The sequence below is a fragment of the Bufo bufo genome, chromosome 6 (assembly GCF_905171765.1).
Source record: "Bufo bufo chromosome 6, aBufBuf1.1, whole genome shotgun sequence".
NCBI lineage: Eukaryota > Metazoa > Chordata > Amphibia > Anura > Bufonidae > Bufo > Bufo bufo.
This window is the reverse complement of record NC_053394.1, coordinates 316,375,791-316,447,879: the sequence shown is the minus strand read 5'-3', so window position 1 is coordinate 316,447,879 and position 72,089 is coordinate 316,375,791.

Below are 72,089 nucleotides of genomic sequence, written 5' to 3'. Positions count from 1 at the left end.
TAGTTGCTGACTCCCGCTTGTAATGGTGTTCCACAAGAATGTCACTATAAAATGGAAAACATGTGGTCTGGATCGCTGCTTAATCCACACAATTGTCCGCAAATAGAATAAATTAGAGCAGGTAGGCTATATTTATGAACGGCCACGGCAATAGTATAGATGTATCCGATGATGTGGCGATTCAATAAAGCAGTAATGCCATGTGGCAAACAATGTATCGGAGTGCCTGGACAGCAGTGCGTATGTATCCAGCTAAATTGTATCAGTTCACATATGTCGGAGCTGTTAGCTTTTACTCACATATATTCCCACCGTGGCGTCCCACGAGGTGTAAGTTCAGGCAAGCTTGCTTCTCTGTAGCGCAACTGCGCTAGACGCTTGTAATGCTGTCTCTCTCCGGCTGTGAATACAAATGCTGGCTGTGTCGCAATACCAGTCCACGTCCGGTTTCCTTGGTTGGAATCAATGTTCCACCTGACTAGGTAAATGCTAGTGCCGGAACATCAGATGCATCTGTCAATTTAATGGCTCCAAGCAGATCCGCAGCTCAATTTTCTTTCAGAGCTGCAGTCCTGGCATCCTTAAGAAAGCGCTTTCTCAATCCAATATCATATAAGATTATTGCCGGTGTGTTGTCAGGTCCAATTGTCCTTTGCCAGACGCGTTTCAAAGGCTTCCTGCCTTCTTCCTCAGTGGCTAGTTTGGAACTGACTCGCTGGCCGGCTTTTTATCCTCCATCGGGTTCTTTAGTAAACCAGCAATGGATCCAAGTGGATCTGGGTTTCACAGGCGCATTTAGTTAACATTGCGGTAATCTTGCGATATATATGCGGTTTTTTATACAGCCATGCGTTTTTTTATATACAGCCATGCGTTTTTTTGTCTTCTGTGTTCCTATATTCACCTGCATCATTCCACATATCAGATGTTTTATTTTATTTTATTTTTCTGATTGTGGTTAGATCTTATATGAATAGAATCCTACTATATCATACATTCATGTCATTTGACTTACTAAAATACAATATTTATACATCTTTATTATATTAAAACCGTATTGAATGATTAAGAGCTTTTGTATTAGATCTAAAAATGTGTGTAAAAACATCTAAAAATATAAATAACAATGGAAATGAAAATAAAATAAAATATATAAGATTATAAGATTATTTCGGCATTATATTCAACACATGCATATGTAAATCGTCTTTTGATGTACAGCAGACTATATCTTGTGGGGCTCATCAACAATGGTTCGGGCAGAGCATATGGGAACAAAGATGGAAGGACTGGGGTCGGAGATCTCCAGCGCAGGGGGGGTCATAGTGCTGCTAAACAGCCCGACTAGTACCCCCCATGGGCCGAAGACACCCGACCCGTCATAAGAACCCAAATATTTCCAACTCGGCGTTGAGTCCAGCCGGAGCCAAACTGCCGAATTCAAATATCTTCCTAGACTCTGCCCTAGACATTCGGGCAATATGATTCCCCCCCCTCCAATGGTGTTCTATTTGTTCAAATGCTGCAAAGGTTAGGAATTTGGGATCTTTATTATGTATTAATTTAAAATGTTTCGATAATACATGTTTATCGTACCCTTTCTTAATATTGTTGATATGTTCCGCTATTCTAACTTTTAGTGGTCTTTTAGTCCTGCCAATGTATTGTTTCGCACATGGGCATTCAATAATGTAGATTACGTTTGAACTGTTGCAAGTGAGAAGATCTTTTATCTCAACTGAAAAATTATTTTGTGTTGAGGTCACTCGCATAGTTTTTTTCGGAAATGACGTATTCCTACAATTAATACAGCCTCCGCATCTATAGAACCCACTCATCTTTAACCATTTGTTACCAGAGCCATTTTCTCTTTTCTAGTTTTTAATAGACGGTGCTATTTTCAGGCCCAAATTAGGGGCCTTTGTATAGACTATCACCGGTAATGGTGGGATTAGGGGGCCTATAATTTTATCTTTCTGGATAAGATGCCAATTCTTTTTAATGCTTTTTTCTATTTTTTTATGTTGTGCATTATACGGCAGTATTATTCGGAATTTATTATCATCGATGGGTTTATCATCCTTCTTTTGTTTGTCTTCAAAAAACATTTTTCTGTCCAATTTTCTAACTTTGCATAGTGCTTTTTCAACAACTGTCTCTGGATAGTCTTTCTCCAAAAATTTATTCTTCATAATTACAGCCTCATCCTCGAATTCTGTCTGATTCGTACAGTTCCTCTTTATTCTACGGAACTGTCCCGTAGGTATGTTCAATAACCATAGAGGCAAATGACAGCTAGAAAAGAGGATGAAGCTGTTCTTAGCTACTTCTTTCTGGAAAGTGGTACACACAAAATGATCTCCCTGGGTAGTGATCCGAATATCCAAGAATTCTGTATAGTCCTGATTAATATTGGAGGAGAATTTAAGGTTACATTCATTTTTGTTGATGTCTTCCAAGAAGGTGTGGAGGCTAGACATATCTCCCTGCCAGACAAAAATAGTATCATCAATGTAACGCTGCCAGAGCACCAGGTCCGACCCCAGCCTGGGCAAGATGGTATCTTGTTCCCACTGGGCCATAAATAGATTGGCATAGCTGGGGGCGAACCTGGTGCCCATGGCAGTGCCACGTGTCTGCAGGTAATAAGCCCCCTCAAAAAAGAAATAATTGTGTGTTAAAATATATCTAACACCTTCCCCCAAAAATTCTATTTGTTTCTCTCCAAGATCGCCATCACTCCTCAACTGTGATTTCATATTATTTATGCCCTGTTCGTGGTCAATCACGGTATAGAGCGATTGCACATCCAATGTGCCTATAAGCCAGTGAGGCTCCACTTTCAGATTTTCCAAGATATGGACAATCTGTGTGGTATCTTTCAAATATGATGGAGTGTTTGTCACTGTAGGTTGAATTAGTTGATCTATATACTTAGATAGATTGGATGACAAAGACTCTATCCCCGAAATTATAGGGCGACCTGGTGGATCTGACATGCTTTTATGTATCTTAGGGAGACAGTAGAACACAGGTAATCTATGCTGTGTCCCCAAGATAAAGTCAAATTCCTGTTTCGAGAGGAGTCCATCCTCTAACCCTCTATCACAGTATTGGTTCAATAGTTCTGAGAATTCTTCTATTGGATCCCTACTCAATTTCTTATATGTTGTTGTGTCCGCAAGCTGTCTTAAGCACTCTGCATTATATTTAGTAGTTTCAAGAAGCACAATAGCTCCGCCTTTGTCAGCAGGACGAATGGTAAGATTATTAATTTTTTGCAATTCTTTAATTGCATTAGTCTCCTGTACAGTCAGATTGCTTCTCCTTAACTGTTTATCAGATATTTTCCTCAAATCTGTCTCTATGTTTTTTCTAAAGGTCGCTATCTCTACTCCAATTTCCTGTCTAGGGAATTTTTTAGACTTTGGTTTCAAGATTGTATGTTGGATTTCCCCATCCACATGTTCATCTGAATTTGCCAATATCGGGTTTTTTAAAAAATATTTTTTCAAACACAGTTTCCTCACAAATTTTTCTATCCCTACGTATGTATCAAATTTGTTCAGTTTCGCTGTGGGTGCAAACTTGAGACCCCTGTTTAGCAGTCTTTTCTGAGAATCAGTCAAGACAGCCGAACTAAGGTTCACTATAGCGTCTGAATTATTTACCTGTGTCTGTTGTGAGTCCCTCTTTTTTCTTTGGGATCTTCGTGTCTGTCTTTTGGGTCACAACAACATATAAGAAATTGAGTAGGGATCCAATAGAAGAATTCTCAGAACTATTGAACCAATACTGTGATAGAGGGTTAGAGGATGGACTCCTCTCTAAACAGGAATTTGACTTTATCTTGGGGACACAGCATAGATTACCTGTGTTCTACTGTCTCCCTAAGATACATAAAAGCATGTCAGATCCACCAGGTCGCCCTATAATTTCGGGGATAGAGTCTTTGTCATCCAATCTATCTAAGTATATAGATCAACTAATTCAACCTACAGTGAGAAACACTCCATCATATTTGAAAGATACCACACAGATTGTCCATATCTTGGAAAATCTGAAAGTGGAGCCTCACTGGCTTATAGGCACATTGGATGTGCAATCGCTCTATACCGTGATTGACCACGAACAGGGCATAAATAATATGAAATCACAGTTGAGGAGTGATGGCGATCTTGGAGAGAAACAAATAGAATTTTTGGGGGAAGGTGTTAGATATATTTTAACACACAATTATTTCTTTTTTGAGGGGGCTTATTACCTGCAGACACGTGGCACTGCCATGGGCACCAGGCTCGCCCCCAGCTATGTCAATCTATTTATGGCCCAGTGGGAACAAGATACCATCTTGCCCAGGCTGGGGTCGGACCTGGTGCTCTGGCAGCGTTACATTGATGATATTATTTTTGTCTGGCAGGGAGATATGTCTAGCCTCCACACCTTCTTGGAAGACATCAACAAAAATGAATGTAACCTTAAATTCTCCTCCAATATTAATCAGGACTATACAGAATTCTTGGATATTCGGATCACTACCCAGGGAGATCATTTTGTGTGTACCACTTTCCAGAAAGAAGTAGCTAAGAACAGCTTCATCCTCTTTTCTAGCTGTCATTTGCCTCTATGGTTATTGAACATACCTACGGGACAGTTCCGTAGAATAAAGAGGAACTGTACGAATCAGACAGAATTCGAGGATGAGGCTGTAATTATGAAGAATAAATTTTTGGAGAAAGACTATCCAGAGACAGTTGTTGAAAAAGCACTATGCAAAGTTAGAAAATTGGACAGAAAAATGTTTTTTGAAGACAAACAAAAGAAGGATGATAAACCCATCGATGATAATAAATTCCGAATAATACTGCCGTATAATGCACAACATAAAAAAATAGAAAAAAGCATTAAAAAGAATTGGCATCTTATCCAGAAAGATAAAATTATAGGCCCCCTAATCCCACCATTACCGGTGATAGTCTATACAAAGGCCCCTAATTTGGGCCTGAAAATAGCACCGTCTATTAAAAACCAGAAAAGAGAAAATGGCTCTGGTAACAAATGGTTAAAGATGAGTGGGTTCTATAGATGCGGAGGCTGTATTAATTGTAGGAATACGTCATTTCTGAAAAAAACTATGCGAGTGACCTCAACACAAAATAATTTTTCAGTTGAGATAAAAGATCTTCTCACTTGCAACAGTTCAAACGTAATCTACATTATTGAATGCCCATGTGCGAAACAATACATTGGCAGGACTAAAAGACCACTAAAAGTTAGAATAGCGGAACATATCAACAATATTAAGAAAGGGTACGATAAACATGTATTATCGAAACATTTTAAATTAATACATAATAAAGATCCCAAATTCCTAACCTTTGCAGCATTTGAACAAATAGAACACCATTGGAGGGGGGGGGGATCATATTGCCCGAATGTCTAGGGCAGAGTCTAGGAAGATATTTGAATTCGGCAGTTTGGCTCCGGCTGGACTCAACGCCGAGTTGGAAATATTTGGGTTCTTATGACGGGTCGGGTGTCTTCGGCCCATGGGGGGTACTAGTCGGGCTGTTTAGCAGCACTATGACCCCCCCTGCGCTGGAGATCTCCGACCCCAGTCCTTCCATCTTTGTTCCCATATGCTCTGCCCGAACCATTGTTGATGAGCCCCACAAGATATAGTCTGCTGTACATCAAAAGACGATTTACATATGCATGTGTTGAATATAATGCCGAAATAATCTTATAATCTTATATATTTTATTTTATTTTCATTTCCATTGTTATTTATATTTTTAGATGTTTTTACACACATTTTTAGATCTAATACAAAAGCTCTTAATCATTCAATACAGTTTTAATATAATAAAGATGTATAAATATTGTATTTTAGTAAGTCAAATGACATGAATGTATGATATAGTAGGATTCTATTCATATAAGATCTAACCACAATCAGAAAAATAAAATAAAATAAAACATCTGATATGTGGAATGATGCAGGTGAATATAGGAACACAGAAGACAAAAAAACGCATGGCTGTATATAAAAAAACGCATGGCTGTATAAAAAAACGCATATATATCGCAAGATTACCGCAATGTTAACTAAATGCGCCTGTGAAACCCAGATCCACTTGGATCCATTGCTGGTTTACTAAAGAACCCGATGGAGGATAAAAAGCCGGCCAGCGAGTCAGTTCCAAACTAGCCACTGAGGAAGAAGGCAGGAAGCCTTTGAAACGCGTCTGGCAAAGGACAATTGGACCTGACAACACACCGGCAATAATCTTATATGATATTGGATTGAGAAAGCGCTTTCTTAAGGATGCCAGGACTGCAGCTCTGAAAGAAAATTGAGCTGCGGATCTGCTTGGAGCCATTAAATTGACAGATGCATCTGATGTTCCGGCACTAGCATTTACCTAGTCAGGTGGAACATTGATTCCAACCAAGGAAACCGGACGTGGACTGGTATTGCGACACAGCCAGCATTTGTATTCACAGCCGGAGAGAGACAGCATTACAAGCGTCTAGCGCAGTTGCGCTACAGAGAAGCAAGCTTGCCTGAACTTACACCTCGTGGGACGCCACGGTGGGAATATATGTGAGTAAAAGCTAACAGCTCCGACATATGTGAACTGATACAATTTAGCTGGATACATACGCACTGCTGTCCAGGCACTCCGATACATTGTTTGCCACATGGCATTACTGCTTTATTGAATCGCCACATCATCGGATACATCTATACTATTGCCGTGGCCGTTCATAAATATAGCCTACCTGCTCTAATTTATTCTATTTGCGGACAATTGTGTGGATTAAGCAGCGATCCAGACCACATGTTTTCCATTTTATAGTGACATTCTTGTGGAACACCATTACAAGCGGGAGTCAGCAACTATATTGATTTACCAGAGATATTCACTTATTTATTTATCTTCATTTATTTATTTATATATATATATATATATATAAATTTACTTTAGTGATTTGCACTATATGGTTGATCTTATATACCTTGTCACATTTATATATTGGCCACTGTAGTCACCTTGTTTTAACACGTCACCTTCAAATTTCACAATTTTTATTGATTTATACGAATATATATTTATTCACATAGTTCTCTGGAAGTATATTTGCTGCTATCCGCTGTTCTAGATAGTGGACTAACATCGTGTCCCTCCTATCCATGTTGGACTGGACCTCTGGCTTTCCATTAGCTATAACAGTGGATGGTTTCATGTCTATTTTATATATCAATTTTATGTGAGTTTTATCAATTTATCTAGAGAATTGAGGTATTAGGTTTTCATTATCAATTGCATATTGTTATATATCTGCATCTATTGATTGCTACCAATAAATCTACCCAGCATTATCTTATTGCTTGAGTCGCATTGCTTACCTACTGAATCAGATATAAGAGTGCCCATTCTATTTTCTATACAATTGTTTTTTGGTGATTGGGTACAACATCAGTTTGGTGCACCTTACCATCACAAAATCAGAGGTGAGCCGTCCCCTATCTCTCTTTTACAAGAATAGGACATGTTCTATTTTTTTCAGGAACTGAATTGCGGATCCCCAAAAAACGGATGCGGATCCGTTCCAGCCCCATTGAAAGTGAATGGGTCCGCAAATTGCCGAACGAATGCGGACCCAAATTACGAACGTGTGAATGGACCCTAAGACTGACATTTATTTATTTTACACATTTATATAGCGCTGCTATATTCCACAGCTTTACACACATTAGCATCAAGCTGTCCCCAATGGGGCTCACAATCTAAGTTCCCTTTCAGTATGTCTCTGGAGTGTGGGAGGAAACCGGAGTGCCTGAAAGAATCCCAAGCAAACACTGGGAGAACATACAAACTCCATGCAGATGGTGTCCTTGGTCGGATTCGAACCCAGTGCTGCAAGGCACCAGTGCGAGCCACCAAGGCTCCCATAGGAATACATAGAGGAACTAACTTCCTGTCTACACTTAAGATGCTGTGTTATTTGGAAAGTCTGATTGCTGGTCACATGACACAGCCAAGAAGCAGAAGGGAGGGGATAATTCATGAATACAGACACTGGTAAGAAGATTACATTCACCACAGATTACACCATGCACCTTTCTAGCAGGTCAAAGATAAAAAAAATTGTGGGAGTTCTTCTTTAAGGTTAGATAATATATTTTAGCGCATACTGTACATTTCAGTCTATTCAATTCATATGTGTGCTTCTTCCTCATCTTTCTCTCGTTATTTGCTCTTTTCCACTTGACTACTTCCTCCAGCTTACATGTGCCCAAGTGACACGTGACTTTTGAGTTTTTGTGGTCACATGTTGTTTGTGGTCACATCACTGTTGAGGCCTGGAAATGACCGCAGTGGTGTATGTAATCATGGGCAGGACATCACACTTCTGGGATGGGAGTCATGGTGCTGGATTGCAGTGGAGTTGAATAGGTCTGTGCATTTTTTTGTTTCTGTTAAGCACTTTCCTGTCCTAAGGGCTGTATTACACAACAGATTATCTGACCAATTTCTGTCCAATCAAACCAATAGTTGGTGTATATAACAAACGATCTCTGTGTGTAAATGCCCATCTGACCACTGACTGGTCAGAAAATCTGTCAGATAATCTGTTGGTGTATATGCATCCTACTATTTGTTTTGGGGTCGGACAGCTCCTTTAACTCCTTCCTTTTGTGCCCAAGATCCATAACTTCTTTATTTTTCTTTCTATGTGTGAGGGCTTGATTTTTGCAGGAGGACTTGTATTTTTCATTTGTATCAATTCGGGGTACATAACACTTTTTGATCGCTTTTTATTTCGTTTTTTTTTTGTGGGGAATAATATATATTTTTTTTTTACGGCATTCACTGTACAGGTTCAATTACAGACACAGCAATACCAAATATGTGGAAGGGATTTCATTTTTGCTATTCCATTGAAAAGCTTTTTTTGGCGCATAGCAAATATTCAAATAGGGTCCAAAAACAGAGCCTGGAAACTATAGGCCGGTAAGTTTAACATCCATCGTGGGTAAACTGTTGGAAGGTTTTCTAAGAGATGCTATCTTGGAGTACCTCAATGAAAATAAGAAAATAACGCCATATCAGCATGGCTTCATGAGGGATCGGTCATGTCAAACTAATTTAATCAGTTTCTATGAGTAGGTAAGTTCTAGATTAGAATATAGTAGAAAATGTTTAGATATTAGACACGTAGTAATTAAATTAGCATAAGTGAAAAAGAGGAATATACGTGCTTCTAAAACTACCTTTATTATTAGATTATGGTAATAGGACATACCTATTGATACAAAAAATTACACTCACCTAACAATAGCAATACAGTAGATAGATTAGCAGGGATGGTGTAGGTATAGGCATTAATCTCTGGGGAGGCAAGTATACTGCAAGCTGGGTAGATAATAAATCTATCCCTACCCGACCCTAAGGCCCCTTTCACACAGGCGAGTTTTCCACGCGGATGCGATGCATGAGGTGAACGCATTGCACCCGCACTGAATTCTGACCCATTCATTTCTATGGGGCTGTGCACACGAGTGGTGATTTTCACGCATCACTTGTGCGTTGTGTGAAAATCGCAGCATGCTCCTCTTTGTGCGTTTTTGAAGTAACGCAGGCCCCATAGAAATGAATGGGGTTGCGTGAAAATCGCAAGCATCCGCAAGCAAGTGCGGATGCGGTGCAATTTTCACGCACGGTTGCTAGGTGATAACATGGTTATAAGGGAAAATAATAGCATTGTGAATACAGAATGCATAGTACAATAGGGCGGGATGGGGTTAAAAAAAAAATATATATAATTTAACTCACCTTAATCCACTTCTTTATCTGTGAGCAATAAGATCTTTGATGACGTCACTACGCTCATCACATGATCCATCACCATGGTGATGGATCATGTGATGGACCATGTGATGAACGCAGTGATGTCATCAAAGGTCCTATTGCTCACAGATGAAGACAGAAGAGATGCGGGCTGCGCGAACAAGTGGATTAAGGTGAGTTAAATATTTTTTTTATTTTTTTTTAACCCCTCCAGCCCTATTGTACTATGCATTCTGTATTCATTATGCTATTATTTTCCCTTATTACCATGTTATAAGGGGAAATAATACAATCTACACTACAACTAACCCAAACCTGAACTTCTGTGAAGAAGTTCGGGTCTGGGTACCACAGTCGGTTTTTTATCACGCGCGTGCAAAACACATTGCACCCGCGCGATAAAAACTGAACATCGGAACGCAATCGCAGTCAAAACTGACTGCAATTGCGTTTCTACTCGTGCGGGTTTGCCGCAATGCACTGGGACGCATCCAGACCTAATCCGGACACGCCCGTGTGAAAAAGGCCTTAGGTAGTCTGTGCCCAGGGATGCCCCCTAATGGTGGAGGCACCCTGTCCCCGTGCCTTGGCCCTAAACCAGACCCTATTAAAACCCTACATATGTGAAAATACCCAGCATGTCTATATACACTGCTGAAGGTACTAAATGACTAGAATTATTGCGACCCCGACGCGGTTCCTCTGCAACTCGCTGCTCATCAGGGGGTGATCACTTAAAAGAATAATATAGTAAGGATAATTCAGTAAATAGAAAAAAGGTTACTTAACTCTCTGAGGTCAATTTGTGGAGTTGAGATGAAGCAAAAATGCCAGTCAAAATAAAGAGTTGCATGGAGCCCACACAACCTAACCCATTGATAATATGGGGAGCTGGACTAGCTTGACAGCGGCGAATCAATGGATGTCGTATATCTGGACTTCTCCAAAGCATTTGACACTGTACCGCATAAAAAGTTAGTATATAAAATGAGAATGCTCGGACTGGGAGAAAATGTCTGTATGTGGGTAAGTAACTGGCTGAGTGATAGAAAACAGAGGGTGGTTATTAACGGTATACACTCAGATTGGGTCACTGTCACTAGTGGGGTACCACAGGGGTCAGTATTGGGCCCTATTCTCTTCAATATATTTATTAATGATCTAGAAGAAGGCTTGCATAGTAAGGTATCAATTTTTGCAGATGACACTAAACTGTGTAAAGTAATTAACACAGAAGAGGACAGTATACTACTACAGAGGGATCCGGATAGATTGGAGGCTTGAGCAGAGAAGTGGCAGATGAGGTTTAACACTGACAAATGTAAGGTTATGCACATGGGAAGGAATAATGCAAGTCACCCGTACATACTAAATGGTAAAAAGACCTAAGAATTTTAGTCAACAGCAAAATAAGCTGTAAAAACCAGTGTCAGGCAGCTGCTGCCAAGGCCAATAAGATAATGGGTTGCATCAAAAGGGGCATAGATGTCCCTGATGAGAACATAGTCCTACCACTTTACAAATCACTGGTCAGACCACACATGTAGTACTGTGTACAGTTCTGGGCTCCCTTAAACAAGGCAGACATAGCAGAGCTGAAGAGGGTTCAGAGGAGGGCAACTAAAGTAATTGCGGGAATGAGGGAACTACAGTACCCAGAAAGATTATCAACATTAGGGTTATTCACTTTAGAAAAAATGACGACTGAGGGGAGATCTAATTACTATGTATAAATATATCAGGGGTCAGTACAGAGATCTCTCCCATCATCTATTTATCCCCATGACTGTGACTGTGACGAGGGGACATCCTCTGCGTCTGGAGGAAAGAAGGTTTGTACACAAACATAGAAGAGGATTCTTTACGGTAAGAGCAGTGAGACTATGGAACTCTCTGCCTGAGGAGCTGGTGATGGTGAGTTCACTAAAAGAGTTCAAGCTGGGCCTGGATGTATTTCTGAGGTGTAATAATATTACAAGCTATAGCTACTAGAGAGGGGTCGTTGATCCAGGGAGTTATCTGATTGCGCGAATGTAGTCGGGAAGGAATTATTTTTCCCCTTAAGTGGGGAATATTGGCTTCTACCTCTTTTTTTTGCCTTTCTCTGGATCAACTTGCAGGATAACAGGCCGAACTGGATGGACAAATGTATTTTTTCTGCCTTATATACTATGTTACTATGTATTTTTTTACTTGAAATTTTATTTATTTAATACTTTTTTCATTTTTTGGACCATTTACTAGTCCCACAAGGGGACTTTAATAGTGATCGCATCTATAATACATTTGCATTGCTAATGCAGCACAAATGTGTTTGACTATCATTGCTATACTGACAGTCACCAGCCCGCTACGCCAGGGGGGAGCTGCCTTCTAGAAATGTACTGCTGGCAGGCTTAGGCCGTCACAATCTTCGGACCTGCCATGCAAAGACGTTTGCAGCCCATGATTTAATTCGGCAGCTGCTGATGGGACACTGAAGGAGCTCCCTCCCTGTAAACCACTTACATTCAGTGGTCACTATTGATCGTGGCATCTAAGGCTCGGATCACTGCTCTATGCAGTGCTTATTCTAGGCTGCCATAAAAAGAAGGTGGCCTAGAATAAAGCCCATTAATGACCTCCGTAAAAAAAGTTGTGTCAGCGGTTATAAAAATGTTAAAGGGTCACCAGTGACCTCTCTATCAAATTGACACATAGCTGTGGTTCACCTGATTAAAACGCTGTTTTTTTTTTTGTTGATCTGAGGCTCCAGTCCTGAGTTGTGATACTTTTTCTTAATATGCAAATTACACCTTTGGTGCAAATAAGGTATCACCATTGCTCTTGTTGCACCCAAGCTGCACTCCTTTCTGTGGTCAGCCTTCTGCATGCAATTCACATTTTTCTTACTACCATCACTAGAAAGGACTATCCTTGCCCGCAAAAATGGACAAGAATAGGACATGTTCAATCATTTTCGGAACGAACATAGAGATGTGGACAGCACATGCATGACATCCGTGTGCTGTCTGTTTTTTGTGGAGCCATAGAAATAAATAGATCCTTGTGCAATCTGCAAAAATTGCGGATCGGACAAAGATGCTAAATACGGTTGCGTGCATGAGGCCTGAAGGGCACATTGTTCACTCTAGGTTCACATTAGCTGTAGAGATTGAATTACAGTGGTATGTCGCATTCATTTTGCTGCAGTTACTTAATCTTTGTATGGCATTTGATTGCCCTGAATTAGATGAAACATAAAACTGGGTCACAAAGCCATCAACTCTCTATGAATGTGATTCAGCAAATTCATGTGATGTGGCTTTGTTATTACATGTGGGGGTTCATGCTTTTCAGTTAATCCACTATTTATTACAAAACCAAGAAACTCCAAGGTTTTACTTTTCTACTGGCAAGATAGGTACTATTGATAAGGGATGGTAACTGATATCTGTTTATGCTTGAAATGGATTCGTTCTACAAAACAGTTATTGTTCCAGCACTACATAAACTGTTATTTCACTTGACCATTAAAATGTTCCCTGGCATTGGTACTTGTTGACAATTTGTATCTCCATTAAGATTATGAGGTCCCTGGCTGTCTCTGCTCATCTGATATTCAAGAAGGTCCCAGTGTGTCCCTGTGCAGACGTAAAGGGCGTGAATTGCAGGCTGAATTGTCAACGCCCTTTGCAGCAATGATGTCATACCTTAGGCTGTGATGTCTTCACTTCTGTTCCATTCCAAGCTTCTTGCCTGACAGCTGAGTATCAATTTAACCCTTAGATTCACAGTTATTTCTGCTTTCCAGATTACTTTTAGTAGACTGAAGCTATTGGCTATTATAGCAGCTATTATGTACTACTATTACTAGATGTTTACTCAAATTTTAATGCGCTGTCGTACAGGATAATTTTTTTTCATCTGTCCTGCACACGACCGTATGGCTTTTTCAGTGTTTTGCGGTCCGTTTTTCACGGATCCATTGTTCCGTTTTTTGTTTCCGTTGTGTTTCCGTTTCTGTTCCGTTTTTCCGTTCCGTTTTTCCGTATGGCATATACAGTATACAGTAATTACATAGATAAAATTGGGCTGGGCATAACATTTTCAATAGATGGTTCCGCAAAAAACGGAAAAACGTTTTTTTTGGGGACCCATTGACTTGAATGGAGCCACGTAACGTGATTTGCGGGCAATAATAGGACATGTTCTATCTTTAAACGGAACGGAAAAACTGAAATACGGAAACGGAATGTGTACGGAGTACATTCGTTTTTTTGGGCGGAACCATTAAAATGAATGGTTCCGTAAACGGACCGTATACGGAACGCAAAAAATGGCCAGTAAACGGGGTGTAAAAACGGTCGTGTGCAGGAGGCCTTAGGCCTCTTTCACACGGGCGTCCCGGATTTGCTCCGGATGCATCGTGTGTGCATTGTTGGAAAACCGCGCGAGTAGGCACGCAATTGCAGTCAGTTTTGACTGCGATTGCGTTTCGATGTTCAGTTTTTTCCGCGCAAGTGCAATGCGTTTTGCACGCACGTGAAAAAAAACTGAATGTGGTACCCAGACCCGAACCCGGACTTCTTCACTGAAGTTTGGGTTTGGGTTAGGTGTTCTATTCATTTTATTATTTTCCCTTATAACATGGTTATAATGGAAAATAATAGCATTCTTAATACAGAATGCTTACTAAAATGTGGATTGAGGGGTTATAAAATAAAAAAAATTAACTCACCTCATCCAATTGATCGTGCAGCTGGCATCGTCTTCTTGCTTCTTCTTTCAGGAGCTGTGCTGATGTCACCGCGCTCATCACATGTTGAGCGAGATAACGTCATCAAAGGTCCTTTTGCAGGTCCTGAAAGAAGAAGCAAGAAGACGATGCCGGCTGCGCGATCAATTGGATGAGGTGAGTTAATTATTTATTTTTTTAACCCCTCAATCCACATTTTACTAAGCATTCTGTATTAAGAATGCTATTATTTTCCCTTATAACCATGTTATAAGGAAAAATAATACAGTGAATACACTTTAACCACCTCAGCCCCCAGTGCTTAAACACCCTGAAAGACCAGGCCACTTTTTACACTTCTGACCTACACTACTTTCACCGTTTATTGCTCGGTCATGCAACTTACCACCCAAATGAATTTTACCTCCTTTTCTTCTCACTAATAGAGCTTTCATTTGGTGGTATTTCATTGCTGCTGACATTTTTACTTTTTTTGTTATTAATTGAAATTTAACGATTTTTTTGCAAAAAAATGACATTTTTCACTTTCAGTTGTAAAATTTTGCAAAAAAAACGAGATCCATATATAAATTTTGCTCTAAATTTATTGTTCTACATGTCTTTGATAAAAAAAAATGTTAGGGTAAAAAAAAAAAATGCTTTGGGTAAAAGTTATAGCGTTTACAAACTATGGTATAAAAATGTGAATTTCCGCTTTTTGAAGCAGCTCTGACTTTCTGAGCACCTGTCATGTTTCCTGAGGTTCTACAATGGCCAGACAGTACAAACACCCCACAAATGACCCCATTTCGGAAAGTACACACCCTAAGGTATTCGCTGATGGGCATAGTGAGTTCATAGAACTTTTTATTTTTTGTCACAAGTTAGCGGAAAATGATGATTTTTTTTTTTTTCTTACAAAGTCTCATATTCCACTAACTTGTGACAAAAAATAAAAACTTCTATGAACTCACTATGCCCATCACGAAATACCTTGGGGTCTCTTCTTTCCAAAATGGGGTCACTTGTTGGGTAGTTATACTGCCCTGGCATTCTAGGGGCCCAAATGTGTGGTAAGGAGTTTGAAATCAAATTCTGTAAAAAATGACCTGTGAAATCCGAAAGGTGCTCTTTGGAATATGGGCCCCTTTGCCCACCTAGGCTGCAAAAAAGTGTCACACATCTGGTATCTCTGTATTCAGGAGAAGTTGAGGAATGTGTTTTGGGGTGTCATTTTACATATTCCCATGCTGGGTGAGATAAATATCTTGGTCAAATGCCAACTTTGTATAAAAAAATGGGAAAAGTTGTCTTTTGCCAAGATATTTCTCTCACCCAGCATGGGTATATGTAAAATGACACCCCAAAACACATTCCCCAACTTCTCCTGAGTACGGAGATACCAGATGTGTGACACTTTTTTGCAGCCTAGGTGGGCAAAGGGGCCCATATTCCAAAGAGCACCTTTCGGATTTCACAGGTCATTTTTTACAGAATTTGATTTCAAACTCCTTACCACACATTTGGGCCCCTAGAATGCCAGGGCAGTATAACTACCCCACAAGTGACCCCATTTTGGAAAGAAGACACCCCAAGGTATTCCGTGAGGGGCATGGCAAGTTCCTAGAATTTTTTATTTTTTGTCACAAGTTAGTGGAAAATGATGATTTTTTTTTTAATTTTTTTTTTCATACAAAGTCTCATATTCCACTAACTTGTGACAAAAAATAAAAACTTCCATGAACTCACTATGCCCATCAGCGAATACCTTGGGGTCTCTTCTTTCCAAAATGGGATCACTTGTGGGGTAGTTATACTGCCCTGGCATTCTAGGGGCCCAAATGTGTGGTAAGGAGTTTGAAATCAAATTCTGTAAAAAATGACCAGTGAAATCCGAAAGGTGCTCTTTGGAATATGGGCCCCTTTGCCCACCTAGGCTGCAAAAAAGTGTCACACATCTGGTATCTCTGTATTCAGGAGAAGTTGAGGAATGTGTTTTGGCGTGTCTTTTTACATATACCCATGCTGGGTGAGATAAATATCTTGGTCAAATGCCAACTTTGTATAAAAAAAATGGGAAAAGTTGTCTTTTGCCAAGATATTTCTCTCACCCAGCATGGGTATATGTAAAATGACACCGCAAAACACATTCCCCAACTTCTCCTGAGTACGGAGATACCAGATGTGTGACACTTTTTTGCAGCCTAGATGGGCAAAGGGGCCCATATTCCAAAGAGCACCTTTTGGATTTCACTGGTCATTTTTTACAGAATTTGATTTCAAACTCCTTACCACACATTTGGGCCCCTAGAATGCCAGGGCAGTATAACTACCCCACAAGTGACCCCATTTTGGAAAGAAGAGACCCCAAGGTATTCGCTGATGGGCATAGTGAGTTCATGGAAGTTTTTATTTTTTGTCACAAGTTAGTGGAATATGAGACTTTGTATGAAAAAAAAAAAAAAAAAATCAGCATTTTCCACTAACTTGTGACAAAAAATAAAAAATTCTAGGAACTCGCCATGCCCCTCACGGAATACCTTGGGGTGTCTTCTTTCCAAAAGGGGGTCACTTGTGGGGTAGTTATACTGCCCTGGCATTTTCCAGGGGCCCTAATGTGTGGTAAGTAGGTAAATGACCTGTGAAATCCTAAAGGTGCTCTTTGGAATATGGGCCCCTTTGCCCACATAGGCTGCAAAAAAGTGTCACACATGTGGTATCGCCGTATTCAGGAGAAGTTGGGGAATGTGTTTTGGGGTGTCATTTTACATATACCCTTGCTGGGTGAGAGAAATATCTTGGCAAAAGACAACTTTTCCCATTTTTTTATACAAAGTTGGCATTTGACCAAGATATTTATCTCACCCAGCATGGGTATATGTAAAATGACACCCCAAAACACATTCCCCAACTTCTCCTGAGTACGGCGATACCAGATGTGTGACACTTTTTTGCAGCCTAGATGCGCAAAGGTGCCCAAATTCCTTTTAGGAGGGCATTTTTAGACATTTGGATACCAGACTTCTTCTCACGCTTTGGGGCCCCTAGAATGCCAGGGCAGTATAAATACCCCACATGTGACCCCATTTTGGAAAGAAGACACCTCAAGGTATTCAATGAGGGGCATGGCGAGTTCATAGAATTTTTTTTTTTTGGCACAAGTTAGCGGAAATTGATATTTTTAATTTTTTTCTCACAAAGTCTCCCGTTTCGCTAACTTGGGACAAAAATTTCAATCTTTCATGGACTCAATATGCCCCTCACGGAATACCTGGGGGTGTCTTCTTTCCGAAATGGGGTCACATGTGGGGTATTTATACTGCCCTGGCATTCTAGGGGCCCTAAAGCGTGAGAAGAAGTCTGGAATATAAATGTCTAAAAAATTTTACGCATTTGGATTCCGTGAGGGGTATGGTGAGTTCATGTGAGATTTTATTTTTTGACACAAGTTAGTGGAATATGAGACTTTGTAAGAAAAAAAAAATAATTCCGCTAACTTGGGCCAAAAAAATGTCTGAATGGAGCCTTACAGAGGGTGATCAATGACGGGGGTGATCAATGACAGGGGGAGTGATCAATGACAGGGGTGGTGATCAATGACAGGGGGGTGATCAGGGAGTCTATATGGGGTGATCACCACAGTCATTGATCACCCCCCCTGGAAGGCTCCAGGGAGACGCCTGTATGTGTTTTGCGGATCCGATCCATCTATCAGTGGATCCGTAAAAATCATGCGGACATCTTGTATGGAGCTTTACAGGGGGTTGATCAATGACAGGGGTGTAATCAATGACAGGGGGGTGATCAGGGAGTCTATATGGGGTGATAACCACAGTCATTGATCACGCCCCTGTAAGGCTTCATTCAGACGTCCGTATGCGTTTTGCGGATCCGATCCATCTATCAGTGGATCCGTAAAAATCATGCAAACATCTGAATGGAGCTTTACAGGGGGTTGATCAATGACAGGGGTGTAATCAATGACAGGGGGGTGATCAGGGAGTCTATATGGGGTGATAACCACAGTCATTGATCACGCCCCTGTAAGGCTTCATTCAGACGTCCGTATGCGTTTTGCGGATCCGATCCATCTATCAGTGCATCCGTAAAAATCATGCGGACATCTGAATGGAGCTTTACAGGGGGTTGATCAATGACAGGGGTGTAATCAATGACAGGGGGGTGATCAGGGAGTCTATATGGGGTGATAACCACAGTCATTGATCACGCCCCTGTAAGGCTTCATTCAGACGTCCGTATGCGTTTTGCGGATCCGATCCATCTATCAGTGCATCCGTAAAAATCATGCGGACATCTGAATGGAGCTTTACAGGGGGTTGATCAATGACAGGGGTGTAATCAATGACAGGGGGGTGATCAGGGAGTCTATATGGGGTGATAACCACAGTCATTGATCACGCCCCTGTAAGGCTTCATTCAGACGTCCGTATGCGTTTTGCGGATCCGATCCATCTATCAGTGCATTCGTAAAAATCATGCGGACATCTGAATGGAGCTTTACAGGGGGTTGATCAATGACAGGGGTGTAATCAATGACAGGGGGGTGATCAGGGAGTCTATATGGGGTGATAACCACAGTCATTGATCACGCCCCTGTAAGGCTTCATTCAGACGTCCGTATACGTTTTGCGGATCCGATCCATCTATCAGTGCATCCGTAAAAATCATGCGGACATCTGAATGGAGCTTTACAGGGGGTAATCAATGACAGGGGGGTGATCAGGGAGTCTATATGGGGTGATAACCACAGTCATTGATCATGCCCCTGTAAGGCTTCATTCAGACGTCCGGATGCGTTTTGCGGATCCGATCCATCTATCAGTGCATTCGTAAAAATCATGCGGACATCTGAATGGAGCTTTACAGGGGGTTGATCAATGACAGGGGTGTAATCAATGACAGGGGGGTGATCAGGGAGTCTATATGGGGTGATAACCACAGTCATTGATCACGCCCCTGTAAGGCTTCATTCAGACGTCCGTATGCGTTTTGCGGATCCGATCCATCTATCAGTGCATCCGTAAAAATCATGCGGACATCTGAATGGAGCTTTACAGGGGGGTAATCAATGACAGGGGGGTGATCAATGACAGGGGGGTGATCAGGGAGTCTATATGGGGTGATCACCACAGTCATTGATCACGCCCCTGTAAGGCTTCATTCAGACGTCCGGATGCGTTTTGCGGATCCGATCCATCTATCAGTGGATCCGTAAAAATCATGCGGACGTCTGAATGGAGCTTTACAGGGGGTTGATCAATGACAGGGGGGTAATCAATGACAGGGGGGTGATCAGGGAGTCTATATGGGGTGATCAAGGGTGAATAAGGGGTTAATAAGTGCCACGGGGGGGGGGGGGGGGTGTAGTGTAGTGGTGCTTGGTGCAACATATTTACTGAGCTACCTGTGTCCTCTGGTGGTCGATCCAAACAAAGGGGACCACCAGAGGACCAGGTAGCAGGTATATTAGACGCTGTTATCAAAACAGCGTCTAATATACCTGTTAGGGGTTAAAAAAAACACATCTCCAGCCTGCCAGCGAACGATCGCCGCTGGCAGGCTGGAGATCAACTCTCTTACCTTCCGTTCCTGTGAGCGCGCGCGCCTGTGTGCGCGCGTTCACAGGAAATCTCGCGTCTCGCAAGATGACGCATATATGCGTGACTGTGCGCAGCGCTGCCACCTCCGGAACGCGATCCTGTGTTAGGCGGTCCGGAGGTGGTTAATGGGGTCCGGGGTTGCTTTCATCCCTATCATCTCCTAGCAACCGTGTGTAAAAAATCGCACCGCATCCACACTTGCTTGCAGATGCTTGCGATTTTCACGCATCCCCATTTATTTCTACTGGGCCTGCATTGCGTGAAAAACGCTGAATATAGAACATGCTGCGATTTTTACACAATGCAAAAGTGATGCGTGAAAATCAACGCTCATCTGAACAGCCCGATTGAAGTGAATGGGTCCGGATTCAGTGCAGGTGCAATGCGTTCACCTCACGCATTGCACCTGCGCAAATTCTCGCCCGTATGAAAGGGGCCTTATACCGTCCTAATTTTCATGGTTGATTAATAGAATGCATTCTGTTTTTGATCAGGTATAACAAGAGACTGGGAGTAGTTGGGGGTGTCTGCTTATAGAATTGTAGAGCTATGCATCAGTGGATAGCTGGATGATAGCCCTGCAGGCACTGCAATAGTTCTCATTAGTGGATATCACTTTATATTCCTGCAAGAACCAGTGGCGGATCCAGAGCCTGGTCTCAGGAGGGGCACTTTCAGATTATTTTCTGTCCGCCGCCACAAAACAATGGTGCTTATAGAACAGACTACACAGTGTAGAGGTATACTGTATATTGTGTGGCACAGTGTAGCGGTATACTATATATTGTGTGGCACAGTGTATGCTATATGTGTATAACAAACATATTTCATATGAAAACTTACAATTACTTGGCTTGACCCTTGGGGATCTCGGACACCACTTCCACACTTTGGCTGGGGGGCTCGGCTGAGCTGATGTGTTTTATCCTAATGAGAAAGATTTCATAATAAGGATTTGGAGAAGGGGCAGAGGGATAGCAGAGCAGGGAGAGGATGGTGCTGCTACCAGGGTAGCACCCAGGAATTTTGTCTAGGGGGGTCCGAAAGGCAAAAAAATGTGGCATGTGTAGTGCGCTGTGCCAATTCTTTTGCCTGCCCATTTTTCAAAGCCCCCTTTATATAAAAAAAAATGCAGGGGGGGGTGTAGTGTGGTGCACTGATTCTTTTACTCAGCGATTCTAAAAGCTCTGCAGGAACAGAACAGTGCGGCACATTTTTTAGCCCCGCCCATTATTAAAAGCCCCTCCTACATATAATAGGCCACTCCCAACAAACACTGTACAGCTGAAATTCTATTGTTGAGGCCTGTCTCCACACATCATACGGAGAGGGGAGGGTCTGTCCTGGCTGCACTGCCTGCTTATACAACAAGCTACAGCCAGGAAGCTCCTCCGCTCTCCTCCCTCCCCAGATCCTGCTCAAGGCCTGTAGTTCCCCCCTACCATCTGCCACCCGCCCGTGGCCTGCTGCCCCTCTTGACCGTCCTCACCCAGCTCTGAATCCTCCTTCTGCAAATGGCAGGGGGAGGAGCCGGAGCATCTCCTCTCCTACATAGCGCCCCATACCTCTTACATCCAGCGATGTCACCTTTGTTGTAGACGGTCTCTTTCTTTATCTTCTCCATTCAGACCAGACCGCCATGATGATTTTTCAGCCATCTCCCGTCTCTGCAGAGATTTACAAACAGACATTAGTTTCCCACATTTCCATCATCTTCACATCTTCTGAACACCCTTTCCTGCCACCCCCAATACTGTGCCCGCTGTGCCCCCAATACTATACTGCAGAAACAGTCCCCCTGGAAATACTACTACCACACAGATAGTGCCCCCTTCAACAATTATTGGAACACAGTGCTCTAAAAAATAACTGCCCAGACACTAATAGTATAAAGATAATGTCCCCCAAAAATAATTGAGCCGGGCAGCACACAGCAGGGACACAGGCTGGAAGAGGCCTGCTTCACATCGCTGCTGATGAAGGTAAGTATCAGTGTTTTCTTTTTTTTCTTTTTTTTTATTTTTTTTTGGAGGGGGGGGCTGGCACTATGGGGGCATCTGAGAATTCTTACAGCCCAATTTTTTTTGGGGTGGCACTTCTTACTGGCACATTATGGGGGGGCACCATGGGGGAGGGGAGCACTATGGGGGCATCTGGGGGGTCTAAAGGGGCTTTTTTTTATTGACACGTTATGGGGGCACTATAGGGGAGAATGGCACTATGGGGCATCTGGTGGCACTATAGGGGCATTATTTGGGGGCACTATGGGGAAGTGGGGGCTCTAAAGGGGCCTTTATTCTTATTCGTACATTATGGGGGGCATTATGGCATCTGGTGACACTAAGGGGGCATTTTTTACTGGCACATTATGGGAGGCACTATAGGGGAGAGCGGCACTATGGGGCATTATTTGGGGGCACTATGGGGGAGTGTCCTGAGGACAGCGATACAGATGGATATGGAGATGAGCGCTTCCACAATGGAAGCGCTCATCTCCTACTGCCCCCCCCAGCCCCCCCACCGCTGCCGCAATTACATCCACCGGCGGTGCGGCCCTGAAGGATAAAAATATATATATTGGCTAGTTGTTCTAGGGGGGGTCCAGACCCGCTGGACCCCCCCTGTAGGTCCGCCACTGGCTGCTACTAGGGGGTCATACCATGGGGGAGTGATAAAGCCCACCATAATGCCCCCCCAGTAGAAATAATTCTCCTTATAATGTGACAGTGCAAAAAATACCCCCTTGTAATGCCCCCAGGTGAGCTAATGTCCCCATAGTGCCCCCATAATGTGCCAGTATAAAATACCCCTATATAGTGCCCCCAGTAAATGCCCCCATAGTGCTCCACACCCTCCTTCCTCCTAGTGCCCCCCATAATGTACCAGTATAAAATGCTCCAGTAGATGCCCTCAGTGTCCCCCATAATTTGCTAGTATAAAATACCCCTTCTTAGTGCCCCCCGTAGATGACCCCATAGTACTCCTTTCCCCCTTCCCCATAGTACCCACCATAATGTGTCCCAGTATAAAATTGTACTGTACAGAGCGCCCCATATAAAATACCCCTTCTTTGTGGCCTCAGTAGATGCCCCTATAGTGCCCCCAATCATGTGCCAGTATTAACAGCCCCCCATGTGCCAGTATTAATAACAGCCCCTCATGTGCCAGTATTAATAACAGCACCCCATGTGCCAGTATTAATAACAGCCCCCCGATGTGCCAGTATTAATAACAGCCCCCCATGTGCCAGTGTTAATAACAGTCCCCCCATGTGCCAGTATTAATAACAGCCCCCCCATGTGCCAGTATTAATAACAGCCCCCCCATGTGCCAGTATTAATAACAGCCCCCCATGTGCCAGTATTAATAACAGCCCCCCATGTGCCAGTAATAACAGCCCCCATGTGCCAGTAATAACAGCCCCCCATGTGCCAGTAATAACAGCCCCCCATGTGCCAGCAATAACAGCCCCCATGTGCCAGCAATAACAGCCCCCATGTGCCAGCAATAACAGCCCCCCATGTGCCAGTAAAAGTATTGTATATATAAAAAAAAAAAACACAAAAAAACCCACATACTTACCTCCATGTCAGCGATGCGATGCAGGCCTCTTCCGGCCTGTGTCCCGCGCTGTACGGCTCAGGCGGCGCGATGACGTCATTGCGCCGCCTGCACCGGCCTCTGATAGGCTGCCGGCCTAGTGCCTGCAGCCTATCAGAGAAGGGGAAAGGGACACGCCTCTCCCTCCCCTGCCTCAGCACAGTCATCTGTATCACTGTCCTGAGGACGGCGATACAGATGACTATGGAGATGAACGCTTCCACAATGGAAGCGTTCATCTCCCTGTGCCCCGCCGCCGCCGCTCGGGGATGGGGGGCAATTGCCTTCCCCCCCTGGATCCGCCACTGGCAAGAACAGGGTACTCACACCTCTAGGCTGCCCTAGAAAGACAGATTCTACAGTATTTTATGCTTTATTGTCATGACTTTTGGGAATGTCCTGTATTCAGGGTAACATCTATTGGACATATGTTTTGTGATACTCTCTCAGGCTACTTTCACATCTGTGTTTTTGCTAGGATAATTCAACCGACTATATTCGTTATGAACGGATCCGGTTGTATGATCTCTAAAATAGCCATGACAGATACGTCTCTAAAACCATTGTAAGTCAAAGGGTGACGGATCAGTTTTCTTTTGTGTCCAAGAAAATGGATCCGTCACCATTGACTTACATTGTGTTTCATGCAGGATCCTTCTTGCTCCGTGTCCCATGATGCACTAAAAAACACTGCTTGCAACGTTTATCTGTCCGGCATGGGAACGCAACTAAATGGAACGAAATGTATTCTGGTGCATTTCGTTCCATTCAGTTTTGTCCCCACTGACAATGAATGGGGACAAAATTGAAGCGTTTTCCTCCGGTATTGAATTCATAATACGGATCTCAATAATGGAAAAGAAAAGCGCAGATGTGAAAGTAGCCACAGTTTTTAAAGGGTACCTGAAACCAGGAAGGTGCAGCAACACTTCTCAGAGAGCTCTACACCTTCGGCTTTCATCGGCTTTGCTTTTCCAGTGTGTGGAGTATAGATCCGTTGAATGTATATGGGAACCATACTGTGATGTACACTGAAAAAGCTAAGCAGAACCAATAAAAGCCGAAAGTGCAGAGCAAAGCACTGCTGCACCTTTGTAGTTTCAGTAAGGGTTTAGGTACCGTACCCCCCTTTAATCCTCCCATTTTATGTTCAATAATGTCTACTCTGGAGCCTATATCCTCTATGGAAGTCGTTATGGTGAGGCCACATGTTTCATGTGGAACGTAAGGGAGCAGTGAAGAGCAGACATCATAGATTTCATGACCCCTTCTGATGCAGCTTGATCTGATGTGGGGAAGTCTTGCAAGGGGTCCGCTATGGTATCTAGCTCAGCAGTCATGATATCAGAAGGTTTAGTAGTCAGATGGGGCCTTTGGTGATGAGGGCTAGAGGTTGGTGTGGACGCTGAGTCTCTAACTGCATGGTCAGCCGCTATCTTTGTGTCTCTGCTGGGCCGGGATCTTTGCTGAGGTGCCTCCTTTTCCCCGCAACTAGGAGCCGAGGTCTTGCTTTTCCGACTCGAGTCTGACCCAGTTGGAGATAAGGAGCCTGGAGCAGCCGTTAGAGAAACAGAGCTGCTGATTGTTGGGGTGTTGGGGTGACTTGGAGGCTTGTAAAGCAGTCACGCCGGAACTAGGCCACGCCTGAGGAGAGCTAGGCCGCATTTCCTGAGAGGAAAAAAGTCAGTGAGATGGCGCAAACCCGGCTTGGTGGACCTCTTTCGGGTCATCATGTCTGCGACAACTGTGATGATGGACTGGAGAGGCGAGTGGGATATGATTTAGTCGCTTTAGGGAGTAGGTGACAGAGCTCTTTCACACAGCAGCCATCTTCGTCGAGCCGCAGGCCAAGCCCCCCCCCCCCCACCTTAATCCTAAGTACTCTACTAAAACATAACTTGGAAAGAATGACATTTATTTGTCAGGTTAGAGGGTTGTCTGATGAAGGCATGTCTATAAGGGCATATGAACATCACAGAGAGGGTTCCCTGCTCAGGATCTCACCATATGAGCCAGAATGTGGAGCTGCTCTGTATGAGCAGTCCTCATTCTGGTCGATGCAGTCCATCTTTAAACTACAAGGACTGCGATTTATTTGAATGGCCATCTTGTAGTACCATATTTTGTTTTTCACACATGGAATTCCACACTAAAAACCTGCAAAAATGTACAGTACATTGCAAGTGAAAAGTTTTTTTAAAAGACATTTGTGCAGCGCAGAAAAAGTCTGCTTATTTTTTACTTTTGCTGAAGATTTTAAAAACAACATGCTCTATATCTAGACTGGCAAAAAATTACTTGCATGTGAACTTGGCATTTAAGGGTTACCCCCACTGATCACAAGAACAGAGACGTCTACCTTGTAGGGCTCCTAGTGTGAACAGAGTGGTAGGTCAAGCATGCTCACTGCCACTTCATTTTTCTCTGTGGTAGCTGAGCGCTGTATTCGGCTATCTCAGGGGGTCCCATAGAGAAGAATAGCATAGCAGTGTGCATGCATGACCTGACACTTTGTTCATATTGGGGGTCTCTGCAAGGTACAGGCCTCTGTTCTTGCGATCAGTGGGGTCCCAGCAGTCGGCCCTGCCAATCTAATTGTTATGCTCTATTCTGTAGATAGGGTTTAACCTGAAATGACCAGAATACCCTTTTAATTTGCAGGTTCACATTTGACTTGCCCACGTGGAGCACAGTTTGCGGTTGGTTATGTTGATTGACAGAACTAAAGCATGAGGCATTCTGTAGCTACATGCTCCTAAAATAAAAATTTTGTACTGTATATTATTTTTACATAATCTTAAATGATCTTTCATTTTTAATAGTTGGTATTTAGATTATTTTTTTTTGAGATCAGTCACAGGTAATCAAAAAGATCAATAGGTAGTATACCTTCCATGTGTAAGTCAACTCACAGGGCGCTCACGTACAGCGCAGGTGCAGTTAGTTAAAATATTTCTGTGGTGCTCAGTGCCTTCTCAGATAAAAGTTCAGATATAGCAAAAATAAAATAAAAAAAAATATATATATATTAGTACATATGTGGCACTCATGATATTTGGTCACAGCTTTATTCTTCTTTACCCATATCCACAATCAAATACATAGGCCTTCTAAGATCAAATGATCAGAATAATTTAAAGGGGTTGTCTCACCTCAATAATCAACCTTTAATCAGTCCCTTTTTGCCCTAGGATCCTTTCTTCCATATAGTTCATTTTTCATTTATGCCTCTGTCACCTTTTCTCTTTACTCAAATGGCCCCAAATTTGATGCTTGTTTCTAGAGGTTACGGCCACCGATGTAAAGTTCTCAGTGGTGGCCGCGCAGGTGCACAAAAACACTATCAGCAGCTTGGCCGGCTTTCACGAGAGCGAGCACAGTGGTGTACCTCTAATAGAGGCAGACCACGCCGCTGCCATGGGGCCCATGGAGGAAGGGGGCCTGGCCCTGCAGGAAAGCCAAGCCCATATTTACACTTACATAGTTAGCTGTGGAAACCAAGCTAGCTGTGCAGAAGGACCTGCATTGATGTCATGAGCATGTGATCAGTGCAGCCATACAGAGTAAAGAGTCACCAATTTTACAGCTAAAGGACCTGTGGTGATTTCATCATCATGTGATCAGGGCAGGGAGCTGGAGCTCAGCAGTGGAGAGGAAAATGTAGTGAATCTAAATGGGGAGAAGCTTCTGTGCTGAGCCTAGAGGAGAGGTTAATGGTGTCCTGGGATAGCTCATAACATCCTAATACTGGGAGTTGTAGTTTTTTCCTACTGTATCCCCATCCATGTAATCTTCACTAATTCTCTACAATAACAGTCTGGGCATGCTGGAAGTTGTACTTCTCTCCTCTTATAATATCTACTGATGTATAATAACAGTCTGGTAATGCTGGTGGTTGTAGTTCTTTCTTCTTATACCCTATCCCTATATTGTCAACTTGTGTTCCATAATAAAAGCCTGGACATGCTGAGAGTTGTAGTTCTCTCCTCTTTTACCTCTACACAAATTGGTTACTAATTTTTTTTTTACCTGTTTCGCACTGCCGGCAGTAGTTCCAGCAAACTGTTCTGGCAACTTTCTGGATCCGGCATTGTTAGAGGTTATCGGAGTGGCTGTTGACCACATTGTACCCAGAGAGGTCCGGCAGGCTGTTCTCTGCTGGAGCTACTGCCGGCAGTGTGAAACAGGCCAAAACTGGTCATGATGAAACTTGTAGTTCTCTTATCACTATTATGATGTTATGCAGCAGCTGAGGTGTATATTAGGCTTTGTTCACATCTTTGCTAGTGACATTCACTGTTCTACTCTGTCATAGAAGCACAACAACGAAAATCACGGTATTGCCAGATCAGGCACATCTGGGCATGGTGGCCCAATTAAGATTCATTCTATGGAACCAAATGTTTTATATGTACGAACCTGAGCGAGCGCAAACATATTCTAGCATATGCGCAGTCACTCCCGGCCCCGACCACCTCGTCAGTTGTGTCGATCGCGAATATTCTAATTGCAAATTTTTATCGCAAATATTGGCACTTTGAGAATTCGCGAATATCTAGAATAAGTGCTATATATTCGTAATCGTGAATATTCTCGATTTTTTTTCATCAGTACCCATGATCCCTCACTGCTTCTTGCTTGTGGGCCAATGAGAAGGCTGCAATATCTTTGACTTTAGGAGTAGTGTTGATCGTAAATTTTAATTGCAAATTTTCCAATTGCCGATTTTCGCAATCAATAAAATAATAACTGGAGATTACGAATTCTCGAATTCACGAATATATGACGAATATTCGAATATTCCCCTTGCCGCTCATCACTGCTCGTCAGTGCTGAATCTATTCTGCTTCACTATCCCTGAGGCTGTAATAATTCTATTACACTAGCAGTCTTTGGATGGTGCACAGACAGTCAAGGGGCGGGGCTGCGTCCTCTCTGCCCTGCTGGCCGTGCCTTCAATCTTGTATTTCGGCTCCGCCCACAGCAATCAGGGAATCGAGGTCCCGAGAGCCATAAGTGAGACTGGAAATCACAAGGTAAGACAACCCCTTTAAATGTATTTTGTATAATAGTATGTTATCTTTTACATTATTGTTTTTGTTATGTATTTTAAATTCACAGAAATTTTTGTATAAGATGCATGTAACATAGTAACATAGTACATAAGGCCGAAAAAAGACATTTGTCCATCCAGTTCGGCCTGTCATCCTACAAGTTGATCCAGAGGAAGGCAAAAAAACCCTGTGAGGTAGAAGCCAATTTTCCTCACTTTAGGGGAATAAAAAATTCCTTCCCGACTCCAATCAGGCAATCAGAATAACTCCCTGGATCAACGACCCCTCTCTAGTAGCTATAGCCTGTAATATTATTACACTCCAGAAATACATCCAGGCCCCTCTTGAATTCCTTTATTGTACTCACCATCACCACCTCCTCAGGCAGAGAGTTCCATAGGCTCACTGCTCTTACCGTAAAGAACCCTTTTCTATGTTTGTGTACAAACCTTCTTTCCTCCAAACGCAGAGGATGTCCCCTCGTCACAGTCACAGTCCTGGGGATAAATAGATGATGGGATAGATCTCTGTACTGCCCCCTGATATATTTATACATAGTAATTAGATCTCCCCTCAGTCGTCTTTTTTCTAACGTGAATAACCCTAATTTTGATAATCTTTCAGGGTACTGTAGTTGCCCCATTCCAGTTATTACTTTAGTTGCCCTCCTCTGGACCCTCTCCAGCTCTGCTATGTCTGCCTTGTTTACAGGAGCCCAGAACTGTACACAGTACTCCATGTGTGGTCTGACCAGTGATTTGTAAAGTAGTAGGAATATGTTCTCATCACGGGCATCTATGCCCCTTTTGATGCAACCCATTATCTTATTGGCCTTGGCAGCCGCTGCCTGACACTGTTTTTTGCAGCTTAGTTTGCTGTTTATTAAAATTCCTAGATCCTTTTCCATGTCAGTGTTACCGAGTGTTTTACCATTTAGTATGTACGGGTGACTTGCATTATTCCTTCCCATGTGCATAACTTTACATTTCTCAGTGTTAAACCTCATCTGCCACTTATCTGCCCAAGCCTCCAATCTATCCAGATCCCTCTGTAGTAGTATACTGTCCTCTTCATTGTTAATTACTTTACACAGTTTAGTGTCATCTGCGAAAATTGATATTTTACTATGCAAGCCTTCTACAAGATCATTAATAAATATATTGAAGAGAATAGGGCCCAATACTGACCCCTGAGGTACTCCACTAGTGACAGTGACCCAATCTGAGTATGTACCGTTAATGTTTAGTCTGAATGGGTCCTTGGTAATTGATCACTGACTCCTGGGTGATGCACTGTGACTGGTGTGAGACAGTCTTTGTGCCAGATCATAGAAAAGGAGTTTTGGTATACCCCCAATGTTATACATTTTATTGTGAATATGTATAAAGGATAATGAAGTTGAGTGCCGTGTGTATGGTTTCCTCTTTATTTATGGATATTGGAGTGGTTTTCAAATCATATCTTCTAGTGCTTTAGGGACTTGCTCTTTTTTATAACTGCAGTTAGTTCCTATGAAGTATGCAGTATGTCTGCATTTACTCATCACTGTATTTTATAGAGAATGAGTCATAGTTTGAAAATGAAGAAAGCTATATTAAATTGGCCTGTTGGGATTTTTTGGGTAGACAAGTCAATATTTTAAAGTGCCTTTTGTAGTTGTGATGGCTAAATCTTGACCTTTTATACTTTCATGTGAAGGTTTTCGTATTTGTATTTAAAGGGGTTGTCTCACTTGAACATATAGGGGAATTTAATACAAGCCATTTACTAATGTATTGTTATTTTCCACATTGCTTCAATGGTTACGACCACCCTGCAATTCATCAGCGGTGGTCGTGCTTGCACACTATAGGAAATAGTGCCAGCATCTCCGGTGGCCAGAACCGTTAGAGCTCACATAGGCTGGTTCTTTTTTCTATAGTGTGCAAGCATAGCCACTGCTGCTGGATTACGGGGTGGTTGTAACCATGGAAACGAGCAGTGTATAATGTGATGGAAAAATTAATTCAATCCAGCAAGCAAAGGAGGCAATATGGACAATCACAATACATTAGTAAGTGCCTTAACAAAATGTAAAAAAAAATTCAGCTCACCCACCATACTCCACAGCCGTGTACGGATACCCCAGACCGGGGAACAATCACGACTAAACAGTGAGGAAATTCCAGCAAACAGGCCGAGGATACAATCCAATTTCTTTAATATTGCCTTTTAAAATCCATGGGCTGACCAGACAAGCAAAGGTCTGCGCATTTCGACAGAATGTCTCAATCATGACCATGGATCCAACTAATTCAAGTAGTAACAAGTGGTTGGGAATAATGCATCCAGAAGGAAATGTAGTATTATATGAATTTAAATGAATGGGCAACCAGATAATGGTTGAATTTTGTCCATCAGAGTGCAAGCCATTCTTTGTTAGTGACTTTTAATTCTGCCTAATAGAGGGTGGTCCTAATCTTGGATCATGGTCAAATTCTTATTTCCCTCTTTTCGCTCCTTACCACAACTGGTAGTGGTGTGTCCCGTGGATTGCCCGGGCAAAAGATCTGTAATATCCCTCTGATTCTAGCCATTTAACCCACCTTAGGAGTTTGTCAAGTTAAGGAGGCTCCTTCTGTCTGTCCATTGGTGCCTCATGAAGGGTGCCAATGGGTTTCCACAGCAAATGGGGCTTGACAGAGGCAAACACCTATTTGGCCATGGCCAAATTCTCCCTGTCAAGTCTACACAAACATTATATTACATGTACTATGTGATTATACTATATATTCCAAGTTCATGTAATACGAATAAAAAGGACCTATCACCCCAAAATAAACCCTTAAAAATGTTTTTTTTTTTTTTTAAATTGTCTTTTTAAATAGTAAAAAAAGTTTGCTACTGCTGAAATTGTACCGAGGTATCACGTTGTTTAAAGAGGTTATCCCATGACTAATGTAAAAAATTAAAATCAGACATCACATAGTACATGACAATCTCTTCCTACCAAAGCTAGAACTAGCCTTGTACCTCACATGGGTCCAGAGTAGTGTTGAGCGAACAGTTCGAGCATAGTTCGGGTCCGTACCGAATTTTGGGGTGTTCGTGACACGGACCCGAACCCGAACTTTTTCGTAAAAGTTCGGGTTCGGGTTCGTCGTTCGGCATGTATTTTGGCGCATTTTGAAAGGCTGCAAAGCAGCCAATCAACATGCATCATACTACTTGCCCTAAGATGCCATCGCAGCCATGCCTACTATTGGCAAGGCTGTGATTGGCCAAGTGCAGCATGTGACTCAGCCTCTTTATAAGCTTGTGCGCACGTCGGGACGTGCTCACTCCCGATGTGAATAGAACAGGGATAGACGCAGCTGATGCTAGGGCGAGAATAGGCAGGGATAATTGAATAACTGGAAGCAAATTTCTCTCCTCCACCTGTGATTCATCTGAACAACTGCAGCTGAGCTGCTTTTTTGATAGGGATTGGCTATTTTTAGAGTGGCCAGAGTGATTTTTCCATCCACATGTACCTGGGCTGACCGCCGGCCGCCATTTTGCGACTTGTAGTGCTGCAGCAGAAGCTGCCACAGTGTGCATTCCAAAGCTCCAAACAAGTCAGACATCTACACCTGGGATTCAGACCAATAGCGATTTAGCAGCACAGTCCAAGGCTATTTTTTTTAAAGGTTGTGCAGACCATTTTGTGGCACATGTTACTGGGCTGATAGGCGGCGGCCATCTTGGGACTAGTGCTGCAGCACAATCTCTCCCAACGTCCATTAATCACTTGTAATAGTGGTCTGTGCCATAGAAATCCTACATCAGGGACTTGGGTGTGCTTGTGTCACCCCTACTAATACCAGTCCACCTGTAATCCATACAGTGAAAAGCCATAAAGTATTCCAGTGAGGGAATTTTTTTTTTATTTAAAAAAGGCCAAGTTAGTTTATCTGGCGTTCAATATACTAGATACAGTTAGGCCTGCGTTTCATACATCTGGAATTAGCAAACTAATGTGCTGGGGTTGGGAAAACATATATGTACCCATACTAGAATCTGTCAAAGAAAGCGGTACTCACATATAACAGTCATTCCATCTGTAATCCATACAGTCAAAAGACTGAAAGTATTCCAGTGAGGGAATTTTTTTTATTTAAAAAAGGCCAAGTTAGTTTATCTGGCGTTCAATATACTAGATACAGTTAGGCCTGCGTTTCATACATCTGGAATTAGCAAACTAATGTGCTGGGGTTGGGAAAACATATATGTACCCATACTAGAATCTGTCAAAGAAAGCGGTACTCACATATAACAGTCATTCCATCTGTAATCCATACAGTCAAAAGACTGAAAGTATTCCAGTGAGGGAATTTTTTTTATTTAAAAAAGGCCAAGTTAGTTTATCTGGCGTTCAATATACTAGATACAGTTAGGCCTGCGTTTCATACATCTGGAATTAGCAAACTAATGTGCTGGGGTTGGGAAAACATATATGTACCCATACTAGAATCTGTCAAAGAAAGCGGTACTCACATATAACAGTCATTCCATCTGTAATCCATACAGTCAAAAGACTGAAAGTATTCCAGTGAGGGAATTTTTTTTATTTAAAAAAGGCCAAGTTAGTTTATCTGGCGTTCAATATACTAGATACAGTTAGGCCTGCGTTTCATACATCTGGAATTAGCAAACTAATGTGCTGGGGTTGGGAAAACATATTTGTACCCATACTAGAATCTGTCAAAGAAAGCGGTACTCACATATAACAGTCATTCCATCTGTAATCCATACAGTCAAAAGACTGAAAGTATTCCAGTGAGGGAATTTTTTTTATTTAAAAAAGGCCAAGTTAGTTTATCTGGCGTTCAATATACTAGATACAGTTAGGCCTGCGTTTCATACATCTGGAATTAGCAAACTAATGTGCTGGGGTTGGGAAAACATATATGTACCCATACTAGAATCTGTCAAAGAAAGCGGTACTCACATATAACTGTCATTCCATCTGTAATCCATACAGTCAAAAGACTGAAAGTATTCCAGTGAGGGAATTTTTTTTATTTAAAAAAGGCCAAGTTAGTTTATCTGGCGTTCAATATACTAGATACAGTTAGGCCTGCGTTTCATACATCTGGAATTAGCAAACTAATGTGCTGGGGTTGGGAAAACATATATGTACCCATACTAGAATCTGTCAAAGAAAGCGGTACTCACATATAACAGTCATTCCATCTGTAATCCATACAGTCAAAAGACTGAAAGTATTCCAGTGAGGGAATTTTTTTTATTTAAAAAAGGCCAAGTTAGTTTATCTGGCGTTCAATATACTAGATACAGTTAGGCCTGCGTTTCATACATCTGGAATTAGCAAACTAATGTGCTGGGGTTGGGAAAACATATTTGTACCCATACTAGAATCTGTCAAAGAAAGCGGTACTCACATATAACAGTCATTCCATCTGTAATCCATACAGTCAAAAGACTGAAAGTATTCCAGTGAGGGAATTTTTTTTATTTAAAAAAGGCCAAGTTAGTTTATCTGGCGTTCAATATACTAGATACAGTTAGGCCTGCGTTTCATACATCTGGAATTAGCAAACTAATGTGCTGGGGTTGGGAAAACATATATGTACCTATACTAGAATCTGTCAAAGAAAGCGGTACTCACATATAACAGTCATTCCATCTGTAATCCATACAGTCAAAAGACTGAAAGTATTCCAGTGAGGGAATTTTTTTTATTTAAAAAAGGCCAAGTTAGTTTATCTGGCGTTCAATATACTAGATACAGTTAGGCCTGCGTTTCATACATCTGGAATTAGCAAACTAATGTGCTGGGGTTGGGAAAACATATATGTACCCATACTAGAATCTGTCAAAGAAAGGGGTACTCACATATGACAGTCATTCCATCTGTAATCCATACAGTCAAAAGACTGAAAGTATTCCAGTGAGGGGATTTTGCTTATAAAAAATAATATATTTCATTGTGGTGCGAGTTGAATCGCAACAATGAAGAAAAATACTATTAAGGGACGAGGACGCGGTCGTGGTGGTGTCCGTGGAGCCTCTGTTGCTGGTAGAGGACGTGGCCGTTCGGCCCCAGGCGCACACAGTAGGGAACGAACTCCCTCAACTAGCCGGCAGAATGTACCGCAATATCTCGTGGGGCCCAATGCCGCTCTTAGGATGGTAAGGCCTGAGCAGGTACAGGCATTAATCGATTGGGTGGCCGACAGTGCTTCCAGCACGTTCACCACATGGTCTTCCACCCAGTCTTCTGCGGAAAGCGCACAGGTGGCACCTGAAAACCAAGCCCATCAGTCTGTCACATCACCCCCAAGCATATCAGGGAAACGGTCTGAGCCACAAGTTATGCAGCAGTCTCTTCTTCTGTTTGAAGACTCTGCTTCCAGGGTTTCCCAGGGGCGTCCACCTAGCCCTTCCCCAGTGGAGGAAGACATACCATGCACTGACGCACAACCACTTATGTCTCCAGATGAAGAGGACATGGGAATACCACCACAGCAGAGTCACCGACTCTCTGATGATGACGAAACACAGGTGCCCACTGCCGCGTCTTTTTGCAGTGTGCAGACTGAACAGGAGGAGGTCAGGGAGGGAGACTGGGTGGAAGACGATGCAGAGGACGATGAGGTCTTAGACCCCACATGGACTGAAGGTCGTGGCGATGACTTTCACAGTTCAGAGGAAGAGGTAGTGGTGAGACCGAGACAACAGCGAAGCCAAAGAGGGAGCAGGGGGCCAAAGCAGACGAGCCGCCGCCCCCAGAGTTCGCCTGCTACTGGACATCGCCAACAGGGACCCAGCCCCACAAAGGCAGCTTCAAAGAGTTCCCTGGCATGGCACTTCTTTAAACAATGTCCTACCGACAAGACCCGAGTGACTTGCACGCTCTGCCATCAGAGCCTGAGGCGAGGCATTAACGTTCTGAACCTCAGCACAACCTGCATGACCAGGCATCTACATGCAAAGCATGAACTGCAGTGGGGTACACACCTTAAAAACCAGGCACTCGCTGAGGCTCCCCCTGCTCCCTCTACCGCTGCTGCCTCGGCTTCCGCCTCGAGAGGAATGTTGCCACCTGCCGAGCAGCAAACAGAGGATGTGCCACCGACACCACCACCACCGCCACCGTCAACTAGCGTCTCCACTATATCACACAGCAGCGTTCAGCTCTCAATATCTCAAACCTTAGAGAGGAAGCGCAAATTCCCCCCGAGTCACCCTCGAGCCCTTGGCCTGAACGCCAGCATTTCTAAACTGCTGGCCTTTGAAATGCTGTCATTCCGGCTGGTGGACACAGACAGCTTCAAACAGCTGATGGCCATGGCTGTCCCGCAGTATGTGGTTCCCAGCCGCCACTACTTCTCCAAGACAGCCGTGCCTTCCCTGCACATGCAAGTGTCCGATAAAATCAAGTGTGCACTGCGCAACGCCATTTGTGGCAAGGTCCACCTAACCACAGATACGTGGACCAGTAAGCACGGCCAGGGACGCTATATCTCACTAACTGCACACTGGATGAATGTAGTGGCGGCTGGGCCCCCGGCGGACAGTTCCTTGGCGCACGTCCTTCCGCCCCCTAGGATCGCAGGGCATCATTCTCTGCCTCCTGTAGCCTCCTCCTCCTACTCGGCTTCCTCCTCCACTGCTTCCACCAGCTCATCCGGTCAGCCACACACCTTCACCACCAACTTCAGCACAGCCCGGGGTAAACGTCAGCAGGCCATTCTGAAACTCATATGTTTGGGGGACAGGCCCCACAGCGCAAAGGAGTTGTGGCGGGGTATTGAACAACAGACCGACGAGTGGTTTCTGCCGGTGGGCCTCAAGCCAGGCCTGGTGGTATGCGATAATGGGCGAAATCTCGTGGCAGCTCTGGGACTAGCCGGTTTGACGCACATCCCTTGCCTGGCGCATGTGCTGAACTTGGTGGTGCAGAGGTTCATTCACCACTACCCCAACATGTCAGAGCTGCTGCATAAAGTGCGGGCCGTCTGTGCGCGCTTCCGCCGTTCACATCTTGCCGCTGCTCGCCTGTCTGCGCTACAGCGGAACTTCGGCCTTCCCGCTCACCGCCTCATATGCGACGTGCCCACCCGGTGGAACTCCACCTTGCACATGCTGGAGAGACTGTGCGAGCAGCAGCAGGCCATAGTGTAGTTTCAGCTGCAGCACGCTCGCGTCAGTCGTACTGCCGAACAGCACCACTTCACCACCAATGATTGGGCCTCCATGCGAGACCTGTGTGCCCTGCTGCGCTGTTTCGAGTACTCCACCAACATGGCCAGTGGCGATGACACTGTTATCAGCGTTACAATACCACTTCTATGTCTCCTTGAGAAAACACTTAGGGCAATGATGTTAGAGGAGGTGGCCCAGGTGGAGGAGGAGGAGGAGGATGAGGGCTCGTTTCTAACACTTTCGGGCCAGTCTGTTCGAAGTGGCTCAGAGGGAGGTTTGTTTAAGCAGCAGAGGACAGGTTCACAAGTCGCCAGCCAAGGCACTGTACTGGAGGACGAGGAGGATGAGGAGGAGGAGGTGGAGGGGGACGAGGATGACGCAAGTTCACAGCGGGGTGGCAGCCCAGGCCCATCACTGGTGCGTGGCTGGGGGGATACGGTGGACGATGACGATACGCCTCCCACAGAGGACAGCTTGTCCTTACCCATGGGTAGCCTGGCCCACATGAGCGAATATATGCTCCAATGCCTGCGCAACGACAGCAGAGTTGCCCACGTTTTAACGTGTGCAGACTACTGGGTGGCCACCCTGCTGGATCCCCGGTATAAAGACAATGTGCCCACTTTAATTCCTGAACTGGAGCGCGACCGTAAGATGCGCGAGTACAAGCGCACGCTGATAGAGGCGCTCTTGAGAGCATTCCCACATGTCACAGGGGAACAGGTGGAAGGTGAAGGCAGAGGAGTGGCAAGAGGTCGCCAACGCAGCTGTGTCACGGCCAGCTCATCTGAGGGCAGGGTTAGCATGGCAGAAATGTGGAAAAGTTTTGTCTCCACGCCACAGCTATCTGCACCGACACCTGATACGGAACGTGTTAGCAGGAGGCAGCATTTCACTAACATGGTTGAACAGTATGTCTGCACACCCCTCCACATCCTGACGGATGGTTCGGCCCCATTCAACTACTGGGTTTCGAAATTGTCCACGTGGCCAGAGTTAGCATGTTATGCCTTGGAGGTGCTTTCCTGCCCGGCGGCCAGCGTTTTATCTGAACGCGTATTCAGCACGGCAGGGGGCGTCATTACTGACAAGCGCAGCCGCCTGTCCACAGCCAACGTGGACAAGCTGACCTTCATAAAGATGAACCAGGCATGGATCCCACAGGACCTGTCCCTCCCTTGTGCAGAGTAGTCCTTATTAACTGCCTAAAACATGTCTTGTTGTGCTACGGGCCACTTCTTTATTTGATACAAATTTTATGAAACCCACAGTTGAATGAAACTCTTCTCTGTCTGGGCGCCGGGGCCTAACCAGATGAAAGTGGCCGGTTAAACTAACGGGTGACATGAAGCCATAACCTCTGCCATGCTACCTCTGTCTTCTGTCTGGGTGCTGAGGCCTAAGTCAAATAAAGCGGTCTTCTGCTGTGCTGGGGGATATGAAGCTAATCTCTGACCTCTCTCCTCTGTCTGGGTCCAAAGGCCTAAATCACTGAAAGAGGCCTTCTCCTGTGGTGTGTGATATGATGCCAGAATATGTGCTGTGGGGCCTCTCTCCTCTTCCTGGGTGCAGGGGTCAAATAAACTAAATTGTGGCCTACTCCTGTGGTGGTTGATATGATGCCTGATTCTCTGATGTGGAACCTCTCTCCTCTGTTTGGGTGAAGGGGTCAAAGTAACTAAATGGTGGCTTCTCCTGTGGTGGCTGATATGATGCCAGAATATGTGCTGTGGTGAATCTCTCCTCTTCCTGGGTGCAGGGGTCAAAGTAACTAAATGGTGGCTTCTCCTGTGGTGGCTGATATGATGCCAGAATATGTGCTGTGGGGCCTCTCTCCTCTTCCTGGGTGCAGGGGTCAAAGTAACTCAATGGTGGCTTCTCCTGTGGTGGCTGATATGATGCCAGAATATGTGCTGTGGTGCCTCTCTCCTCTGTCTGGGTCCAAAGGCCTAAATCACTGAAAGAGGCCTTCTTCTGTGGTGTGTGATATGATGCCTGAATATGTGCTGTGGTGCCTCTCTCCTCTTCCTGGGTGCGGGGGTCAAAGTAACTCAATGGTGGCTTCTCCTGTGGTGGCTGATATGATGCCAGAATATGTGCTGTGGTGCCTCTCTCCTCTTCCTGGGTGCGGGGGTCAAAGTAACTCAATGGTGGCTTCTCCTGTGGTGGCTGATATGATGCCAGAATATGTGCTGTGGGGCCTCTCTCCTCTTCCTGGGTGCAGGGGTCAAAGTAACTCAATGGTGGCTTCTCCTGTGGTGGTTAGTATGATGCCTGAATATGTGCTGTGGTGCCTCTCTCCTCTTCCTGGGTGCGGGGGTCAAAGTAACTCAATGGTGGCTTCTCCTGTGGTGGCTGATATGATGCCAGAATATGTGCTGTGGTGCCTCTCTCCTCTTCCTGGGTGCGGGGGTCAAAGTAACTCAATGGTGGCTTCTCCTGTGGTGGCTGATATGATGCCAGAATATGTGCTGTGGTGCCTCTCTCCTCTTCCTGGGTGCAGGGGTCAAAGTAACTCAATGGTGGCTTCTCCTGTGGTGGTTAGTATGATGCCAGAATATGTGCTGTGGGGCCTCTCTCCTCTTCCTGGGTGCAGGGGTCAAAGTAACTCAATGGTGGCTTCTCCTGTGGTGGCTGATATGATGCCAGAATATGTGCTGTGGTGCCTCTCTCCTCTTCCTGGGTGCGGGGGTCAAAGTAACTCAATGGTGGCTTCTCCTGTGGTGGCTGATATGATGCCAGAATATGTGCTGTGGGGCCTCTCTCCTCTTCCTGGGTGCAGGGGTCAAAGTAACTCAATGGTGGCTTCTCCTGTGGTGGTTAGTATGATGCCAGAATATGTGCTGTGGGGCCTCTCTCCTCTTCCTGGGTGCAGGGGTCAAAGTAACTCAATGGTGGCTTCTCCTGTGGTGGCTGATATGATGCCAGAATATGTGCTGTGGTGCCTCTCTCCTCTTCCTGGGTGCGGGGGTCAAAGTAACTCAATGGTGGCTTCTCCTGTGGTGGCTGATATGATGCCAGAATATGTGCTGTGGTGCCTCTCTCCTCTTCCTGGGTGCGGGGGTCAAAGTAACTCAATGGTGGCTTCTCCTGTGGTGGCTGATATGATGCCAGAATATGTGCTGTGGTGCCTCTCTCCTCTTCCTGGGTGCAGGGGTCAAAGTAACTAAATGGTGGCTTCTCCTGTGGTGGTTGATATGATGCCTGATTCTCTGCTGTGAAACCTCTCTCCTCCATCTGGGTGTAGGGGTCAAAGTCTTTCAAAGTCGCCTTCTCCTGTGCTGATTGATATAAAGCTGATGGTTGTGCCATCTGACATGGTTGCCAGGGTCTGATTCAATGGGGGCCTACTCCTGTGGTGGGTGATCTAAATGCCTGATTCTCTGCTGTGAAACCTCTCTCCTCCGTCTGGGTGTAGGGGTCAAAGTCTTTCAAAGTCGCCTTCTCCTGTGCTGATTGATATGAAGCTGATGGTTGTGCCATCTGACATGGTTGCCGGGGTCCCATTAAATTGGGGCCTACTCCTGTGGTGGGTGATCTAAATGCCTGATTCTCTGCTTTGAAACCTCTCTCCTCCGTCCGGGTGTAGGGGTCAAAGTCTGTCAAAGTCGCCTTCTCCTGTGCTGATTGATATAAAGCTTATGCTTGTGCCATCTGACATGGTTGCCGGGGTCTGATTCAATGGTGGCCTACTCCTGTGGTGGGTGATCTAAATGCCTGATTCTCTGCTGTGTAACCTCTCTCCTCCGTCTGGGTGTAGGGGTCAAAGTAACTAAATGGTGGCCTACTCCTGTGGTGGGTGATATGATGCCTGGTTCTCTGCTGTGGGACCTCTCTCCTTTGTCTGGGTGCTGTGGTCAAAATAATAGTAAGTGACCTTCTCCATTGGTGGGTGACTTGAAGCCTGATTCTGTGCTATGGGACCTCACTCCAATTAATATTGTTTAATTTTTATTTATTTTATGTTAACTCATCATTTCCCTATCTACATTTGTTTGCAGGGGATTTAACTACATTTTGCTGCCTTTTGCAGCCCTCTAGCCCTTTCCGGGTGTGTTTTACAGCCTTTTTAGTGCCCAAAAGTTCGGGTCCCCATTGACTTCTATGGGGTTCGGGTTCGGGATGAAGTTCGGGTCGAGTTCGGATCCCGAACCCGAACATTTTTCGAAAGTTCGGCCGAACTCGTCGAACCCGAACATCCAGGTGTTCGCTCAACTCTAGTCCAGAGATCTCCCCATTCATTGCTCTGCTAGATTTATATCAAGCTGACGGCTCAAGGGGAGTGTCTGTTCTGCTGCAGCTCAGAGGGCGTGTCCATGCTCTCCCCATCACAACTCAGTTGAAGGATGAAATTGAGCATGTGCGGCCATCTCAGTGAGCAGGACAAAGAAATAATAAGAAAAAAACAGAGCAGGTGGAGCTATACAGATATATTTTATTGAATAACTCAGTGACAATGCTACATTTTAAATTACATACAAAATTAGTTACAAAAGTATTCAGATCCAGGTTCTGGTTTGAAAACTGTAGAATATTTTTCATGGGACAACCCCTTTAAGCCACATTGAAAAAAAAATTGTGAAGTTTTTCCTATAGCGAATTAAAAACTTAGCTGTCTCTAGTCAACTTTCCTATTTGATTGCTAGAATTAGCAAAGTTGACGAATATGGAGCTAAAACGAAGATGGAGAAAACTTTGTTATCTTCGTTTTGAGGAATATGACGAATACATTCGTCATATTCGTCATCTTCACTAATTCTAGATATCAAACCAATAGGAAAGTTACCTTAAGTTAAAATCGCAATACACGATTATTTAAATTGCATATTAATCGCGATAACTAGAATAATGACGAATATTCGATTTAGACGAATATGAGACGAATATTCAAGCGAATATTCGCGAATTTCGTCGAAATTGAATATGGCACCTCCCGCTCATCACTAGAAACTACACCCCTCAAGGTATTCTAAACTGATTTTACAAACGTCGTTAACCCTTTAGGTGCTGCACAAGAGTTATTGGCAAATGGAGATGAAATTTGAGAATTTCTATTTTTTGGCAAATTTTCCATTTTAATCCATTTTTTCCAGTAACAAATCAAGGGTTAACAGCCAAACAAAATGCTAGATTTATTGCCCCGATTCTGTAGTTTGCAGACACACCCCATATGTGGCCGAAAACTACTGTACGGGCACACAGTAGGGCGTAGAGGGAAAGGTGCGCCGTATGGTTTTTGGAAGGCCGATTTTGCTGGACTGGTTTATTTACACCATGTCCCATTTGAAGCCCCCCTGATGCACCCGTAGAGTAGAAACTCCATAAAAGTGACCCCATTTTGGAAACTACGGGATAAGGTGGCAGTTTTGTTGGGACTATTTTTAGGGTACATATTATTTTTGGTTTATCTATATTACATTTTTGTGAGGCAAGGTTACCAGAAAAAATTGTGAAGTTTTTCCTATACCCCATGTAAAAAAAAATTATAATAATTTGCATGTACCTCAAAATGGTGACATAAAAAATACAACCAGTCCAGCTAAAAACATGTCCTCATACTGCTAGGTTGACAGAAAAATAAAATTTTTATGGGTGGCACAAAATGTTTTCATTCAGCAGAAGTACTACAACATACCAATTTGTATAAATTGTAAATGTACCTGCACATGGAGTAACAGCAAAATGTTTTTTTTACCACACGGTCTGTGGCATAAGAAAAATGCACAAAAAATGAAGGATTAGTAGGTTTTTCATCCCCCTCCCAAAAAATTATATAAAAAACTGCAGACCCCAAAGAACTTAAAATGTCCTGCTGTTTCACATATGACAAGGCCCGTCTGCAGTTGCACAGAAATTGTGCTGCTACAGGAGAGGTGAGCTAGCTGTCAGAGACAGCCAGACTCAGCAAAAAGGAGCCAGAGATGATTTATTACATAAAATAATTATAATCAGAGACAAATGCAGTATTACAATGAGTGCCATTGACATGTAGAGACCAGAGCACGTCGAAGAGAGTGGTGGACTGATGGAGCGGTGGACGGGAGGATCGAGAGCAGGCAAGTGAGCTTATCTCCACAGATCTGATGGGGAGTGGGGAGAATTTAAAATCTTTAGAAAAAGCTGGACAACCCCTTTAAGAAGTTAATAGTATATAATGATGGAATGTCTTGGCGTAAAGGAGGAGAGAGCAAAATGTGCTTCATGCCCACATCCAGTATGTAAACAATGACTTAATGGGCATTTCTAGATTGTGCTTCCTTTACAATTCAGTACAGGAACCAGGCTGTAAAGTGATAAGAAATAAAATAATACACTATTCTGTAGACGGATGCTTCTCATAGCACATTCAATGGCTTAGGCTAGTGATAGATCTATTTCTTTTCTGCCTTTCTTTGAATTATGACTTCACCTTGTGCTAACACACTATAATAAAAACAGTAACACATGCTCCTGAAACAGTTCCCAGAGTTATAATCAATGTGAATATTCAGTTACAGCAAGTGAATGTTTAGATTAAAGGATGCCCCACAGCAAAAAAGTTAAATATGGTCTCAACCGTTGCCGATTACAATTCATACAGATGGTATACACAGGGTCAGAACACTTATCTGCATCAAGACTAAAGGCCCCTTTACATGGGGCAATGATTGGGAAGGAGCATTGCCCTGTGTAAGGGTACGACCAATTACCCAATGTTTATCGGGTGAAAGCATTGATGTTACGCTCACCTAAATTAGGTACAAACCTGGTGATCGATGGTTTTTAAACAGTGATCTGCTGCCCGGAAACAAATAATGTGAATGTTGGAACAAGTGATCACGCTAGTGTTTTATGTAAATGCAGCTTTCACCTCCTGGATCGAGCAGGCAATCATTGGGAAGAAAGGTTTGTTTCCGGTAATTGCCTGCTGTGTCGGCCCATGTAAAGGGACCTTAAGGACTATAGCTCTTTTGCTTTGCTTGATAGATCTTTAGAACGGCATCTATAGCCATGTGTATATTAAATTTGTCAATTTCCAATGTACAAACCCCATCTAACAGGGGCTGCAATGTCACAAATAATAGATTTCTTATCTAGGTATTCTAGAACAAAATGTACAGAAGTTTTTTTTCCCTATACTTTGTAATGACAAATTTCATCTGTGTTGTTCAAAATATTATTAATAATAATAATTAAAACAATAATTTATATTATCTGACAGCATTATTGCAATAATAAATAATAAGCTATCAAAATACACAACAGAGCATGTGTTCAGTGTAAACTCCTGATATGCTTATAAACACAGATTTTCCAAAAGAGATGATGAAAAGAGATGATGAAATCAACTACAACTGTGGCAAACCATTCATAGTCCGAGTTGTTATTTTCCGGGTATGATTTTTGGTTATTTTCTATATTTATTTCCCATTGCTTATGTAACTCTAACCTATTCCACACTGCTGTACACAGATTGCCACACCATTAACTCCTTAAGGACACAGCCTTATTTCACCTTAAGGACCATGCCATTTTTTGCAAATCTGACCATTGTCACTTTAAGTGGTGATAACTTTAAAACGCTTTGACTTATCCAGGCCATTCTGAGATTATTTTTTTGTCACATATTGTACTTCATGACACTGGTAAAATGAATTTTTATTTATAAAAAAAATACCAAATTTACCTAAAATTTGTAAAAATTGCAAATTTCCAAGTTTCAATTTCTCTACTTCTATAATACATAGTAATACCCCCAAAAATAGTTATTACTTTACATTCACCATGTGTCTACTTCATGTTTGGATCATTTTGGGAATGATATTTCCATGCTCATCACCATGGGAACGCCTCCATACTAGAATGTACTGTCGGATGTGAGAATTAATCAAATTGCGATTTCAACTTAGCACTGCTATATTCCATATTCGTTAACTTCGTTAATTCTAGCAAGCTGACCCATTAGAAACACAGCTCTAAGTTGAAATCGCAATGCGATTACTTCAAGTTATATTAATCGAATTGCGATTTCAACTTAGCACTGCTATATTCCATATTCGTTAACTTCGTTAATTCTAGCAAGCTGACCCATTAGAAACACAGCTCTAAGTTGAAATCGCAATTCGATTAATATAACTTGAAGTAATCGCATTGCGATTTCAACTTAGACCTGGTTTACTATGGTTGGCTTGGTAGAATTAGCGAAGATGATGAATATGACGAATGTATTCGTCATATTCCTCAAAATGAAGATAACAAAGTATTCTCCATCTTCGTTTTAGCTGCATATTCGTCAACTTCGCTAATTCTAGCAATCAAATAGGAAAGTTGACTATAGAGACAGCTGTGTTTAATTCGCTATGCGATTATATTACTTTGCTTTTTTTTAAAATAAATTATCAAGTATTATATTTATTTTATTTATAAAAAAAAAAAGCAAAGTAATATTATCGCATAGCGAATTAAAAACTTAGCTGTCTCTAGTCAACTTTCCTATTTGATTGCTAGAATTAGCAAAGTTGACGAATATGGAGCTAAAACGAAGATGGAGAATACTTCGTTATCTTCGTTTTGAGGAATATGACGAATACATTCGTCATATTCGTCATCTTCACTAATTCTAGATATCAAACCAATAGGAAAGTTACCTTAAGTTAAAGTCGCAATACGCGATTATTTAAATTGCATATTAATCGCGATAACTAGAATAATGACGAATATTCGATTTAGACGAATATGAGACGAATATTCAAGCGAATATTCGCGAATTTTGTCGAAATTCAATATGGCACCTCCCGCTCATCACTAGAAACTACACCCCTCAAGGTATTCTAAACTGATTTTACAAACGTCGTTAACCCTTTAGGTGCTGCACAAGAGTTATTGGCAAATGGAGATGAAATTTGAGAATTTCTATTTTTTGGCAAATTTTCCATTTTAATTTATTTTTTCCAGTAACAAATCAAGGGTTAACAGCCAAACAAAATGCTAGATTTATTGCCCCGATTCTGTAGTTTGCAGACACACCCCATATGTGGCCGAAAACTACTGTACGGGCACACAGTAGGGCGTAGAGGGAAAGGTGCGCCGTATGGTTTTTGGAAGGCCGATTTTACTGGACTGGTTTATTTACACCATGTCCCATTTGAAGCCCCCCTGATGCACCCGTAGAGTAGAAACTCCATAAAAGTGACCCCATTTTGGAAACTTCGGGATAAGGTGGCAGTTTTGTTGGGACTATTTTTAGGGTACATATTATTTTTGGTTTATCTATATTACATTTTTGTGAGGCAAGGTTACCAGAAATAGAAATTCTGAAATTTCATCTCCATTTGCCAATAACTCTTGTGGAACACCTAAAGGGTTAACGATGTTTGTAAAATCAGTTTTGGATACCTTGAGGGGTGTAGTTTCTTAGATGGGGTCGCTTTTATGGAGTTTTTACTCTAGGGGTGCATCAGGGGGTCTTCAAATGGGACATGGTGCAAAAAAAAAGGCCATCAAAATCTGCCTTCCAGAAACCATACGGCGTTCCTTTCCTTCTGCGCCCTGCAGTTTGGTCATACAGCAGTTTACGACCACATATGGGGTGTTTCTGTAAACTGCGGTATGAGGGTAATAAATATTAAGTTTTGTTTGGCTGTTAACCCTTGCTTTGTTAGTGGAAAAAAACGTATTAACATGGAAAATTTGCCAAAAAATAGCTTTTTTGGCACCGTTTTTATTTTTTATTTTTTACCATGTTCATCTGAGGGGTTGGGGGGGTATTTTTATAGAGCAGATTCTTACGGACGCGGCGATACCTAATATTTCTACTTTTTATTTATTTATGTACACTATATTATCTTTTTATAAAGAAAAAAAAGAGTAATTTTTTTTTGTTTTTAGCCGATTATCTTATGTAGGGGCTCATTTTTTGCGGGATGAGAGGATGGTTTTATTGGCGCTATTTTGGGGGGCATATGACTTTTTCATCGCTTGCTATTACAATTTTAGTGATGTAAGGTGACAAAAAAATACCTTTTTTTGGCACCGTTTTATTTTATTTTTTTACCGTGTTCATCTGAGGGGTTAGGGGGGGTATTTTTATAGAGCAGATTATTACGGGTGCGGCAATACCTAATAAGTCTACTTTTTTATTTATTTTAGTTTTACTAAATAATATTTTTGATTTTTTTTTTTTAGTTTAGTGTCTCAAGTCTGAGAACCAGTTTTTTTATCCGATTGTCAGTGGCTAAATTGGGATATAAGTTTAGTACTCCATGGAAGTGCGGTACTCCCTGAAGCAACCGTCAATGCAGGGGCCCGGATGATCGGGGCACGTGTCGCACTGAGTAGTGGTGTCCTTCCGTATCCCCCTCCTGCGACACACTCTGCACTTTTTTTGGGTCCGTCCCTTCTTTCCAGTATGGGGGACCACACCTGGAAAGTGTTGGCCAGGGACGATCTGGGCGCCCCCAGTTCCCGAGGTACTCAGGCCTGCTCTTTCCCGGTCTGAAAAGATCAGGGCCTTGAGGACTGCCTCATAGAACTGAAGGAATGTCCCTGTGTTGCCAGCGCTCCGGGACAGCACAAAAGAGTTGTACAAGGCAACCTGCACCAAGTAGACAGCAACTTTTTTGTACCATGACTGGGTTTTGCGCATGGCGTTATATGGCTTGAGGACTTGATCAGAGAGATCAACTCCTCCCATATACCGATTGTAGTTGACGATACAATCGGCTTGAGGACCGTTGCCGCGGTACCTCGAACAGGGACAGGGGTGATGCTGTTGCCATGAATTGTGGACAGTACAAGGACATCCCTCTTGTCCTTATATCTGACCAGCAACAGGTTTTCACTGGTAAGGGCACGGGTCTCACCCCTGGGGATAGGTACCTGGAGGGGGTGGGCAGGGAGGCCGCGTTGATTTTTCCACACGGTCCCACAAGCGGACGTGGATCTGGCGGCAAGGGACTGTAACAAGGGGATACTAGTATAAAAGTTATCCACGTACAGGTGGTAACCTTTATCTAGCAGTGGGGGCATAAGGTCCCACACAAGTTTCCCGCTAACACCCAGAGTGGGGGGACATTCTGGGGGTTGAATACAGCAATCTCGCCCCTCCTACATACAAAAATTGTAAGTGTACCCTGAGGTACTCTCACAAAGTTTGTACAGCTTCACGTCATACCTCGCCCGCTTTGAGGGAACATACTGGCGGAAAATGAGTCTCCCCTTGAACGCAATGAGAGACTCATCAACCGCGACCTCCCTTCCAGGTACATAGGTCTTTACAAAATTGGCCCCAAAGTGATCGATGACCGGCTTGATTTTGTACAGGCGGTCAGGGGCAGGATCACATTGGGGGGGACATGCTGCATTATCTGAATAATTCAGGCATTTCCGGATGGCCTCTAACCGGGTACGTGTCATGGCCGTACTGTAAAGTGGGGTCTGGTAGAGGACGTTCCCACTCCAGTAATGCCTGACACTAGGTTTCTTGACTAGGCCCATGTGCAGCACAAGGCCCCAAAATGTCCTCATCTCGGCTGCACTAACCGGGGTACAGCCACCGGGCCTAGCCAAAAAGGAGCCCGGGTGTTGAGCAACAAACTGTTGGGCGTACAGGTTTGTTTGCTCCACCATTAGATTTACCAGTTGGTCACTGAAAAAAAGACTAAAAAAGTCATATTCAGTGAAGCCCACTGTGGAAATCTGGATTCCTGGTTGGCCTACAAAATCAGGAATCACGGGCTCAAATCGCTCTGGGGTACACCAGACAAGTTCACCGACAGGGGGCTCCGGTGGATTTAACTGGTGGGCCGGAAAACTAGTACGAGCCCCAGAGCTGCTCGTACTAGGGTGGGCCACAGGGTCCCTAGCATGGCGGTCCCCTTGCTCCGCCTGGCGGCGCCTCCGCCGCCTTGGAGGCTCATCATCATCGCTAGATACTGAGGAGGACGCGGATGACAACAGGAAAGTGGCGTCATCCTCATCCTCACTAGGACTCTCGGACTCAGAGGCAAGCTGGGCGTATGCCTCCTCGGCCGAGAACATCCGGCGGGCCATAGGGGACTGTGTGTTTGCGTGTGTGTGTGCTTGCGTGTAAATCTTTTTTCTTTGTGCGTGTGTGTGGGGGCACGGGTGTTTGCGTACTTATCCCTAAAACTAACAGGAAAAAAATAAAAAGACTAACTAAAAAAAGGGGATTTTTTATTTTATTTTATTCAAAACCGCTGATGAACCGTCCGAAGTTGATCAGCGGTGTGGTGTGCGATGCGCTAACAGTGGCCGGACGCTAAGAGTGCCGGCCACAGTCAGCGTACACACAAAAAAAAAATATTAAAAAACTGCCTGTGCCCCCAAAAAAGTTGTGGGGGGGCAAGCGGCAGCACCCCTGGGGGGTCTAGGGTCACACAGCTGTGCTGTGGACCCCAGACACCCTATTTGGGGTGATGCAATCAAAGTTTATTTTCCGCTAACTTTCCCTTTTATATCCCTGCCTAGCCCAATCTTTCCCTGGCCTTTCCCTAATTACCTGGCTGATCAGATGGGGGGTGCTGGGGCACAGATCAGGTGCTGGGGCACGGATGGGTGCTGGGGCAAAGATGGGGTGATGCTGGCTGAGATCCACACGTGCAGCGGCAGTGCTCCTCTCTCCTCTGCTCCCCGGACACAAAAGGAGGAGGAGAGGAGCGTTGCCAAGAATTGAACGTTCACCGCCCGCCCATCTACCAATCAGAGGCGATCCTGAGAGGTGATGTCACATCACCTCTCAGGATCGCAGGATGGTGATTGGTGGTGTAATATCACACCACCGATCACCATCCTGTTCCGGGTTATCGGGTCCTCAGAGGCCCGAATAACCCGGAAACGCAGCAGACCGCAGGTCTGAATTGACCTGCGGTTTGCTGCGATCGCCTACACGAGGGGGTCACAGGACCCCCCAGCGCATTGGCCCGAGGTGCCTGCTCAATGATTTGAGCAGGCACCGGGTTCCGATCACCGCCCGCCGTGCGGCGGTGATCGGAAGTACACAAGGCGTACAGGTACGCCCTGTGTCCTTAAGTACCAGGACATCAGGGCTTACCTGTACGCCCTGTGTCCTAAAGAGGTTAGGGTCACAAATTCACAATCTCATTTTCAGTCTTTGATAAACACATTCTAGGACCAGTTTCAATTCAATGCTTTGTTTTTTTGTTCTTGTGTGAGAAAAGCTAAGTAGTAGAAAAAACCCAGGCAAACATGCAGTAGTGAGAGCATATAAAAGCTATGCAAAAATTTCCCATGGTTGGCTAAGCAAACACTTTCGGGTAGTGGTGCATGAACAGTTCCTACTCCGAAAGCAGAAGCAGAGCTTCTACGCATGTGCAGCCATTCGGAGCAGCGGCGCAGGCACAAGATTCTTAGGGCCAGCTGAGATGTCAAGTGACATTGGGAGCATCTTCAGCTTCGGGTACAACCCCTCGCAGGTGTGGAACTCTACTTGAAGAGACAAATCATTTCTCTCATCTCTAGTTAGTTTCAAATCCAGGACTCCAATACTGCAAGGCCCAAGTACTAACCAGTATGCCACTGCTTCTACAAGTGGTCTTCGCTGTCTGCATTGAGCTGTTTCACAGCCTCTTCCTTCTGCTCTGAGTGAAAGCTGTAGGAGACCACTCTCATGACCTAGAAGGTGTAGGAGACCACTGTCGTGTCCTGGAACAAATTGAAAGGTTTGTCCTGTGACAACAACTTATCCCCTATCTACAGGATAGGGGATACATGTCTGATGGTGTGGGTTTGAAAATCAGAGCTCTGTCTATATATAGATATTTTCTGAGAATTTTGGAAGTATTTTTTTTGGAAAGAAAGATAACCTTATTTGTGCACTTTAAAAACTGGAAAAAATGGCAGTGCAGATTGAGGGCCAGGTTTTGGGGAGAATATACATGTATTCCCTTAAAGGAGCAACAGATTGCTCTGATATACATTTGTTCCCTTAGGGGCTCATGCACACAAATGTTTTTTTGGTCCGCATCGGATCCCTTTTTTTTGCACTTCAATGGGGCCACAAAAGAGGTGGACAGATACCCGTGTGCTGTCAGCATCCAAATGTCCATTCCACAGCCCCACAACAAAAATAGAACGTCCTATTATTGTCCTATTCTATACTGACAAGGATAGGAAATTTCTCTTAGGGGCCGGCCATTCAGTTCCACAAAATGCGGACTGCGCACAGCCAGTATCTGTGTTTTGCAGAACTGCAATTTACTGCTCTAATCATTTCAGGGCGCTTCACAGGGTATGGGCCCCTCTTTTTGTGATCAGTGGAGGTCTCAGTGTCACCACTAATCTAATAGCGATCCCCTATCTTGTGCATAGGGGATAACATAATGTAATCAGAATCTGAGTGCCGCCTCGGGCACCCATGCCATAGGTTCACCACCACTGCCCTAGGAACTACCTACTTTCCCATCACCATCAGCAAAAAAATCTTAATTTGTGTTTCCTCCTTTTACAGTTGAAACATTCCTATTTTGCATTTTACTTTTCCAAAAGGGGGCTGGCCAAGCGTCACCTCTTGCATGCCTACTTTGACCCACAATTCCCCAGTGCAGCATGTGAGACCAGCGCTCACAGTAAAACCGGTGGACGTAACCTTTAGATACCATAGTCTAAAAGAAGGAATGCTATGGGGATAATGGAAATATAATATCTTTTGATAACTGCAAACTATATATAAGCTGATATTAATATTATTAACTTATTGATCTATTTTTGTTAACAAATGACTATATTATTGGGGGGAAAAAAACTTTAAGGCTGTTTAATGGCTCTGAATAACAAAAAGTTGCACTATGTTTCAGGAACTTATCCAGCCTTGATCTTGTGCGTGGTTGTATCAGGAGGTTGCTATATTGACCAGTCAAGCTCCAGCTAGCAAATCTATGAGAAAGTTTGGATACTGAACCAATCAGGTTCTTGTCTTAGCATCCAATCCTAGAGCTTCCTATGGAATGTAAAACTGCCACTCAGTGATTCCAAAAAGTGCCCTGGCAGTGCTTGTGCTTCTGTGTTTTTTGCCTGAATCAAAGACCTGCTTGTTAACCCTATGTGTTTTCTACATGATTTTCCTAGCTTTCTGACAGTGGCTTGTTTCTCATCTGCTGTTTTGGTATGATCCATTTCTCCTGCTTCTGACCCTGCTTGTCTACGACTCTTTGTACCCTGGTCATTCAGGTAGGTCTGCTTCTGGCAAGATTACACAAGTTTTCTTCTACCTTACTCCACAGATGTAACCTGGGTCCCTAGCAGCCAAGTCCATTTGGTCTTTTGACAGGCTCTGACAAAGAACCTAGGAGTAATCCTAGCAACCTGAATGGTTAAAGAAGACTGGTAGCAGTTTCTGAGTTTGATGACTGTGGTTCAGGATGGTAAGTTTTTGCTTACACTTTTTTATCTGCAGTCTTGATTCCCTTAGTCATTTTTAGACCTGCCATGTCCCACTACTATACAGTGCTCCACTGCAAGGGATTAATGTGACTGTAGCCAGTGTCGGACTGAGGTGCCTAGGGCCCACTAGAGGAATTTATTTTGGGGCCCCCTCTACCACTAGCATAAACAGAAATATGACTTGTATATTTTTTCGGCCTCACGTGCATGAACGTGTGCATTTTAGCACACAATTCGGCATGCAGAACACAACTGTATTGTGCGCTGTACAATATCAAAGTGTTTCTCATGAAGTAACTCAATTAGGTGATAACTTAAAAGGAGATTCATCATATCCCTTGTGCCAGAAAAGTGACTTATTGAAAAAAAAAGTTACATGTACCTCTTTTTACTCTGCACTCACCACTTTCCAAAAGGGAGCATGACAAGGGTGGAAAAGGGGTGTAGTCATCAGCAGAGACAAATATATAGTCATTTACACCAGGTGCAAATAAACACAGAAATCCAGAACCAAAAACCAAATCCAATAACCCTACAGTGAATTTTTCCAGTGGGCTGATGCCCATAGGGCCACCCAATCCCTCCTCACTGCCGTTGTCCGGGTACATACTACTGGGGGAACTATAGGAGTCATTATCATAGAAAGTTCAGGGTTGGTAGGGTTGGCTTGGTGTTGTGGCCAACATCTCACTTCCTAAGCCCTCTGCTAAATACTAAAGACAATTGGAGGAGAAGAACAGAACATGGCATATTGATGGCCACCACAGAGAGACAGCTTATGGGGAGGTATTTGGTTCTGTAACATAGTAACATAGTACATAAGGCCGAAAAAAGACATTTGTCCATCCAGTTCGTCCTGTCATCCTGCAAGTTGATCCAGAGGAAGGGAAAAAAAACCTGTGAGGTAGAAGCCAATTTTCCTCACTTTAGGGGAATAAAAAATTCCTTCCCGACTCCAATCAGGCAATCAGAATATCTCCCTGGATCAACGACCCCTCTCTAGTAGCTATATCCTGTAATATTATTACACTCCAGAAATACATCCAGGCTGTAACGGTCGCGTACACACACACACAGGGGGGAGGGAAGTGACCACTGCGCTCCACCCTTACCCCTGGCCCTGCCTACTTGCCTCGCGAGTCCTAATGACAGGGGACAACTGGACGGCAATCCCTAGCTTAGAATAAGTGCAGGGATGACAGACAGACAAATAACAGAACGTGAACGGACCGAGTCAATACCAGGAAAGCTACAAAGTACAAATGGAGCAAGCAGAGAATTGTCAGGAGAAGCCGGGGTCATAAATACCAGGAGAGTCGTGAAGTACCAAAGGAGTCAGCAGAGGATCGTCAGGAGGAGGCCGGGGTCAGAATACCAGGAGAGCAGCAAAGTATACAAGGAGCAGGCAGAGGATCGTCAGGAATTCAGCAGGAGGTAAGTACGCCAGGAAAGACCAAATCACAGGTGGAACCTAAATTAACAGGCAACCTGTGGCCAGCAGGCTGCCTGTATTTATAGTGGGGAGTGAGGGTCATGTGACGTGGCCAGCGTCACATGACCGATAGACCAACCAGTCGAGCACCGAGTGATCAGCTCGGCGCTCAAGGCAGACTTAGGAGCAGAGGGCCTCCCAGCTAGCAAAGCCGCCCTGGGAACGAGATCAAACACAGATCCTTGCTCCTGAAGCTAAGCAGCAGGTCTGCGGCTAATGGGAGACTGAGTGCACCTTCGGAACCCCGTTACAGTACCCCCCCTTTTACGAGGGGCCACCGGACCCAAGACTTCAGGCGATGGCCTTTCAGGGTGTTCTAAATGAAATTTTTGAACAAGTCTAGGAGCATGAACCTCCCTGGCAGGTACCCAAGATCTCTCTTCGGGTCCATACCCCTTCCAGTGAATCAGGTACTGCAAGGAATTACGCACCTTCCTGACATCCACTATTTTAGACACCACATACTCGACAGCATCATTAACAAGAACCGGCAGAGGCGAGGCTTTCGATGGTACTTACCGGTTCAAAATATTTTTTAAGCAGAGATTTATGGAACACATTATGAATGTGGAATGACTCGGGCAGCTCCAACCTAAATGATACCGGGTTAATCACCTCTGTGATCTTATATGGTCCAATAAAACGAGGAGCAAACTTTTTAGAATCAACCTTAAGAGAGAGATTCTTGGAGGACAACCATACCTTATCCCCAATCTGAAAATTCACCCCCCTTGAACGTCTCCTATCGGCTTTGAGTTTCTAAGAACTTTGAGCCTTTTCTAAGTTCGATTGAACCCGGGCCCAAACTGTGCACAGTTCAGAGGAGAGCCTATCCGCCTCAGGGTTAGAGGAGGAGACTGATGACCCAGAATGAAAACGGGGATGGAAACCATGGTTACAAAAGAAAGGTGAAACCCCAGCAGAAGAATTGACACGGTTATTCAAAGCAAATTCAGCCAATGGAAGAAATTTCACCCATAATTGCTGGTCATCAGCAACATACAACCTCAAGAATTGTTCCACAGACTGATTAAGGCGTTCAGTCTGCCCATTACTCTCAGGGTGGTAGGCAGAGGAAAAAGACAATGAAATTTTACATTTTTGACAGAAGGCCCTCCAGAATTTCGACACAAACTGCACACCCCTGTCAGAAACAATATTTTCCGGGATACCATGCAATCGAACAATTTCTTTCACAAAAATAGAAGGCAGGGTTTTGGCATTCGGGAGTTTAGACAGGGGAATGAAATGGACCATCTTGCTAAACCTATCGACCACTACCCAAACTACAGTCTTACCCTCCGCCGGCGGTAGGTCAGTAATATAGTCCATCGAGATATGGGACCAGGGTCTACTGGGAATGGGTAGGGGTCGTAGGTTACCAGCAGGGCAAGTCCTAGGTGTCTTGGACCTGGCACAAACCTCACAGGCTGACACGTAGGACTTGACATCCCTAGTTAGAGTGGGCCACCAATAAGATCTAGAAACCAGATCCTTAGTGCCCTCAACACCCGGATGTCCACAAAAGGCAGAATCGTGACACTCACCCAACAGCTGGAGACGAAATTGTATGGGAACAAACAACTTATCTGTTGGGGTGGATACCGGTGCCAGATGTTGTTCAGACCTAATGCGAGCCGAGATATCCTGGGTTAGAGCTGCTATGAAGATTTTTGCTGGTAGGATGGATTCAGGTGGTACCTCAGTAGGTTGAAAAGCATGGAAGCTCTGAGATAATGCGTCCGCCTTCACATTTTTACTTCCCGGCCTGAACATAATGAAAAAATCAAAACGAGTAAAAAACAGAGCCCATCTGGCTTGACGGGGATTCAACCTCTTAGCAGACTCGAGAAACATAAGGTTTTTATGGTCAGTGACAACAGTTACACAATGCCTTGCCCCCTCCAGAAAATGCCTCCACTCCTCAAAAGCCCATTTAAAGGCCAGCAGCTCCCTATTCCCTATGTCGTAGTTTCTCTCCGTGGGAGAGAATTTCCTGGAGAAGAAGGCACATGGTCTCAGGTTAGTGAGGCTAGCAGGACCTTGTGTAAGGACTGCTCCTGCGCCATCCTCAGACGCATCTACCTCAACAATAAAAGGTTTCTCCTGATCAGGCTGGATCAGAATGGGAGCGCTACTGAATGCCTTTTTTAATTTTTCAAATAAGGAAATGGCCTCAGTAGACCAATTCTCCAAATCCGCCCCTTTCTTAGTAAGGTCGGTCAACGGTTTAGCAATTACGGAAAAATTCATAATAAATTTACGATAGTAATTGGCGAAACCTAAGAACCGTTGTAAGGCCTTTAAGGATGAAGGTCTTACCCATTCCTTAATTGCTAGTACCTTACCAGGATCCATCTTGAAGGCGTGAGGAGTCAGAACATGCCCTAGAAACAGAATCTCCTGTACACCAAAGACACATTTCTCTTGCTTAGCGGATAGCTGATTCTCCCTCAACACCTCTAATACTTGTTTAACATGAGACACCGTACCACCAATAGGAGGAGTAGCATCAATAGCCATGACATGGATAGGAGTTGGTAAAGCAAACATTGGAATACCCAATCTTACAGCATACTCAGAGTCAATAAAGCTGGCCGTTGAGCCAGAATCAATAAAGGCCTTACCCGGCCATTTATCTACTCCAAGAGAAATCGTAATGGGTACCAAAAGCTTACATTTAGAAAATTCAGGGTGTACCTGGTCTTTAGGTTGCCTTGCCTTAGGAGACTTGACAGAGAGGACCTTCTTAGGACACTGGTTGATCCAATAGTCAGGATCTCCACAGTAAAAGCATTCTCCACGTCTGCGGCGAAAATTCCCTCGGGTCATGCTAACCTGCATGGGTTCCTCGGTGGAGACCTCAGCATTGTCTCTGGGATAGGCCTCTGGCTGGACCACCATCTGGGAAGAGAACTGTTGTTCCTGTCGTCTCTCTCTAACCCGTCGGTCAAGTCGGACAACAAGGGTCATCATCTCCTCTAAGGTCTCTGGAAGTTGATAACTGGCCAGAAGATCCTTTAAATTATCAGACAGACCTGACCTGAACTGACTCTTCAGGGCTGGTTCATTCCATCCTGAGGGGACACACCACCTTCTGAATTGGGTGCAATAATCCTCCGCAGGTAGATTGCCCTGAACCAGTGCCTTTAGAGCCGTCTCGGCTTCTAGAGCTCTGTCTGGTTCATCATAGAGGCTACCCAGGGCCTGAAAGAACCCCTCCACAGAAGATAAACAACTGGCGTCAGCAGGTAAAGAGAACGCCCAGTCCTGGGGATCACCCTGTAGTCGGGAAATGATAATGCCCACGCGTTGACTCTCGGGGCCAGAGGACACGGGGCGCAAACGGAAGTAAAGTTTGTAATTCTCCTTAAAAGAGAGAAACTTCTTCCGTTCTCCAGAAAAGGGTTCTGGGAGCTTAATCTGGGGCTCAAAATGCGGACTGGAGGCCTGAGGAGTGGAATAACCTTGCCCTAACTCAAAAGAACTGAGTTTTTCCCCTAACTCCTGCACCATCTGCGTCAGATTAGAGACATGGTCAGTCAGGGTCACCAGATATATCAGGGTCACCAGTCAGTGGTTATTGGGCCTGTTAATCTGTAACGGTCGCGTACACAAACACACAGGGGGGAGGGAAGTGACCACTGCGCTCCACCCTTACCCCTGGCCCTGCCTACTTGCCTTGTGAGTCCTAATGACAGGGGACAACTGGACGGCAATCCCTAGCTTAGAATAAGTGCAGGGATGACAGACAGACAAATAACAGAACGTGAACGGACCGAGACAATACCAGGAAAGCTACAAAGTACAAATGGAGCAAGCAGAGAATTGTCAGGAGAAGCCGGGGTCATAAATACCAGGAGAGTCGTGAAGTACCAAAGGAGTCAGCAGAGGATCGTCAGGAGGAGGCCTGGGTCAGAATACCAGGAGAGCAGCAAAGTATACAAGGAGCAGGCAGAGGATCGTCAGGAATTCAGCAAGGAGGTAAGTACGCCAGGAAAGACCAAATCACAGGTAGAACCTAAATTAACAGGCAACCTGTGGCCAGCAGGCTGCCTGTATTTATAGTGGGGAGTGAGGGTCATGTGACGTGGCCAGCATCACATGACCGATAGACCAACCAGTCGAGCACCGAGTGATCAGCTCGGCGCTGAAGGCAGACTTAGGAGCAGGGGGCCTCCCAGCTAGCAAAGCCGCCCTGGGAACGAGGTCAAACACAGATCCTCGCTCCTGAGGCTAAGCAGCAGGTCTGCGGCTAATGGGAGACCGAGTGCACCTTCGGAACCCCGTTACACAGGCCCCTCTTGAATTCCTTTATTGTACTCACCATCACCACCTCCTCAGGCAGAGAGTTCCATAGTCTCACTGCTCTTACCGTAAAGAATCCTTTTCTATGTTTGTGTACAAACCTTCTTTCCTCCAAACGCAGAGGATGTCCCCTCGTCACAGTCACAGTCCTGGGGATAAATAGATGATGGAATAGATCTCTGTACTGACCCCTGATATATTTATACATAGTAATTAGATCTCCCCTCAGTCGTCTTTTTTTTAACATAATAACCCTAATTTTGATAATCTTTAAGGGTACTGTAGTTTCCCCATTCCAGTTATTACTTTAGTTGCCCTCCTCTGGACCCTCTCCAGCTCTGCTATGTCTGCCTTGTTCACTGGAGCCCAGAACTGTACACAGTACTACATGTGTGGTCTGACTAATGATTTGTAAAGTAGTAGGAATATGTTCTCATCATGGGCATCTATGCCCCTTTTGATGCAACCCATTATCTTATTGGCCTTGGCAGCAGCTGCCTGACACTGTTTTTTGCAGCTTAGTTTGCTGTTTATTAAAATTCCTAGATCCTTTTCCATGTCAGTGTTACCGAGTGTTTTACCATTTAGTATGTACGGGTGACTTGCATTATTCCTTCCCATGTGCATAACTTTACATTTGTCAGTGTTAAACTTCATCTGCCACTTATTTGCCCAAGCCTGCAATCTATCCAGATCCCTCTGTAGTAGTATACTGTCCTCTTCAGTGTTAATTACTTTACACAGTTTAGTGTCATCTGCGAAAATTGATATTTTACTATGCAAGCCTTCTACAAGATCATTAATAAATATATTGAAGAGAATAGGGCCCAAAACTGACCCCTGAGGTACTCCACTAGTGACAGTGACCCAATCTGAGTATGTACTGTTAATAACTACCCTCTGTTTTCTATCATTGAGGCAGTTACTTACCCACTTACAGACGTTTTCTCCCAGTCCGAGCATTCTCATTTTATATACTAACCTTTTATGTGGTACAGTGTCAAATGCTTTGGAGAAGTCCAGATACACGACATCCATTGATTCGCCGCTGTCAAGTCTAGAACTTACCTCCTCATAGAAACTGATTAAATTAGTCTGACATGACCGATCCCTCACAAAGCCATGCTGATATGGCGTTATTTGCTTATTTCCGTTAAGATGCTCTAACATAGCATCTCTCAGAAAACCTTCAAACAGTTTACCCACAACAGATGTTAAACTTACCGGCCTATAGTTTCCAGGCTCTGTTTTTGGACCCTTTTTGAATATTGGCACCACATTTGCCATGCGCCAATCCTGTGGGACATTCCCTGTCAGTATAGAATCTGCAAATATCAGAAATAAGGGTCTGGCTATGACATTACTTAATTCCCTTAGGATACGGGGGTGTATGCCATCCAGTCCTGGCGATTTGTCTATTTTAATCTTTTTAAGTCGCTGTTGTACTTCTTCCTGGGTCAGACAGGACACTTTTAATGCAGAATTTATTTCAACATTCAGCATTTCATCTGACAGTTTATTTTCCTCAGTGAATACATTAGAGAAAAAAATATTTAACAGCTTTGCTTTCTCCTCGTCGCTCTCTGCGACTCCCCCCTCATTACTCTAAAGGGCCGACACCTTCAGATTTATACTTTTTAACATTTATATAATTGAAGAACATTTTAGGGTTAGTTTTACTCTCTTTGGCAATTAATCTCTCGGTCTCTAGTTTGGCCGCTTTTATTTGTTTTTTACATGTTCTATTTTTTTCCTTATAGTTTTTCAGTGCTTCCGTGCTACCCTACTGTTTCAGTGTTTTATATGCTTTCTTTTTGTCATTTATTGCTTTTCAAGTGATATCACGTTTCCACATTTGTGTTCATTCTATGGTGTAAGATAGTGTTGAGCGCGAATATTCAAAAAGCTAATTTTTATCGCGAATATCGTCACTTTGCTACTTCACGAATATTTCGAATATAGTGCTATATATTCGTAAAAACTAATATTCTTATATATTTTTTTCCCACTAAATTACTGTACACATACAGTACTGTATAGTGATTTTACCTTTTTCTGTTGTTTAGTTTCTTTAAAAACCGCACTTTTATAATATGTTAATTACCTTGCTACCAGCAAGTAGGGCATCTACTTGCTGGTAGACGCCGCATCCTCCTTTAAAAAAAACGCCTCCTCCTCCTGTTGATTGACAGGGCCAGCGAGTGCTCTCCTCCTCCGGCTGGCCCTGTCTGCAATTCAAATCCCGCGCCTGCGCCTTACGTGTCTTCATTCGGCGCAGGCGTTCTGAGAGAAGGACGCTCGCTTCCTCAGCACTCCCTCAGTGCGCCTGCGCAGATGACGTCTTCTCTTTCAGGTTTAGAGGTGACTTCATCGGCGCAGGCGCACTGAGGGAGTGCTGAGGAAGCGAGCGTCCTTCTCTCAGAACGCCTGCGCCGAATGAAGACACGTAAGGCGCAGGTGCGGGATTTGAATTGTCAAACTAAATGTGGGTTGCATTTAGTACTGTAACTACTTGTTTAATAAAAAAAATGAGTGTAAATTCCTTTATTATTATTTTTTTTTTTATTCAATTACAACAGTTTTTTTTAAAAGACAATCGTTGCCTCATTATGTTAAATTGCAGATTGATCTAATTGCTTAGTATATTCATTGAGGGGTGTAGTTTGCCTAATTGAGTCACTTTGTTTTGTTTTCAACTCTAGGGTCACATAAGGGTGTCTTCTCTTAACATGCGACATAGCTCCCAATTACCATTAATCTAAATCCTCTACCCTAAAGCCATATTGTGCTCCTTGCAGTCTGAAGCCTGCTGTGCGACCAAAGATCAGTTTTTGTGCACAACTTTGTTCTGTTTATAAAATACCTATTCTGGGTAATACGTTTAAGATTTTTTATGATCTTAACACTAGAATGTTTTCAAATAAAATATATTGAAATTTATAATTTGCTCAAATGATCTTGATTATTTAACTTTTTAATAGATTACCGTTGGACAATTAAATCATTAACAGAGTTTATAGAATCAATTTGGATTAAATAGAGGGTGTGTGGTTTCTGAAATGTGGTTATTTATTTGTCGCTCACACTATGTAAGGCACAAAAAGTGACTGCATAATCAAACTGTTATTGAATTTTTTTTAAAAACAGTGTTTAATGATAAAATTGTTTTCTTCTCAATTTCTAAGCCTTCTAACGTAAAAATAATTGATATTTCAGTTAATAAATGATCTAAACATGATATATGCATATGGCGATTGTAAACTTATAAATTTATTTAATCTCTATTAATCTATATTGTAGCACAAAGTGAAATTTAAATTTTGATTATATATTTTTTTTCATATTTTTTTTAATTAGTTAATTTTTGTATGAATAAGCCATTAAAAATTGGACGAAATTTTACCACTGTCATGAAGTACAATGTGTGACGATAAGATAGAACTATGCTCGTGAAAAGTAAACTCGTTTTAAAGTTACAAAAATAGATACCTTTCATATTTAAGAAAAAAATTAATTAGCGTTAAAGTAAAAACGGGCATGGGGTACAGAGGGTTAATGTTTCTAAACATGTGATGTATACATAATTAGAATGAAGTGTGCACATATTTACCCTCCTGGTGCGGGGTGGTAATTAAATCCTCCTCATCCTCTTCATCAGGAGCTGGGGTGGGGATATCTTCCTCAGCAGGAGCTGGGGCAGAGGTTTTCTGCCCTTCAGAGGGTCCGGGCTCTTCAGCTGCCACCTCCACATCATTGCCCACATCAGGTGGCACCGATAAGACTGTGGGAGGGGCCCATCTGCTCATCCTCCTCCTCCTCCTCTGCGTAGACCTCCACCACATCTAAATCAGCCGTAGTGATACGGCGGCGGACAGTTGGCACTGGAAGCCCTGTAATCACACAACGTTCGGATTTAGGCTCTATTTAAACGTCCGTAATGTGTTTTTTCAGATCCACGCACAAAAAAAAAAAAAAGGACACCGGCAATGTGTGTGACGCATTTTGAAGACCGCACATCACCGGCAATAATAGAATATGACTATTCTTGGCCTCAATTGGGGACAAGAATACAAGGATTATTAATAAATATCATCCAAAACACAGCAAAAAGTATTTAATTGTTAGAAGGTGGAAATATTAGATTTAATGTTCACGTTATAAGATCAAATTGTTTTCCTGTTGTATGTGTGTGTGGTCTGAGCAATCGGATATTGGCCAGCTGAGCTGAGATGTACCTGTCTAGTGAAGTGACGGTACGGTATGGGGTGTACATCTGGTTCGCCTCCACGTGGTGCACCCTGGGTAACGCTAAATGAACCAGCAAATACTAGCGTGAAGTAAATTTTTATTTTTCTCCAGACGAACAAGACATACATGTCACGGAACCATGAACCAGACGTACAACAAGAGATAAGTGAAAATAAGAAGGCTTTATTGAAAATAAAGCTGTAAAGCAAAAGTCCAAACGGAAGGTGAAACCGAGCAGAGTCTTTGCGAAGCCAGAGGTCAGGAACCAGAAGGGTAGTCAGACGAAGCCAGGATCAGGAACCAGCAGGGTAGTCAGACGAAGCCAGGATCAGGAACCAGCAGGGTAGTCAGACGAAGCCAGGATCAGGAACCAGCAGGGTAGTCAGACGAAGCCAGGATCAGGAACCAGAAGCAGCAGCAGTCTTAGAAGCATGTGAACACAAGAGGACCAAGCAAGGAACTGAAGCCACAGACCTCCTATATATATGAGCTAGGCATCCAGCTCCTCCCAGGGGAAGGAGGAGCCGCAGGGTGGAAGGCTACAAGAAACCCAGAAACCAAGATGGCCGCCAGCACATGTCAAACGAAGGAGAGCAGCAAGCAGGTAAGACCATGACAGTACCTCCCCCTCAAGGGCCCCTCCTCCGCGGAGCACAAAACGGTTTCTGAGGGAAGCGTGCGTGGAAGGCTCGGAGCAAGGCAGGAGCATGGACATCTGCGGAGGGAACCCAGGAACGCTCCTCTGGACCATAACCACGCCAATGGACCAAAAACTGCAACCGACCGCGGACCAGGCGTGAGTCCAGGATATTGCTCACCTCATATTCCTCACGATTGCCCACTTGGACCGGACGAGGCCGAGGAACCGAGGAAGTGAAACGATTACACACCAGTGGCTTCAACAGGGAGACATGAAACACGTTGGAGATCCGCATGCCAGGAGGAAGCGCAAGGGCATAGGCTACCGGGTTTACCCTGCGAAGCACTCGGAAGGGACCAACAAAGCGAGGCGCCAGCTTGGGAGTGGGCACTCGAAGGTTGAGGTTGCGGGTGGACAACCATACATGGTCTCCGACCTGGTAGGAAGGAGCAGGCGCTCGTCTGCGATCAGCCTGGAGTCTCTGGCGCTGCGCAGAGACCTCAAGGGACTTCTGGATCTGTACCCAAGAAGCACGTAGGACGGAAAGGTGATCCTCCACAGCCGGAATATCCTGGGGAGAGAATACCTCCGGTAACACGGCAGGTTGGAACTCATAATTGGCCATGAAGGGAGACGTCCCAGAGGAAGAGTTCACCGCCGTGTTCCTGGCAAACTCAGCCCAAGGCAGGAGGTCAACCCAATTGTCTTGGTGATCGGAGACATAGCAACGAAGGAATTGCTCCAAGGCCTGATTGGATCGTTCTGCGGCCCCATTGGACTGAGGGTGGTAGGCCGAGGAGAAGGAGAGATGAATCCCCAACTGGGAGCAAAAGGCGCGCCAGAACCTGGACACAAACTGACTCCCCCGATCCGACACAATCTCCTTGGGCAAACCGTGCAACCGGAAGACCTCCCTGGCAAAAATCGTGGCCAACTCTTGTGCAGAGGGTAACTTCTTGAGAGGAACACAGTGGCACATTTTGGAAAACCGATCCACAATCATGAGAATGACCGTATGGCCTCGGGATGCAGGGAGGTCCACAATGAAATCCATCCCCAGGTGTGACCATGGGCGCTCCCCGGTGGCTATGGGTTGCAGAAGGCCCAACGGAAGGTGCCGAGGGGACTTACTCTGGGCACAGACGGAGCATGCCGCTACATATGCGGCGATGTCGGAACGTAGGGAAGGCCACCAGAACAGACGTGAAACAGCCCAGGACAGCTGATTCTTTCCAGGATGCCCCGTGGTCTTGGAGTTATGGTAGGTTCGCAACAACCGAGTGCGCAACTCCTCAGGCACAAAACATCTGCCGTTGGGTCTCCCAGAGGGAGCACCGGATTGAGCCGCCAAAATCTGCTCACCCAGGGGAGAGGTCAGGCTGGTGCGAATGGCGGCCAGGATCTGATTCGGAGGTATGACCGAAGTCGGAATCGACTCCTCCCTGGACAGCTCGGAGTACTGCCGTGATAAGGCATCCGCCCTGATGTTCTTGGAACCGGGTAGGTAGGAGACCACGTAATTAAAACGTGACAAGAACAGAGCCCATCTGGCCTGACGTGGTGTCAATCTCTTGGCCTCAGAAAGGTAGGTCAGATTCTTGTGGTCCGTCAGGATGAGAACCGGAACCACCGAACCCTCGAGCAAGTGCCTCCATTCTTTAAGGGCCTGCACGATGGCCAATAACTCCCTGTCACCAATCTGATAGTTGCACTCCGCGGAAGACAGTTTCCGGGAGTAAAACCCACAAGGAAGCAGAGGACCCTCTGGTGTTCTACGCTGAGACAGAAGGGCGCCTACTCCCGTCTCAGACGCGTCCACCTCGAGGACAAAGGGCAACCCAGGGTTGGGATGCGACAGAATCGGAGCCGACACAAAGGCGGACTTTAGGGCCTCAAAAGCTCGGATGGCCTCGAGCGGCCAGACCTGGGAATTACTGCCCTTCCTGGTCAGATCCGTGAGAGGCTTGGCCAGCATGGAAAAGTCCCTGATGAACTTCCGATAATAATTGGCGAAGCCCAAAAAGCGCTGCAGGGAACGAAGACCACTGGGCTGGGGCCACTGTAAGACAGCCGAAACCTTCTCAGGATCCATGGAGAACCCCTCAGCGGAAATGATGTAACCTAAGAAGGTTACCTGGGATCGGTGAAATTCGCATTTCTCAAGCTTACCGAACAGCTTGTTCTCTCGTAACCGTTGCAACACTCGTCTGACATCCAGAATGTGGGCCTCCATGGATTCAGAATATACCAAGATGTCATCCAAATAGACTACCACACACTGCTGCAACAGGTCACGGAAAACATCGTTGATGAATTCCTGAAAGACTGCGGGCGCATTGCACAACCCAAAGGGCATAACCAAGGATTCGTAATGACCGGTCCTGGTGTTAAACGCGGTCTTCCACTCATCGCCCGCCTTGATCCTTACCAGGTTATATGCCGCCCTCAGGTCGAGTTTGGTAAAGACCGTGGCCCCTTTAAGGCGATCGAACAGCTCGGAAATCAAGGGTATCGGGTAAGCGTTCTTGATCGTGATGCGATTGAGCCCCCTGTAATCGATGCAAGGCCTCAACTCACCGCCCTTCTTTTTCACAAAGAAAAATCCAGCCCCTGCCGGGGACGAAGATTTGCGAATGTGTCCGCGTGAAAGCGCCTCCCTCACGTACTCCTCCATGGCCTCATTCTCCGCTACCGACAGTGGATAGACTTTGCCACGAGGAGGAACGGCACCAGATTGTAACTCTATGGCACAATCGTATGGGCGGTGCGGAGGTAGGGCAACCGCGCGCACCTTATCGAATACATCCCGGTACTCCTCGTATTCAGGAGGCAACAGAGAGTCCGAGGAAGTACACAGCAACTTGACAGACCCATGGATGCAACTAGCCCCACACTGCGGTGACCCTGAGAGGATCTCGACCGATCTCCAATCGAAAGTCGGATTATGCTTCTGGAGCCAGGGGTACCCCAAGACCACCGAGTAGTGTGGAGACGAAATAACCTGGAGGCAGACCGACTCTCTGTGAACGGCACCAATGGCTATCCCCACTGGAAGGGTCTCATGAGTCACGTGTGGCGGCAGAAGGGGTCTGCCGTCTATCGCCTCAAGAGCCAGTGGGGAACCTCGAGCCTGCAGAGGAATGGAATTGGCGGCAGCGAACACACTATCAATGAACAAACCACCAGCACCAGAGTCCACCAACGCCTGGGTCGTCACCGAGCCCCCGACCCAGGAGAGGACAACAGTGATCAGTGGTTTGTCAACACGGGAAACCGGGGACGAGGAGACTCCACCCAAGATCTGCCCCCGACAGGATCTCAGGGTACGAGCGTTTCCCGGACGGTTCGGACATGCCAACCGAAAATGCCCACCGAGACCACAGTACATGCATCGGCCCTCGCGTCTCCGGAGTACCCTCTCCCCCTCGGACAGGCGAGCAAACCCCAGCTGCATGGGTTCACCCCCAGACAAGTCATCCCCAGGAGGCGTGGGAGGAGAGGGAGGCACGAGTGGGACAGCAAACGTAGGCACCAATCTGTTAGAAGACCTCCGCAGGTTCTCCTTAAAGGAAGGTCTCTCCCTGAGTCTGGTGTCAATCAAAATCAGGAAAGAAATAAGAGACTCGAGCTCAACTGGTAGGTCCTTAGCTGCAACCTCATCCTTCAAGGCATCCGAGAGACCATGAGAGAAAGCAGCGACCAGAGCCTCATTATTCCAGCCCACCTCTGCTGCCAGGGTACGAAACTCAATGGCGTATTCAGCTACGGATCGTGAACCCTGTCTGATGGACATAAGGAGCTTCGCAGCAGAGGCAGCACGAGCCGGCACATCGAATACCTTCCGAAGAGAAGCAACAAAACCGGAAAACTCGGCAACCACCGGATTGTTGTTCTCCCATAAAGGGCTGGCCCAGGCCAAGGCCTTGTCCGAGAGCAGCGAGATCAAGAAGCCCACCTTTGATCTCTCAGTAGGAAAGGCATGTGGCAGCAACTCGAAATAAATGCCCACCTGGTTAAGGAAACCTCGGCACTGAGTTGGCTCTCCCCCAAAGCGCTGTGGAAGAGGGGCAGAACCGGTCATACCCCGAAACACCGCAGGCGCAACAACAGGTGTCGGGGTAGACTCTGGCGCAACAACCGGAGCGGCAGTAGGAGCGAGCCCAGGAGCGACAACCGACCCATCGGCAACGGGAGCGAAATGAGCCGTGCGTTCAAGCAGGGTTTGCAACGCCACAGCGAACCGACCCAACAGGTGATCCTGCTGATCAAGTCTGGCAACCAGCGTGGGTAGCGAGGATGGCCCTGTACCGTCAAAATTCATGGCTTGGTCCTAATGTCACGGAACCATGAACCAGACGTACAACAAGAGATAAGTGAAAATAAGAAGGCTTTATTGAAAATAAAGCTGTAAAGCAAAAGTCCAAACGGAAGGTGAAACCGAGCAGAGTCTTTGCGAAGCCAGAGGTCAGGAACCAGAAGGGTAGTCAGACGAAGCCAGGATCAGGAACCAGCAGGGTAGTCAGACGAAGCCAGGATCAGGAACCAGCAGGGTAGTCAGACGAAGCCAGGATCAGGAACCAGCAGGGTAGTCAGACGAAGCCAGGATCAGGAACCAGAAGCAGCAGCAGTCTTAGAAGCATGTGAACACAAGAGGACCAAGCAAGGAACTGAAGCCACAGACCTCCTATATATATGAGCTAGGCATCCAGCTCCTCCCAGGGGAAGGAGGAGCCGCAGGGTGGAAGGCTACAAGAAACCCAGAAACCAAGATGGCCGCCAGCACATGTCAAACGAAGGAGAGCAGCAAGCAGGTAAGACCATGACAATACACAATATATAGACTATGTGTTTGTGTTTGCGTGTGGTATACAGTGTGTGGCAGGAAAATGTATATGCAATGTGCATGTGCTTGATATTTCTTTGCTGTCCATACATACATACATACTTGCTACAGAAAAAGTGCTGTGATGGCAAAACAATACTTATTACAACAATGATGAATATCTAATCAGACTTGATAAAAGATGAAGTTATATTTAGTGCAAAAATATATTCGTTCTATTTTTTCTATGAACTGAAATGTGTCCCAGAAGTGCGGAGCCGCTTTTCCGGAGACGGGATGCACATCCTGCAGCCCCCTTAGAGTTGAATAGGTCCTCAATTCAGTTCAGAAAAATAAATAATGAAATTGAGCACGTGTGAATGGGCCCTTAGAGAAACAACTCTGAACTAATAATAAATGCTAAGTAAGGCTATTTTCACAATAGTGGCAGAGAGCTCTGGAACCTCAAAAACAGCCGGTCGGTTCCGTCCTGCCACTAGTGTACGTGTGGCTCCGGAATACCGCACCGGACCCATTGACTGTAGTGGGAACGGGGCGTCATACCGGGGCTGCAACGATAAACCATGCCGAGAGGTGCACAGAATAAAACTACAACATGTCGTCATGGTTTGTGGAGTTCATGCCCAGGAACAACACCACGATCACTTGATACTCAATGGTGCTGGAGCTGTAGTCTGGGGCCACACGTACACTAGCGGCAGGACGGATCCGACAAGCTGTTCACCTGACAGAACAGCCTGCCGACGTCCATGCCGCTATTGTGAAACTAACCTAAGTGGGGAATGTATGTAATGTAATGTAATGCGCATTCGCGAATATTTAAATACACTATTACTTACTAATTACTATACTATACAGATATGGTTCGAACATGCATTCAAAATGTTATCACATAAAGTGTTGTACTAACAGTTAGCAGGAGTTCATCCTCTTCATCTTGGAATTTGCTGCCCACCTTGCCCACCTCTTGTCAAATTCGCTGTCTCTCAAAATAGAACTACCGTGCATGCTCACGCTAAAACACGCCTATAGTGCGCGTGCACATTCACATCACACTATTATTAACTTAGGTGGTGTAGCGAAAAGGCGAATTATCGAATATATCGAATAGGCGAATTATCGAACAGCGATGAGGCGAATATTTGAAAAATATTATTAACCCTGCCGCAGTAGTTAGAATATACCGTCGGATCTGAGTTTTCACGAACGCATGGAAAACTCAGATCCGATAGTACACTGCTCAAAAAAATAAAGGGAACACTTAAACAACACAATGTAACTCCAAGTCAATCACACTTCTGTGAAATCAAACTGTCCACTTAGGAAGCAACACTGAGTGACAATCAATTCCACATGCTGTTGTGCAAATGGGATAGACAACAGGTGGAAATTATAGGCAATTAGCAAGACACCCCCAATAAAGGAGTGATTCTGCAGGTGGTAACCACAGACCACTTCTCAGTTCCTATGCTTCCTGGCTGATGTTTTGGTCACTTTTGAATGCTGGCGGTGCTTTCACTCTAATGGTAGCATGAGACGGAGTCTACAACCCACACAAGTGGCTCAGGTAGTGCAGCTTATCCAGGATGGCACATCAATGCGAGCTGTGGCAAGAAGGTTTGCTGTGTCTGTCAGCGTAGTGTCCAGAGCATTGAGGCGCTACCAGGAGAGAGGCCAGTACATCAGGAGACGTGGAAGAGGCCGTAGGAGGGCAATAACCCAGCATCAGGACCGCTACCTTCGCCTTTGTGCAAGGAGGAAGAGGAGGAGCACTGCCAGAGCCCTGCAAAATGACCTCTAGCAGGCCACAAATGTGCATGTGTCTGCTCAAACGGTCAGGGTGATATGAGGGCCCGATGTCCATGCCCTCCATGTGCTTGCCAGAGGTAGCCTGACTGCCATTAGGTACCGAGATGAGATCCTCAGACCCCTTGTGAGACCATATGCTGGTGCGGTTGGCCCTGGGTTCCTCCTAATGCAAGACAATGCTAGACCTCATGTGGCTGGAGTGTGTCAGCAGTTCCTGCAAGACGAAGGCATTGATGCTATGGACTGGCCCGCCCGTTCCCCAGACCTGAATCCAATTGAGCACACCTGGGACATCATGTCTCGCTCTATCCACCAACATCACGTTGCACCACAGACTGTCCAGGAGTTTGCAAATGCTTTAGTCCAGGTCTGGGAGGAGATCCCTCAGGAGACCGTCCACCACCTCATCAGGAGCATGGACAGGCGTTGTAGAGAGGTCATGCAGGCACGTGGAGGCCACACACACTACTGAGCCTCATTTTGACTTGTTTTAAGGACAGTACATCAAAGTTGGATCAGCCTGTAGGGTTTTTTTCCACTTTAATTTTGAGTGTGACTCCAAATCCAGACCTCCATGGGTTGAAAAATTTGATTTCCATTTTTTTATTTTTGTGTGATTTTGTTGTCAGCACATTCAACTATGTAAATAACAAAGTATTTCAGAAAAATATTTAATTAACTCAGATCTAGGATGTGTTATTTTTGTGTTCCCTTTATTTTTTTGAGCAGTGTATATTCTAATTTCTAACCACACAGTGAAGTGACGCTTGTCGGGGAGGAGTATGTTAAAAACTGTAAAGATAGATAACAAATAATTTGAATATTCTAAATAAAGAATATATTCGCTTTAGGGCGATATTTTGGTTTTTTAGAATATTCGTAATATTCTAAAACAAGAATATATTATAATAGAAGAAAGTTGTATTATGCGATTAAAAAATTACGATTTATCGCATATGCAAAATAATATCAAATTTGAATATTCGAGAATATTTTACGAATATTAATTAGAATATTCGCGAAATGTTGCAAATTCGAATATGGGACATGCCGCTCAACACTAATCTTCAATAAGTGACACTATTATTCATTCTGGATCGACCTCGACATTTTGGTATATAGTGTATAGACTGTCTGCTGTTCCTTGGTAATACATTGGATCATCACAGACCACTTTGTGCTTTTTATAATCTTTGTTTTGTGTTATTTTACCAGTGCTTTTATATGCTATATGTGATTGACTCTTGTTTATTAAATTGTGTACTGATATTGCTTCCAGGTGTTGCCAAGTGTATGAGTGCCCATCTATACTGTAATTTTCTTAAACACGATTATTGATCAAGGTACATCAATTGTTTGGAGCACCACTCCTCGTTTAGTAAAGGGTAAGCCGTCCCATAGACACATATATATTTTCTCTAGGGTATTTTTGTATTGCCACACATTATAAGGGGGCATTTTTTGCACAGGCGCAAATCATAGGGGGAATTATTACTACTGGAGGCACTATGGGGGCATTATTACTTCTGGGGCAAAATAAGGGACATTATTACTATTGGGTGCACAGTTATCACATGGTGCACTCTGGCAGAGAATTATTACTATTGGTGGGACTTTTGGGAGGACTGTTATATTGGGAGGCACAGTATGAACTTAGCACAATTATTTTTGAAGGACACTATGATTACGACACTATAAGTTTCAGGGACACTAATTGCTGGGCAGAGCAATTATTTAGGGCACTAATTAATGAAGGGGAACAATCTGTGTAGTAATAGTATTTTCAATGGGATTATATGTTTCTGCTCTATGGTATTGGGGAGCACAGTATTGGGTTAGCAGGATGGGGCATTCAGAAAGTGAGGATGGAAAAGTAGGAAACTAAGATGTTTGCTTGTCAAACTTTGCAGAGACAAGAGATGGCTGAACGAAATCATCATGGAGGTCTGGTCTCAATGGAAAAGATAAAGAAAGAGAACATCTACATCAGAGGACATGTCACTGGATGTAAGAGGTATGTGGCGGTATAACCCTGTATGTTTTGTAGCTCTGTATGTAATTTTTTCCAAGTATGTCTTTAACCCCTTCTACCCTAGGCCAATTTTTGCAAATCTGACATGTGTCACTTTATGGGGTAATAACTTTGGAACTCTTTTACTTATCTAAGCCATTCTGAGATTGTTTTCTCGTGACACATTGTACTTCATGACAGTCATAAATTTGAGTCAATATAGTTCACCTTTATTTATAAAAAAATCCCAAATTTACCAAAAATTTAAAAATATTTGCAATTTTCAAAATTTCTATT